Source organism: Lynx rufus, unplaced genomic scaffold (genome assembly GCF_022079265.1).
Source record: "Lynx rufus isolate CCGP_SWC_20201006 ecotype Redwood Valley unplaced genomic scaffold, mLynRuf1.p SCAF_1, whole genome shotgun sequence".
Classification (NCBI taxonomy): Eukaryota; Metazoa; Chordata; class Mammalia; order Carnivora; family Felidae; genus Lynx; species Lynx rufus.
The window spans coordinates 2,086,125-2,145,238 of NW_025814823.1; the positions used below are offsets into that span (position 1 = coordinate 2,086,125).

Genomic DNA, 59,114 nt, shown 5'->3' on the forward strand with positions numbered 1-59,114 from the left:
CTAATGCTGTTATGAACACTGGTATTCAAATACTGATTGGAGTCCCTGCTTTCAATTCTTTGGGGCATATACCTACAAGTGTAATACTCATGTGTGTGAATTCTAAAGAGAATGGACACATATACTTAAATATTATAATCTGTGTTCAGAGCTGGAACTAGAAGCTCAAGTAGGTGGATTGAAGCATGCTGAAAATCCACCTTAACTTCTAAACTATACCTGCGGTTCCACTGGGACCTGAGGGCCTGTCATTTGGAAAGGTCCAAATGAGAGCTTACGTCTAAGAAACTAAACCTCCCCAATAATGCCAACAATACGTTGTGAGGTTCTTCATTTCCCCACTTTCATTGTTGTTCCTTTAATTGATTGATTACAGTGCCCTCATGTGTCTATATTTTTATACTATGGAAGTTTTGAAATAAGTGATGGGGAGAAAGGAGCACATTTGTGATGAGCCCTGGGTGATGTATGGAAGTGTTGAATCACTACACTGTACACCTGAAACGAACATGACACTGTATGTTAACTGGAACTAAAATAAAAGCTTAAGTAAAAAAAATTAAATTAAGAAAATAGAATCATAAAACTGGGGAGAAAATTTAAAGATCTTTTTAAAAACTGAATATTCACTTCATGCAAGGACCCATCTCTAAGCAGTTAAAACACTTTTTTTTAACAGAGATCTAAATCACACACACAAGAGTATTTAAAACGTATGGCCACAATGTGACCAATGAACCCCCCCCCCCAGCCGCCACAAAACCCCTCTAGTGAGAAAATGCTAGCTAGTCCATTAGAAGCTCCCTAGATGCCCTTCATAAATTGCATTACCCTAGCTTACACTCAGAAGTAACACTGTCCTGAATTTAGTGTTAATCACTGCCTTGCTTTTCTTTATAGTTTTACCACTTTGTGTTTGTTTTCCTAAACAGCATTTGGGGGAAGGGGGAGAGAAGGTTCCTATTTTTTAACTTTCCACAAATTGAATCCTATTGTATGTATTGTTCTGTGACTTGCTTTTTTTAGTCTATTTTTTAAATAAGCATATGGATGCATTCATTCATTTTCAGATCTTTATGAAATTTCATTTTATGAATATATTCTGGGTAGACATTCAGATTTTTTCTAGTTATGAAGAATAAATGTTTCAATGTTGTTCAACATGTTGCCTGGTGCTCACGTGTGACTATTTCTCTGGGTATACAAATACAAGTGGTATACCTGGGTCTTAAGTCGTGCATATATCCAATCTTTCTAGGTAACACCAGTCTTTCCACAGTGGATGAGAGTGGTCTATAAGAATTCCATTTTCTCCATATCCTTGCCAGAACTTGGTTGTCAGATTTTTACATTTTGGCCAATCTGAGTAAAATGTAGTTGTGGTTCAAATGTGCATTTCTATGATTATTCATGAGGTTGGGCAGCTTTTCAAATGTTTACATGTAATTTGTGTTTCTTCTCTCCTATGAAATGCCCATGATGACTCGTGCCCATTTTTCTAACGGACTGTTTGAAAATTTTTTTTAATCAATTGATAGGCATTCTTTTGGGATGGGCTTTTTTTTTTTTTTTAAATAGCAAGATATAGTATTCATACAGAAGAGTATAAAACATAAACATACTGCTTAAAGAATAATTTAAAATCTAACAACTGTGTTACCACCATAAAGGTAAAAAAACAAACAAACAGAATGTTGCCAATACTTCAGAAGCACCTTCTTTGCACACACCCCCATCACCGTACTCTTCTTTTCTTAGAGGTAATTCCCATTCTGACTTCTGTGATTAGTTCATTGCTTTTCTTTTTATAGTTTTATCACCTGGGGATGCATCCTGAACAGTATAGTTTAGTATTGTCTGCTTTTGAATGTTATGAAAATGGATTCACACAGTATATAGATTCTTCTAGCTTTGATGCCATACAGCCACTATGATGTTTGTGAAATTCCTGTTGTTTCACATAGTTGTAGTTTCATGTAGCTGTAGTTCATTTTTGTTGCCATACGGTGTTCCGTTGCTGTTCGGCACTTTTGTTGCTGTACGGTATACCGTGACTCACTGAACTCATGATTCATTGTACTCATGACGGAACTGGGGTTGTTTCTAGCTTTTTGTTCTTATGAACAAAACTGCCAAGAACATTATTGTAATGTCTCTGGATACACTTCAGCAAGATCTTCTCTAGGGCATATACCAAGGAGTGGAATTATAGATCTAAAGTATACATATATTCAACTTTACTAAATAACCCTAAGCCACTTTCCAAAGTAGGTATACCAGTTTACACATTCATCACCAGCATCGGAGAATTCCCATTAAGTCTGCCAGCAAATGTCAGAGTTTCTAATTTTTGCCAAGCTAGTGAGTGTAGTTTGTTTCGAACCAATCAATTCAAGCCAATTACTATGCTTTTAATGCATTCCCTGGATAATTATTCCTGAGCACCTTACATGTTTATTGGCCATTTGGAATTCTTCATTTTAAAAGCACCTGTTCAGTTATTTTGCCCATTTTCTATTGGGATGTCTGTCCTATTCTTTATATATCTTGGACACTAGTTTTTGCCAATCACATGCATCACAGATATTTTTTCCCACTCTGTGGTTTATGTTTTTCTTTCTTTATGATGAATTTTGAAGGTCAGGTTTTGTTTTGTTTTTCCAATTTAGTCAGATTTATCAATCTTTTCTGGTTAGTATCACGTATCCCAATCCATAGGTCACGAAGATGGTTTATATCCCAAAAGCTCTAGTTTTGCTGTTCATTTTCAAGTCTTTGATCCATCCGAAATCGTGTTATTGTGGTGGGGGAATGGCTCACTTCACTTTTCCCCCATACAGACAACTATTCCGTGAGCATTTACTGTTCAAGGGTGTGTTACACAACTTGTTATTCCTTTACTAAAGAGTTCGATACTTTGCTAATAAAGTCATGTTTTTGCTTACTTACCTCCTGTACCACTCGTAAGAGTTTTGCGTTTGTTAACTTATTCATTGCATGCGAAAAGTGCCACCGCAGGCCTCTTTGGCCCGTGAATATTTCAGGTAATAAATTCCCAGGCTACCAACGGCCTGCGAACCACCGCCTCCCTCAGAAGCTCCGCCCCGCGGACGCCAATGCCCGCCTTTTTCCTGAGGACGCAACACGCAGGCGCGGCCGGACCCGAGCTCCCGCGCCGCACAATGAGTTGCGCCTGCGCCGGCAAACGCCCCGCCCCTCCTCCTCTGGTCCTCTATAAAGCCTCGAGCTTCTCCTCGCGAGAGACTTCGTTCTCATGCTCGCTGCAGGGGTCGGAGGTCAGAGCGAGCGTCTCGCGGGCCGTAGGAGGAAGATGGCGGTGGAGTCGCGCGTTACCCAGGAGGAAATTAAGAAGGAGCCGGAGAAACCGATCGATCGGGAGAAAGTATGGGGTCCGGAAAGAGGTGGAGGTGGGCCTGGCGGGGCGGAGAGCGCGGCCTGTGCCCGAAGGCGGCGGTATTCCAGCTCCCCGGGCGGCTCGGAGGCCGCGACGCCTCCGGAGGGGAAGGGAGCTCTGGGCTCGCAGCCGCTTTCTTTAACTTCTGCCCTTCCTCCTTTCGCCCCCAGACGTGCCCGCTGCTGCTGCGTGTTTTCACCACCAATAACGGCCGCCACCACCGAATGGACGAATTCTCCCGCGGAAACGTACCGTCCAGCGAACTGCAGATCTACACTTGGTGAGAGTGCTGGGGCCGCGGGGGGCGCGGCCCTGGGGGGCGGTCGGACATGAAGTAATTCCCTGTGCCAGGAAAGAAGTGTCCTCCGTGTTTTCTCTTTTTCCCCTCCACTCGGGGCCTTTGGGCCCGGCTCTCAGAAAGTTGGAGGTTTTACCTGGTAGGTAAAAGGGGCCTGTCTTGTAACACGTTTAAGGTTCAAACTTTTTTGAGTTGTGAAGAATTGACAGACCCAAGATTGCTGTCGCTTGTTGTGGCTGCTGGGTACAGAAATAATACGTAAAGAAAATGCGGCGGCCTTCTTTAAGGGGCTCATGGTCATGGGATAAAGGGAAGTCATGGGATATTTATCCTCGAGAGCATTTATGTGTGATATTAATCCTTAGGTGCCATGCGTTTAAAAAAAAAAAAAAACAAAGAAAAAACAGGTTGATTTTTGATCTGGTGCTTGATGGAAAAGATTGTGATGCGTGTTCAGTAAAGACCTGCCCCTGAATATTTCTCTCATGGGTGGGTACCTTCCATACCCCCAAGTCTGTCCAGGGCCGGTACATACTGCAGACTTCTCTTTAGTGCTGCACGTATTTCCTTAGTTTCACATCATAATGGCTGTTTAGTAGCAGAAAAAGGTTAATAACTCTTAAAACGGTGCCTTTATTGTGATAAAGATATATGTAGCGTTACATTTGCCACCGTAAGGGCTCCGTTGCATCAGCTATATTCACATTGTGCAACTCTTAACCTGTTAGTAAAGCTTTTTCATTTCCCCCAACAGAAGTTCTACACCTAATAAGCAGTAACTCTCCATTCCTTTCTTCGCCCTGGTAGTCTGTATGAATTTGCCTATTCTAGATATCTTAAACAAGTGGACTCATAACAGTGTTTGTTGTGTTTGCCTTATTTCACTTAGCGTGATATTTCGTTCTCTTTTTATGGCCGAATAATACTTCCTTGTAGGATATACCACATTTTGTCCACTTATCTTCTGGTAGGCGCTTGAGTTTCCATTTTTTGGCTTTTGTGAATAATGCTGCTATGGACCTGGATCTGTTTAATCCCTGCTTTCAATTCTTTTGGGTATATACCTAGAAATGGGACTGCTGGAACGTACAGTTATATGTTTAACTTTTTGAGGAACCACCAACCTTTTTCACAGCAGCCGCACCATTTTATAGTCCTGGAAGGGTATGTAATTTTAAACTGTGAGCTCAGCACAGTACAACTTGATTCTTGAAACATTGGGACCTTATTTGTCTTTTTGGAGGTACCCTGTAGTGTGCTTCCAGTTCAGCATCATTCCAGGATAAAAGTTCCGGGGAGATTGATTTAACTTACAGGGAAGAACTGTTACTAAAGGGTTGATGAAAATCTCTATTCAGAGATGAAAGTGTATGCTTCTTCCAACAAATAAGAGTTCCTGTTTGCCAGGTGCTATGCTTAGATTCTGAGGGTATGAAGTAAAGAAGGTATCACGGTTTCCTACAGGAAGCTGAGTCTAGCGGAGAAAGCCCGTGAAGAAATACTAAGTATACTTCAGGGTGAAGATGGCAGAGTGAGATTTTACCAAAGACCTTCTGCTCCTAATCCAGAAGAAAAGTTACAAAAAAATTCTGCCCTAGACTGTCCTGTCCTTAAAGTACAACCAAATAAGGAAAGACCACCCATGTTGTATCTCAAAGTGACGGCCAAAGACAGATTCTGAAAGGCTGAGTAGTTGGTGTCATAGTAGCACAGAGCCCTGCCCCCTCTGCCTAAGAGCAGTACTGAAGGAAGATGAGTGAATAAATCTTGGGACTTCTTGATTTGTACAAGTAGACTGAGGGACTAAATAGGCAGCCCTAAGATAAGTCTAAGAAAGAAGAGTGCAGTCCAGAAGACCCTAGCAGAAGCAAACTGAATGTGCCGAAGTTCAGGGCACTGTATGGAGTTGGGGTAATAATAATAAGCCAGATGCCACGGGAGTGGTAAATCTCCTGTGCTTGTATGGTCATTAAACAGGTTATTGAAAGAGAAGTAGTTAGGTAAGCTGTATCAGGGTTCGGTCAGAAAAACCGAACCAGCAGGAGATCTGCATGAAGGGCTTTGGTTCACATAATTATGGAGACCGCCTAGGTACCAAGATCCCCATCTGTAGGGCGAGCTAGCAGGAAGGGCCAGGCTGGAACTTGAGCAGGAGCTAAAACTGCCCACAGCAGCCTGGATTTCTTATTCAGGGAAGCCTCCCGTCTGTTCTTAAGGCCTTTCAACTGATTGAATCAGGCCTACTCTGATTGACTGAATGAAGCTTACTCAGATTATCTGGGATAATCTCCTTAATTTAAAGCCAACTGGTTATAGACTTTCATCACATACACAGAATACCTTATAGCAACACCTACATTAGTGTTTGATTGAATAACTGGGGCTGTAGCTTTCCCACATTGACGCATAAAACTGACTCTTACAGTCACACAGCAAAGTCTCTTCCCAAGAGAGCTCTTTCTTCATCCGTGCACTCAAGCTTCGGACTGGTGGTCAGAAAGCAACGCTTGGCATTCCCAGCTATTAGTTTAGGGAGACGGTCGTCGGCAGGTTGGAAGCTTGTAGGAGATTTACTGTCAGAACTGATAACGGATGTAAACCAGATTCCCTCAGTTCGTTAGGACAAGATGACAGTATGGGAAGTATTTTTAGAAAGGAAGAAAGAACTCTTTGTGGTGCACAGCATTAGTATATAAGGTGTGCCAGGGAATAATTAACATCAGGTGAAAAAAAAGGTCACCTCCAAGACTGATTAAAAAATCAGCTTGATCTCAGACTTCATGGGGACAAAGTTAAAACAGGCAGGGGAGTTGTTGCAGAATAGAGTAGAACTCTGACCGTTAAAAAAGAAAAAAAGCTACAAAATTAGGAGGTGATAGGAGGGTAGCAGTGTGACTCTTTATCTGAAATTTTGTAATTCCTTCTATTTTACTTGTTTTTTCTTCTGTTAAATTCAATGGTGAATTTCGTTAAAAATACGTATAATATTTGAAGAATGAATTATATTTTTGAATTATAACTTCATAATACATGTCAAGTATAATGTGCTTGATAATCTTCAAGGTTTTTTTTTTCTGCCTCATTGTGTATGTGTACAAGAAGATGCCTACAGTGGTGTTAACATCACTGGTCATTTCTGGTGGGTGAGATTTGGGATATAATTTACTGCATTCGTGCATGCAGCTTTTCCTCCTCTGTAAAGTGTGTCAAGTGGAGAAAGGCAGTCACGCGCAGCTTCTCGCCCCATCCTTGCGTGGCTGCATAAGAGTGTCCTGGGCCTGGAGCCTTTTTACTTGTTTGTTCGTTTGTTTTCCCCAAAGAGATAAGAACCCTCACAGCCTGTGCTGGACGTGTCTCTTTGGCAGTACCTTTCCCTGTTCTGGGTTTGATGTGCCGTTGTCTGGCACCTGACCGGCCCCACTGCAGTGTCTGTTCCCAGGGGTCCTTTACCTGCAGCACAGGAAGGGTGCGTGCAGACTGTCGGTGCATCAGCTCCAGGGCGAGACCTGCTGGCGCTGAGGGACCCGCACTCTCAAGCCCGTCTTGTGCTGTCTTTTCTCTGTGCGAGTACAGCATCGTTCCCTCCGTGGTCTGTGTGAGTCGGGTCCGTCTGGGCAACCCCAGTACCCACACAACATGCAGTAGGTTGACATCCTGGGCCTGCTGCTCCTGCTGGAAGGCACACGTGTGCTCTGTGCCATCCTCCACGTGGTTGGACTCCTCCCCTGGAGGTGGGAACAGCTGTCACTTGTGTGACAGAAGTTTTATACAGAAACATTTAAAAACCAAGATGGAGAGGAGTTGAAGGCAACATATACGGAGTTCCGTAATGAGGTGGAAATAGGGCAGTGGTGGTGGGGAGTGGAGAAGACGATTCGATCTGTGTTTAGGAGGTAGAAACAACAGAGATGGGAAGAACTTAACAGTGCTTTTAGGTTTATGACCTGAGCGGCTGAGTGGGTCTTGGTAGTTCCAGTGGTAAGAGGGCAAGGGCATTGTTCTGGGGGTGATGCTTTTGAAGAGTGTCTGGTGTCCTTGTTTCATTTTATAGCACCTTATAGGCAAAGTTGTTTCAGTTCCGCATCATCCAGTAAGTTCTGAGTTCACATCGTTTCAGGGCAAGAATATGTATTGTCAAAGGAGCCTCTGCTTAGTCTAAAGAAAATTTCATGTTTCATTGGCCTTCTGGCTCCGTCATCTATAGAACTCTTAAGATTCCATCTTAGAAAGAAAAAACATTACATCTTTACAAAAATGCTTTCCTGTCATTGAGTCTAAGATGCATTTCAACTTTAGACATGATAAAATGTGGAAAAGTATGTATGCTTTAGAAACAAGGAAATACAGTTATTTTAAGTGTTTAGGTTAATTTGGATTAGTTATTCTTAAGGAGGTAAATCACTAGCCCAGAAAGACGTTACATAGCAATGAAAGATAGCAGGTGTAATCCCTTAAAGTCCCTTTTGGCACTAAAAGTCTGACTTTAGTTCATCAAAATTTCAATCGTTGAGGCTGGTAAGGGGCGTTTATGGGGCAAATAGTATTAGCCGCTTTAAAATTAAGTATAGGGGGCCCGGCTGACTCCGTCGGTAGAGCTTGTGACTCCTGATCTCAGGGTTCTGAGTTTGAGCCCTGCGTTGTGTGTTTTGAGAATGCTTAAAAATAAAATCCTAAAAAAAATAATAAGTATAAGACCTTGACAGCCTCAATTCTAACAGGTCACAATCCAGACACACATAATTAACTCATTATATGTCAATATCCTTGCTATATTACTGTTATATTGTTGATTAATCAAATGTAATGTTTTTTTAAAAAAAATTCAGGATGGATGCAACTTTGAAAGAACTGACTAGTTTAGTAAAAGAAGTCTACCCAGAAGCTAGAAAGAAGGGCACACACTTCAATTTTGCAATTGTTTTTACAGATCCTAAAAGGCCTGGCTATCGGTAGGTAACTTTTAATTTTTTAATTCCTGTAATCTTTTTGGCTTTGATATGTTTTAATTGATAGGGATAACCCCTTTTAATGAGCCTCCTATTGGGCAGAAAATAAATTTATAGTATCTTAACGTCTGGTTCAGCTTAATGTAGTAATTAATTTATAACTGTGCCATAAGATAATGGAGCGAATCCAGTCCAGTGTTTACTTTGCATATTTAGCTTCGTTGGTCTGTGATCCATTAACAGTTGGTCTCCTTTTCTGCAGAGTAAAGGAGATTGGCAGCACCATGTCTGGGAGGAAGGGGACTGATGACTCCATGACCCTGCAGTCGCAGAAGTTCCAAATAGGAGACTATCTGGACATAGCAATCACCCCTCCAAATCGGGCACCGCCTCCTTCAGGGCGCATGAGACCATATTAAATTTTATTTACTATTCCTTGAATTATTTTTCGTTCAGTTATGTAAAATAAACTTTTTCCTCCCCTCGTCATTGCCATTAAGCCTTTAAACTCTAAACGAATTGTAATGCGTCTCCTTAGGAATTAGATTTGGCTGTGTTGGGTATTAACAGAACGTCCATGTTTCCGGTCCTTCCATAAAATGATGAAGAAAAGTGCTCTTAGCATCCGATGTAAAACTGTATTGTCAAATACATGTGTGCAATCAACCGGAGTGTGAAAGTTCATGGCGATGGGAACAGGGTTTAATTAGCATTTGGGGTTTATGCCGAGTAGTGGAGGAGGTTGTGTTGAAGCCCGAGTGGGGCAGAGTGACACAGCCGTGGTATCGCACGAAATAGAGTGTGAGCTCGTGGCCCGGCCGCTCCGTGCAGGTAGAACTAGGGTGAGGTGGCTGGCGGAGGCGTCTTGCGGGAGCACCAGCCGAGGCGAGTTGAAGAAGCCATGTGTGCTGGAAGAGATCGCGCCGTCTGAATCAAGGTACGGTGACATAAGTTAGAGGAGGATGGGTGCCACGGGGCGTTTTCTGTTTTAAAAATGGGGAGAATAGGCATTTTGAAGACAGGAACCACTAGCGAGGAAATCAGGGTGAGAACTTAGGTGAGGGTGGAAAGGTTTCCCTTGAAGATCTGAAAATGGAGGGAGGGATGAAAGCAGAATCTTGAGACCTGGGAGCAGAGCCAGGGAGGAGGCCCAGTGGAACGAGTAGGAGATACTCTCACGTCCCGTTGACGGTGGGGGGGAACGGGCTTGCGTATGAGTATGTGGTTGGAGGGTCCGCGAGCGGGATGCCAAAGACCGGCTGGGATGACGCAATCTGGTTGCACCAGGAGCTCCGCAGCCGCGGACCCGTTGCTTGAATCTGTGTGTGTTTGTAAAAGAGGGATGATGGCACACAGGATTAAGTGTCTGCAAAGGCCTGACCTGTAAGCGACCGTAAATCCTACCTGTTTTCCGTAAGGTCGAGTTTAGTCACAACTGGAACCGGTCTTCCGTGGCACTCTTGTTCCCGTCTTGAAGTGTATGGACCATGTGGCCGCTGTGGAATAAGCCTAAATTATGTTAGTGGATTACGGGAGGAAATGGAAGGCGTATATTCCAGAATGAAGGACGAGGTGCTGGCAGTGGATTTCAGAGTCCGACTGCAGTCGTTTTGTACACACAGAAGCAGCCTTTTAAATGTGACAGCTTGGAGCTTAGATCTAATCTCGGGCCTCTTCTCTGAAGTTTACTCCAAACTCTTAGATTCTGTATTCATTCAGACTAGATGGACTTGAGTTCTGGAGGTCATAAAAGTAATTTCAACCTTTTTTTTTTTTTTTTTTTTTTTTTTGAGAAGAAGAGCCATGGTCCCTTCCTGTGTGTGGGAAGAAACTGATTTACTGTGCAGACGGCAAAAGCAGGAACTAAATTCAGGACCTTCGTAAGACAGTGTTTCCCATGATGTGAACCGCAGTGAGGGCTCTCCTGTAATTCCAGGTTATTGTCTTAGTAGTTTTAAAGTGGTTTATTTGCTTGGTTCCAACGTGGAATTTTCCCTTTAAAGATTGCGGTCTTCCACCGAAAGTACAGTTAAGGACTATCTAATGAACTTATTACTGACTATAATGCTAAGAATCAGAAGACTTGTACTTAGTCCTTGTTTACGTTTGGCTTTGGTAAGTATGGCTTTGGGTAAGTAACTGAGCCGCTTCCTTAAATACAAAATAGAAATAAATGGTCACCGTGACAGCACCGTGCTCAGTGCGTAGCATCCTGACTGCCTCGCTTGCTCTTAGGGTATTTTGGAGTTGAAATTTTCCCTTTGGAGTATGTGTTGTAGTTCACGTGTTGCCTGTAATAACTTGCCAGTTTCCTCACAGTGTATGTGAACTTGGCATTTTGAGGTATTTACCAGATGTTCAGTAGAGAGTCTCGCCATTACATTCTATTTAGGTTTTACGAAACACGACTGGGACCGTCCTATCCATAGTGATCCCTGGCTCAGGTGACGTTTGAGACAGTGGTGTGCACGTGTGTGTGAGCACGCGCAGGCCTGTGAGGGGGAGAGAGAGCTATTAAACTGTTAGCTTAGGTTGAAAATTCTAAAATTTAAGCGCTGTTATTCTTAAATAAAGAGCTGAACTTAGCCTGCCTCTTTCTATTCAATCAGACACGAATTCCAGACTTGGTTTTGGGGAAACTGAGGAGGCAGCACCCGGAAACAGCTTCTCAGAATTACAGTCAGTGCTGGGCTGTGCCCGGCACGAGGAACTTGACTGCGTTTCCTCACTGAACCTTGACAGCCAAGCTACGGAGACCGTGGTTCCATCTAGCGATCAGGTGGGGGCCTGCTTCAAGCGGGCACCGCTGTGGGGCACGCGCACCCAGGTACCCAGCAAAAGCTGAAACGTACGTTCCCCCAAGTAGGGTTCTTTGGCGGTTTCTTTCATTCTCACCTCTGCAGCCTGGCTCCCACTCACGTTGCAGGGCTGCTTCCTGCAGGAAATCTCCCCGCCACAACTGGTTTCTCCCAGGGGCCAGTCGTCTGGAGTATGTAGACCGGTTTCAGTGTTTGTACAAACCAAGCCACCCATCGTGAGTGAAACCAGAGCTCCCAGCCGAGTGTTTCAGGGCAGCCGGATGGGGTCCGTGTGTTCCGATTTGTATTTTGCTGCTTGACTGTGGGTGGTTTTGCCGATAGCTGTAGTTTCTTGGAGCCCGCAGTGGAACCAAACCCGAAGGAAGTCTGTTTCTCAGGGATTCCACCCCCCCCCCCCCCCGTAATCCCTGGCAGGGGAATAAGCTCAAGCCTAAAAAGCAATTTTAATACTAAATACTAAGAAAATAATTTTGTTAAACAGAAATCATGATCCTGGGAATGTTATGCAGAATTTATTATAGAAAGGTGTTATCACAAAACCAACCTTGAGTTGTGGGGAGGAGCCAATGAAATGCTGCTGAGTGTGCGTCATGGTGAATATTCAGTTAAAGTGCTGTTTACTAAGGAAGAAGAAAAAAAGCATTTGTGGCCCCTTGTTTTGTGCCTTCGGTTGTCGGAATTTCCTGTCCAGGCTAGCAGCTCCTAAGAAAAGTTCAGATGGGAGTTGATGAAATTAAAGCAATTTCAATTGTGAATGAGGTGAACCTCCCGAGGCATTTTTTGCACCTGTAAATTGTAGAGGCCCTGTTGGGAGTTGTTGGAATCTGTGCCGTTCCTGATTACTTCAGCTCCCCTCGTGCTTCTCAGTACTTTGCCGGGACAAAATACACGTAACGAGTGCCCGTCGGATAGCAGGTGCCTGGGCCTGGCAGTACACCAATAAACCTGAGCCACATACGGATCCTTAGAGAGTCTTCCAGTCTAGGGGTGCCTGGCAGCCGAGTCAGTTGAGCATCTGGCTCCGGCTCCGGTCACGATCTCACAGCTCGGTTTGTGAGGTCGAGCCCCGCGTCGGACTCCGTGCTGAGCGCTCGGAGCCTGGAGTCCAATTCCGATTCTGTCTCCCTCTCTCTCTGCCCCTCCCCCGTTCACACTCTGTGTCTCTCTCTCTCTCTCTCTCTCCTTCAAAAATAAAAATAAAAAAAATTTTAAAAAGTCTTCCAGTCTAGTCACGGAAGTGTAACTGGTAACAGGTGGGTCGGAAGGTGTCACGACGAAGGGAATCACTGCTGAAAATGGCACTGGAGCTTGTCCAGCTCCTAAGGGCAGCTGGGTCGGATTTCTGTTCCCCATGTGGGATCTGGCAAGGGCAAAGGCGCGGATGTGAGGAGGTAGGCGCTGAAGTGCCTGGTGGCTGGAGTAGATACAAAGGAAATGTCTGATGCCACTGCGGTAATTTAGGTGCGAATCGCAGTAGCGGCAGAGGGCAAAGGGGAGGGAACACGTCCAGAGATGTTAGGCCAGCAGAAAGAATTGGAAGCGGGATCTGGGCTGGGACGCGGGACCTGGCAAAGGAAAGTCAGGCACTAGAGCCACGGTTTACTCATGTGCAAGTTGGCATGAGAGTACTCGATCCTTCGTAGGAGTTGATCCAAGAATTAAATTGGTTCACGTGTTTAGAACTGTGCCTCGCAGAGTAAGACGTTACCACTGTTTCAGTAGCTTAAGTTGCTGGGTGTCTACATGAGGAACAAAAGCAACCAAGGTCCTTGCCGTCTTCGAGCTCGCGGTCCGTTCGTAGCGACAAAAACGTACACCCAAACATACCACAAACTCTGCCGTCCGTCGTGAAGGGTGAAAATGCGGTGTCAGAAAGAACCAGGCGGGAGGGCCTCCGGGACCGGGGAGAGAGTGACATTTACCCCGAGACCTGAGGCAGATCGCCCCAAACGCCTCTGAAACGGCCGGGAAACTCCAGCCAGCGAGGCAGAGGAGCTTGTGAAGCATTTAACCGAAAGGCCCCAGGCCGGAGCTGGCCGGCTGCAGGCCCGGCCGGAAGATCGGGCTCGGCGCTGTCACCCCTCGACTCGCGCTCTCCGGCCGGGGCTCCGTCCCCTTCGCGGTGAGAAGATGGCGGCTGGCAGCCGCGGCCGTGCGTCTCGGCACGTCGAGGCAATGGGCGCGCGGTTTTGTTCACCGGCGGTTCCCCGAAGGCCCGGCGCCGGCCGCTGTGGCCCGGGGCTGCGACGCTGCTCCGTGGCGCCCGGAGCTCGGCTGTGAGTTCTTCCGGGAAACCTGGAATGCCGTTTCCCCTTAAAGGCCGGCGGTGGGCGGACTGAGGCGGAACCTGCAGCCACGGGAGGGCATTCGCTAAGCGGGGCGGCCGGGGAAAGTTCCTTCGAGAGCAGTGTGTGTGGGGCCCCGCGGCAGGAAGGGGCGGAAAAGGCGAGTTGGCCCGTGCGGCGAGAGCACGCGCTGCGAGCGGAGGGAGAAGTGGCCCAAGGTCAGATCGCATAGGGCCGCGGAGGCCGCCTCAGAGATCTTGGGTTTCATTTCGAAAGCACAGGGGGACACTGAAGGGTTTTAAGCCAGGAGACAGGCTTGCCGGATCCTAACCCTCGGAGCTTAATAAGCTGGAAGCATCGCAGCGCGAAGTAACGGGAACTAGGGCCATGGGGGAAGAGTGGAAAGGGTCGGGGGGAGAAGTTTCTGGCAAATGGAAGTCGAGGGGCCGCCGCGAAAAAAGCAGGCGACCGGAAACGCTTACTTCGGTCTTTATTTCGCATCTTAAGACACCTTGAGGCTTCTCACCCCCACCCTCTCTCCAGTCCACTGCGAACTTCCTTCCCTGGGTCCCCGTCAATGTTAGCGCTGTCGGGGGCTCCTGGGTGGCTCAGTGGGTTGAGCATCCAACTTTGGCTCAGGTCATGATCTCACGGTTCACGGGTTTGAACTGTGTGTCCGGCTCGGTGCTGACAGCTGGGGGCCTGGAGCCTGCCTCGGATTCTGTGCCTCCCTCTCTGCCCCGCTCACGCTCTCTCAAAAACAAACGTAAAAAACAAAAAACTAGTGCCGTCAACGACCTGTTTCGCGAAGCCCAGTGGTCGCTTCTGTCTTTTCACTCGGATCCTCAGCAATATTGGTAGAGTTGATCACTCTCTGTGAAATATTTTCTGCCTTCACTGGCCTCTTCTCGACCTCCTTTGCTAGATTGCTCCGCCTCTTTCCGTCTTCCAAAATTAGGGGAACCCCAGGCTCGAGTCCCGAATATGCTTCGAGTCCACCCCTCCCTCCTTCGGCGTCTCATCTGCTCTTCGATCGATGTGCGTGTAGCTCCAGAAAACCGCCAACAAGAGCTTGACAGCAATTCGGGAGTCATATATAAAATTGACCAGAGCTTTCCCTTGAAAAATAAAACTGAAAAACTTGCAGATAATTGTTACACTACATTTAACAAAAATTAAGTTATAACCACATAGTAATTCCTAGAACAAAGAATCATCAAGTGTTGTTTTAGGGATGATCTTCTAACAGGATGAAAAGAGCACAGTGGGACGGGTCTTCACATTGGACTTCCGAGGCACAGGCATAAAAGAGGATCGGGTAATCTTTCCTGCGTCAAATTTCCCAAACCTAAGCCTTTGAAGGTTAGTAGGTTTGGGACACTGAAGCACCTTGTCAAGATACTTGCAAACTGCTGCTTCTCCATTTTAACTGGTGTCCACAGAGGACAGGCCCTTCTTTTCCCTCTGGTTGTAATCTGGAGTTCGCCAGCATTACTTGCATGAACTTAGAACTACTTCCTGGGCTTGGACAGGGAGGCCTGAAGCTATCAGAGGGCTCAAGAGACAAGGGTCCCTGCCTCCTGGGGTCCCAGGTGACAGTCCACAGAAGGGCACCTTGCCCAGGAAGAGTCCTCAAAACCTTCCACATAGAGGCTCGGGGTGTGCTGGGTGGCCAAGCTGGAGAGAGGGAACGCTGAGAGGGTCAGCAGCCACGTGGTGGATGGAGTGGACTGGAGAGGACAGAACTGACGCGCACGAAGAAGCTGTGAGTAAAAACAAAAGGCACGCGTCCTGATGGGTGAGCCCCTGGCTCTGGTGGTCCGCCCGAGGCCGTCCGCGGTATAGTCACCCAGGCCTGCGGCCTCCTACCTCTTCCTAAATTAACTTAAGCTGTCATCTGTAGACAACAGTCTTAAGAGAGCGCTGCTGAACTAAAAGGTGTGAAAGGCTCAGGGACAGTCGTGAGAGGAGACAGGACAAGGACAGAGCCAGAATCAAGGGAGGAGCCCAGCTCTGGCTGACGGCACCACCACCCCGCCACGAGAAGATCAGGATGGCCTTGTCGGAAGTCACAAACATTTAAGAACTTTAAACTTTTTACCCTGCGTCCTAGTATCTCTCAACCATTTTGTTAGATCGGGCAGGTGAATGTGAAGTCAGTGCAGTCGTAACGACAACTTTAACGATGGAACAGCTGAGTAAGATCGAGGTTAAATGGAGTCAAATCTTAACAAAAAGCACATCTGTGTCCGTGTTCATCTTTACTCTGGGCTGGTTTGGAAAAAGGGGGAAGATGTGGGGCTACGCGACGAGTCCATCCCGCTCCGCTTCCACCGCCTTCTGTTCTGTGTCTACAAAACTTGCAAAGTTTTCTGCAAAAAAGATACAAAGTTTAAGAAAAATCCATGAGCTATAATAGACATCAACACCACAAATGACAGAACACTGTGACTATATATTTTTGCACTTAGAAAATCGTGTGCCCAGTGACATCATCCTACTTGCTAGTGTGGGGATCTGAACTGCAGGGACAGCAAGCTCAGTATCCCGAGAGCCAGAGTTGGGCTGTTAACCTGTTAAGCTGGCAAATGTCAAAACATTTTACTACCATCTGAATGCTCATTTGTAAGTGTCTTCCTCCAATAACACAGGTGATTTCTCTGGAATGGCGCCTACCTTCACCAGTTTTCTTTGTTGCCAGCACCTCGGACGCTCGGTGCTCCGTATTTGGCGACAAACGCTTTGCCGGGTGGCACGGCTCTCACTGCCACTGGAGTAGCTAGGTTCGAGTTGTATTTTGATAAAATCTGAAACAAAACAAATTCCTTTTTATCAAGTCCCAAGAACTACACAACAAACTTGGAAGGTGTTATAAAATACTCAAGAAAAGCCAAGAAAAGGGGCTCAGCTCAGTCGGTTAAGTGTCCGACTCTTGGTTTTGGCTCAGGTCATGACCTCACGGTTTGTGAGTTGGAGCCCCGTGTCGGGCTCTGTGCTGACAGTGTGGAGTCTGCTCAGGATTCTCTCTCTCCCTCTCTTTCTGCCCCTCCCCCACTTTTTCTCAAAAAATAAACTTACCCCCCAAAAAAATCTTTAAAAAAAAAAAGCCAAGAAAAATGTAAAAATATGGGTTATTTGAAACAGTAATTTTTCAGCAGCACAGACATTCAACAGCAAAGAAAGGATGGAGTTTGAAATTGAACTTTGATGTAGAGGCTTGACTTCTGAAGCCTTCTAAAATGTACTCTAAGATTAGTGGAAGTAAAATAAGCAGCAACATATCCCCGAGAGCAAATTAAGCCTTAACAACACTGTCAGGGAAAATATATCTAGGAAAGAGGCAAAATATGTGCTCAAAAGATGATCAGCTATTAAAGATTATGAAAAGGAGACTCTGAAATATCAGCTATGATTTTTTTTCACAAAGAGGTGATACATGAAATACAAGGATCCCCCCCCCTTTCACGTAGAAATAAAAAGGAGGATCGACCACAGCAAAGCAGAAACTCTAGATAAACTCCTATAAAGATAGAAGACGCTCACCCGATTTTCTAATGTCCAGAAAAACAGAGAAGACCGAAAACAAAGGGTAGCAAATACTTTCTTGATATCACAGGATGAGTCTGCTCTCTTGGCATTTAGGTATTACTCCAAGTAGCCACGGCTCTCCACAAGCTAGGTAGTTTGCGAGAACGGTTCTGAACGACTCCACTTGCCTAAGCGACAGCTGCCACTCTAACTTCTATTAGGGTGGGGATGACTGGTGGTGACGGGGTAGAGTTGGTAGTCCTTACAGATCAGTAGTAGACTAGAGGTAAGTGGTGTACAAAACAATCAGACATTCTTGGGGTGCCTGGGTGGCTCAGTCGGTGAAGCGTCCGACTCTCGATTTCGGTTCAGGTCATGATCTCACAGTTCGTAGGACAGAGCCCTGAGTCGAGCTCTGTGCTGACGGCGCGGAGCCTGCTTGGGATTCTTTCCTTCCTTCGCTCTCTGCCCCTCCCCCACTCACGCCTGTGCACTTGTGTGCTCTCTTATAAATACATAAACATTAAAAAAAAAGAATCAGATATTCTAACATGTAAGTCAGTGTTTCTCAAACTGATGTCCAAGATGTCTCAGGTTCAAGAAACACTGATATGTTATCCATGATACCCTACCCTGGAGAATGGGGGGGTACGTGGCATTTCCGATTTTGCCAGCCATACCTCCAATGGAAAAAATGGTCAACGTGGCAATGGCAGTTGAACAATTATTATAAAATATTATAAGAGGACATTTCAGAATATGAAGTTGAAGGTGAAGAGAAAATGCACCATGAGGAAATAAAAGTATGATGAAATCCTGAGCTCATGCTCAGTCTGAAGAGCCTTACCCAGGTACTCTCAGAAGGGACTGAGAGCCCAGAATTCGGATTTTCTCAGTACACAAACCAGCACATTAGCCCGATGAGAAATAAGATGGTATTTATACAGTTTCAGGTCGTTAATATAAATGTCTAATTTTGAAAAGAATGTATCAGAAAAAGAAACAGCCTGGGAAAATAACCTGAAGAATATCTTCTGGAATGGTAGTGACTTCTGGAGGTGTAGGTGTTCTCAGCAGATTCTCGTAAGAAGAAATTACGGGAGAAGAGGGATCCGCAAAACTCTCAAAACACTTCTCCGAATTTAAAACTAACGATGTACAGTCTTTCATTTCCAAATCGTTTGATGAACTATTTGTTTCCGATAATGAATAATTTGTGGATCCCTATTGAACAGAAGTAAATCATTAAATTATGATGGCATAAAATACAGTAAATAAAAATTAGTCAGTTTTAGTTCTGTTGCACAAAAATGACCCGCTCTTCCTCGACCGATTACTAAAGAAAATGGAGAAAACAAAGAAATGGCACATGGAGAACAAAATACTCTCTTCTTACTAATAAAGGCTGAGCTACAGCTTATTATGAAAACTAAACGGGCCTGACTGAACAAGGTTAGAGGGACTCACCCACCCAGTTTCAGGCAACACTAAGCTGTCCCAGGTAAGAGTAACACCATGGATGAGCAAAAGTGTGACCACACGCCCTCACTCTTGACACAAAGAAAGCCCGTGTGAGGTAAACTTAGCATGCAATTCGTGCTAACCTGAACAACCCAGTAAATCACCTCCTCTCTCTAGGGTCAGAGTTAATAGAGTCACATCAGCAGGGGGCCTTCCACAAGAACAGGAACACAAGGAGTGAATTCATTGTAAGTGGCAAGTACTAGCAGGAGATAACCTGATAGGGACTTCAACTGATACTAGTATTTTGTCCGTCTAGCTATTCCGTCCAATAGAGTAGGAACAAGCCACACGGGTCTATTTAGATTTAATTTGAAATTCATCAAGTTTTTAAAAGTAAAAATTAGCTCCTCAGATGTACTAGCCACATTTTACGGATAGCCCAGGCCACTGTGTTGGTTGTCTTAAGTGTTCATAGTGACTTCAAAAAACGGAGGAGGTATGATTATATTAATTTGTTCATCGAGTAATATTTGGAAAAAGCATAAAAATCACCCATGAATCTGTGACCTGGAGACAATCACATTTTGGTGTGTTTTTATCCATTCTTTTATTCTTTTTACTTGAAATAAAATATATATTGTGTGTGTGTATACATGCACATGCATGTCATTTTCCATCATTAAGTATTTTTAAAACATTCTTTTTATGTTCTTATCTGTGCTTTAACACATATGTTAGGGGTGCCTGGGTGGCTCAGTGGGTTCAGCATCCAACTCTTCTTTCGGCTCAGGTCATGATCTCATGGTTCGTGAGTTTGAGTCCCGTATCCGGCTTTGCACTGTCAGTGCGGAGCCTGCTTTGGATTCTCTCTTTCCCCCGGCCCTCTCCCCTCTCTCTCTCTCTCAAAATAAATAAATAAATATTTTAAAAAATAATAAAAACATACTCTAGTTACAGAACACCATACACAGCCTAGTGTAGTTTGCTTCTATGCTACCACTTGACATCTAGATTTTTCCCATGCTTTGCTCTTATAAATAATGCTGTTCCTTCCTCTATAAACTCCTTGTTACAATTCTTTGTGCCAATGTACCTTAGAGTAAATTCTGAGACACGGTTAAAGGGCATGAAAATGTTAAAGCTTTTGCTGTATGCTACCAAATTCCCCTAAATTCCCCTCTAGAAATATGTAAATGTTCTCTTAAAGGCTGCAGTAGTCTAAGTGGTTTTTTTTCCTTTTTAACTGAAGTACAGTTGACAGACAATATTAAAACAGACTGCGTCTAGAAATAGTAGCGTATATAGGTCATCAGGAAAAAAATCAGAGCTTTCAAGGTTATGGAAACGTACCAAAGCTATACTGTTCTTTGTAGAAGGAATTTTCAAACCAGGAGTGCAGAACGTGGGTGCCAAGGGGGAATCTGTATAGTCGCCATCTAAGAGACACAAACAATGGCATGAAAATATACATTTGAAAATAAAGTTGAGGGGCACCTGGGTGGCTCAGTCGGTTGGGCGGCTGACTTCGGTTCAGGTCATGATCTCACAACTTGTGAGTTCGAGCCCCACGTCAGGGCTCTCTCAACTATTTAAAAAAAAATTTTTTTTAATGTTTATTTATTTTTGAGAGACAGAGTGTGAGCAGGGGAGGGGCAGAGAGAGAGGGAGACACAGAATCCAAAGCAGGCTCCAGGCTCTGAGCTGTCAGCACAGAGCCTGACATGGGGCTCAAACCCACGAACCGAAAGATTATGACTTGAGCCGAAGTCAGATGCTTAACCGACTGGGCCACCCAGGCATCCCAAGATTTCAACTTTTACGTTATAGTCAATATAATTTGTGTACTTTATGTTTAAGAACTCAAGAAATTAGCTACAGTGTGTGCTTGACTAGATAGGAAGAAACAAAACTTCATATTCGTTTATCATCGGCACTAATAAAAGTTCAGCAAGGCTGCAAGGTATAAGGGCAATATACAAAAACAAAAATCAGTAGTTCTAGCAAAAGAGCAACAAGCAATTAAAAATATAATTTGATAGAAGATCTTTTTCTTAATATAAAATTTATTGTCAAATTGGTTTCCATACAACACCCAGTGCTCATCCCAACAGGTGCCCTCCTCAATGCCCGTCACCCACTTTCCCCTCCCTCCCACCCACCCACCCATCAACCCTCAGTTTATGAGAGAAGACATTTTTTTTTTTTCAACGTTTTTTATTTATTTTTGGGACAGAGAGAGACAGAGCATGAACGGGGGAGGGGCAGAGAGAGAGGGAGACACAGCATCGGAAACAGGCTCCAGGCTCCGAACCATCAGCCCAGAGCCTGACGCGGGGCTCGAACTCACGGAGCGCGAGATCGTGACCTGGCTGAAGTCGGACGCTTAACCGACTGCGCCACCCAGGCGCCCCGAGAGAAGACATTTTTTACAGCAGCAACAAAGAAGACAAGACGCCTACAGGTAACTCTATCAAAATCTGTATGAACTTTCTGGAGAAGATCAAATTTCTAAAGAAGAAAAGAGGGAAGGAAGAGGACAAGGAGCTCACCTACCTTCTAAGACACTAGGATTTACTCTAAAGCCATAACTGACTATCAGAACAAGAAAGAGATTTCAGAAACAGAACCATGTGTATACAGACATTTAATGACTCTAACACATAGTATGATGAAAGCAGTCTTAAAAAAAATCAAAGAGAAAAAGTAAACATGTTAGAAAAATGATCAGACTAGGAAAATTTTATTATGTCTAAAAATCAAGTGCTGGGAAAGATGGAGAAATAGGAACAGAAACACTGCTGGTGGGAATCAGAACAGCCGCTCTTGGGTGGCAATTAAGCATTTTCCAGAATACGGAAGATATGCATCACCTTTGATCTAGAAATGCCACTCCTAGATGTAACACATGTACACAAGGAACAAAGTCATCAGAGCACTGCCTGTAGGAGTAAAGAAGTAAAAAACAACTACCCCTTAATAAGCAAATGAATAAATGAAATTTGGCTTATTCATGTAACACTTAAAAATTAAGATGAACTGGATTTACATGGAGTGAACAAAAAAAAAAAACAAGTGACAAAATAAAAATTGGATGTTGTAACTTAAATAAAATTTTCAAACAACACAACTATACTTTAGAATAATCATCACTTTAGGGGAGGAAGGGAAGGAGAATAACGGAGTAGGGATTTAGCTTTATGTGTAACGGTAAAAGAAAGATCTGAAGCAAATGTAGTACGATGCTAACATCTACTTAATCTGAAATCTGCATGGAGACAGTCAAACACGTGGGACTCTAAGACAGCCTCTGAAGAGGCAGTGGAACGGAGACAGTGCATCAAGCTGAGCGCCTGGAAGAGCAGTGAGGTCTGCGAAGCAGGAACTGGAAAATGCTTGCCCAGTGGCACTGACTCCAGGGGAACAGGATGAAAGCAAGTGAGGCTAAAAGTCTAGTCTTTGCAAGAAACGGAAAACCAGAGTAGCAGCTCCAAACGGTGTAGAGTCGTGGGTTCTGAGCTCACTCTACGTGTCCAGTGCAGGCGACCTGAGTCAAGCAGTTAACATAAAAACGTGTGCGATCGGTAAACCCGTGGGGCCTTGGCTGGGGCAAGCATGAAATGGTTCCACAGGACTCCGTGACAACCCATGACACTGAAAACAACTTCATCTGAGAGGAGTTAAAAACTAAGAGCCTGGCAATCCCTATCAAAATAACACCAGCAGTCTTCCCAGAGCTAGAACAAACGATCCTAAAATTTCTATGGAACCAGGAAAGACCCCGAGTAAGGAATCTACTCCTGAAATCACTGTTGCACTATATGCTAACTAACTTGGAGGGAGACGAAAAAAAAAAAACAAAAAAACGAAAAGCCTGTAAGGAAACACACCTCCAAGAAAGAGAATCAGAGCAATAAACAAAAGTATTAACACCTTAAACAGTTTTCCAAATACATGTGTCTAAAATGTTCAGAGATAAAGGAAGGCACAAAAATCATAAGGCAAGGGAACAGGATTATGGAAGGGAAAAAAAAGAACAGTCACATTTGAAGGGAAAAACATGTAAGACAGAAAATGTAGTCCCTGGAATAAAAATTCAATAGATTAAAATAATAATTTAGACTCAGTATAAAAGAAAAATAGCAAAGTGGAAGAAAGTTCCAACTAAAGCACAAGGTAGCATAGAGAAAAGGAAAATATCAAAGGGAAGTTAACAGACCAAGGAGACTGAAGGAGAACATTCTAAAATCTGTCACAGAGATTCCAGTAGAAAAAAAATTGAAGAATTAGGGAAGAGGTAATCTTATTAAAGAGATAATCTCAGAGTATTTTCCAAAATTGATGACATGAGTTCTTAGTTTGAAAATCATACCAAATTCTAAACGCAATAAATAAAAACAAATAAACTTATTTTAAAATTACAGAGAAATGTAGAATATCAAAGATAATGACAAAAATCTTACGACCGGGAAGAAAAGACCACAGATCTACACAGGAAAGCACACCAGGCCCACAGGACTCTGCTCATCAGGAATGCGCACCAGATCACAATGAAATAATTTCTGTATAAAATTTTGAAGAAAGTCAGCTATCCATTGTCTATTTCCAGCTAAACCACTGTTCCAAAATGAATGACAGAGAAAGAAAAAAGAGATCTTCAGACACAAAACCAGAGACCACTTCTCACAGACGAGAAGTATCTCAGAGAACTGCTGAAGAAAACTAGACCCAGAAGGAATGAGTGGGATGTAAGAAGCAACAGTAAATAAAGAAAATGGTAAACAAATGACGAATTTTCACTAGGTATAGACTCTAAGAATCATACTAAGGGTACTTTTGTGGCATAAGAATAGAGTCAAACTAAAATACGATACAATCTCTCTTAACAGGCCGTCACTGAACCAAAGTTCTAATGGATAAACCTAAGCTTGCCATTCCCTCCGTCAAATACACTGCCTGTTTTTTCGTCAGTAAGCTGTTCTTTAAAAAATCCCTCCCGGGGACACCTGGGTGGCTCAGTCGTTTCAGACTCTTGATTTCAGCTCAAGTCACGATCTCACGTCTTGTGAGTGAGCCCACACTGGGCTCTGCACAGAGCGCGCACAGCCTGCTTGGGACTCTCTCCCTCTCTCTGCCCCTTCCCCGCTCGTGCTCTTTCTCTAAAAATAAATAAACTTTAAAAAAGATGTTTAAAAAGAATCCATCCCACTTCAGAAGTAATACACAAATATTCTCCTATATCATTTCCTTTTTTTTTTTTTTTTTTTTTTTTTGCTTAAAGTTCATTTATTTATTTTGACAGAGGGAGAACATGTGAGATGGGGGGGAAAGAGAGAGAGGGAGACACAGAACCGGAAGCAGGCTCCGCTCTGTCAGCGCAGAGCCCCACGAGGGGCTTGAACCCATGAACCACAAGATCATGACCTGAACTGAAATCAAGAGTCAGATGCTTAACCGACTGAGCCACCCAGGTGCCCCCCGCTCATCATTTTCTAAAAAGTTTATGCTCCACTGGGAACTGGCTCTTGGTATGTACGAGATGGTCCACTCTCTCCCTCTTTGGTACAGACAGGCTCCTTCCTACAGGCTGAGCTCTAAGTTTACTACGAGTCATTTGTCTTTCTTCACACCTGTTGATGCCAGAAATACTTGTTAATTTAATAACATAATTTAATATTATATGTCAGTGAAATTAGTACAAAAAGAATTTTTCTGAAAAGATGTTCCTAAGTTTGGAAGACTTGATAAAGACAAGTTACTTTTGAAAATATGGCAATAGGGGCGCCTGGGTGGCTCAGTCGGTTGAGCGTCTGACTTCGGCTCAGGTCATGATCTCACGTCTCGTGGGTTCGAGCCCCGCGTCGGGCTCTGTGCTGACAGCTCGGAGCCTGGAGCCTGCTTCGGATTCTGTGTCTCCCTCTCTCTCTGCCCCTCTCCCGCTTGCACTCTCTCTCAAAAATAAATAAACATAAAAAAAATTTTTTTAAATGTGGCAATAAATTTGACAGATATTAGACAATTATAATTAATCAAGAAATCACAAAACTCTAGAATGCTTTCTTTTATATTTTTGTGAAAACTGATGTTTTTGTAGTTGGTGGGACAAATATGAAAACACTGTATGAAATTTTTCTTTAAGTTCTTGTAGTATTTTAAAAAAACAATTTGAAATAGTAGCTACTGTATTCTAAGTGTAGTTTATGTAAGAAAAATAATGTAGAATCTGATCAATGGGCTGAAGCTAAATTTTAAAAAAAGGTACTGTTGATTCTGTATCAGAAGTTTGGTGAATGAATACATATTTATGTTTTAAGTTAAAATGTTAGAAACAGGCTGGCAAATATTTTTTTTTAATGTTTATTTATTTTTGAGAGGGAGAGAGAGAGAGACAGCAAGCACACATGAGCAAGGGAGGGGCAGAGAGAGAGAGGGAGACACAGAATCCAAAGCAGGCTCCAGGCTCTGAGCTGTCAGCACAGAGCCCATCGTGGGGCTTGAACTCACGAACTGTGAAATCATCACCTGAGCTGAAGTCAGACGCTCATCCGACAGAGCCACCCGGGCGCTCCAGATAAATATTGGCTATAATCAGGAAAACTATGAAAAGCATATCGGAAAATTCTCTTTCTCTAGTATGAAATCATGCCGCACCCAATGGGATAGAACTTTACATAACTCAATAGCATGAACTGACAAGACGCAGAAGGACTATGGGGGTGTCTAAGATGATAGAACCATTTTTGTACAAAGATAATCTAGAAAAAGGATAGCTGAGAAGTAATGTGATTCTTATACTCACCATTTTTTTTCAACTGCTGGATTATGAGGCCAGGAGTAGCAAAGAAATGATTACTGGTCACCGGTTCTGATTCTATGGCCTCCTCACTGGCGTGATTCATAGGGAAATTATAAGGTGTGTAAAAAAAAAAAAAAAAAAAAAAAAAAAGTTAATATTGAACCTCTGGGAAAAAATTCAGTCTTGCTATATACGGTCCAGTGTAGACAAACATTCAGTTCCATTCTGTGTAACACAAGTCCCATTGAACTGTGTTTTGTTTGTTTTTTTTTAATTAATGTACACACATGGCTCAAAAAAGGTTATGGGCCATTTGGTATTGACAGCCTTGACTGCGAAGCAGGCTAAGAACCCCTGACTTAAGGGAAAGCCTTAAGTTTAACTCATCACTTCAAATACAGGAGCTACATAGTTCATGGTTTCAAAACCATAAAGTGGAATTTTGCAACCAATTTACAGATATAAATTAAGAACTTGTCATTTTTTTAGACTAAAAAAGACTGATCCCTGTCATCTAAGGATGTTCGAGCCATTTACTCAGATGTCTGGAATATAAAGAGGAGTATCATCAAATAACTATAAGATGGTTCAACTAACCAACTGTCCTGGCATAATTTACTAAATAATTTTTACTTCTGTAATATACATATTTATATATATCTGTATTATAATATAATAATTTTACTATTCGGTCATATTCCCTCATTACTATTATTTTTTATTACTATTTCAGCTATTTTTTTTTAAGATTTTATGTTTTTAAGTAATCTTTACACCCAACATAGGGCTCGAACTCATGACCTCAAGATCAAGGGTTGCATGCTCTTCTGACTGAACCAGCCAGGCACCCCCTTTTTAGCTACTTTTACTTATTATTCTTCCAAGTAAATTTTAGAGTCATTTTATCATTTACTTTAAAAAAATCCTATCGAGGCTTTGTTGTAAATGCACAACATCTATAAATTAATTTGTCATGATTAAGCATCTTAACAACATTCAGCCAGTCTATCAGGATGAAGAAAAAACATTATATTCCCCACTTTTTCCTTTACTTAACCCAGAAATATTTATGGTTTTTATCATGTAGATCTTTTTACCCACGACTGGCATCAGTATTTCACTTTTCTGTCGCAAATTTGAATGGATTTTTTTCTACTCCGTTTAGGAACCAGTTATTAATAAAATATAGGAAAACATTATTTTAAATGGTTAACTTAGCACTATATAAAATATATCTTCTATGAGCCTCTTTCTTGAAGTTTGAGATGTGAATTTTTTGAGTTGCCCATGTACAAAACATGGCCTAGAAATACTTGTTACTGGCCAGAGTTATCAAGAATGATGTTAAATAATGGTGACAGATAGCTTCACTATTATTAGATACTTGTAATTTATCATGTTAATGAAGTACTCTATTTGGAGTTTGACCAAACGTTTTAAAGGAACGGGTATCAAATTTTACCAAATCCTTAAGGCACCCAGGTGGCTCAGTCAGTTAGGCGTCTGACTCTTGATCTCGGTTCATGATCTCACAATGAGTGAAATTGAGCCCTCTGACAGCACAGAGCCTGTTTGGGATTCTCTCTCTCCTTCTCTCTTTGCCCTCCCCCATCTGCACTCTCTCTCTCTCAAAATAAATAAACTTAAAAAAAAATTTTTATCAAATTCCTTATTGGCATCTATTAAGATTATCCTTTTTTCCCTTATTAAATCCAATCATTAAAATGTATGTTATGGGCTTCAAGTATTAAACTATCTTTGCATTCCTGAGATAAGCTTAACTTGTAAGTTATCTACTATACTTGTAATATTCTGTGAATTCAATCTGTGAGTGGTTTAATTGGGACTTTACATTATTATTCATCAAGTGGACTGGTTATAGTTTTCTCTTGCATGCTCTGTCAATGTGTGTATCAAGGGTATGTCACCCTCATAAACTAACCTCAGTGTTTTCTGTCTTAGATGTTTTAGAAAAAGAACTTTTTAAAGTAGGTTTCATGTCTGCCACGGAGCCCACCATGGGGCCTTAGTATGGGGGCAGAACTCACGACGCTGAGATCAAGACCTGGACTGAGATCAAGAGTTGCACACTTAACCAAGTGAGCCACCTAGGTGCCCCCAAAAAGAGCTTTTTTAGGCTGTGCTCCAATAGAACTTTATGTACAAAAAATAGGGAGCAGGCTGGATTTGGCCTGTGGCAGTAGTCTGCAGACCCCTTATAGTGACAGTTCTTTTTAAAGATGATTATTTTCAGGGGACCTGGGTGGCTCAGTTAGTTGAGCATCTGACTATTGACTTTGGCTCAGGTCATGATCTCCCGGTTCATGAGTTCAAGCCCTGCAGTGGGCTCTGTGCTGACAATGTGGAGCTTGCCTGGGATTCTATCTTTCCTGCTGTCTCTGCCCCTCCTCCGCTCCTGCTCTGTCTCAAAATAAATAGATAAACTTTTTTTTTTAAAGCGGCTTACCTTTTATTCTCCTTCATATTTTTAAGTCCCATCGTGTAATCTTCATTCAAACACGCAGTACAGTCAGAGATACCGAAGTGTTCTAATTTAGGAGTTACACACTCAAAATCATCCATCTTTAGGGCACATTTTGGAGTTTTTAGTACTTTAACTACGGACTGCTTGGAAGATGGAGTTAAAATTCTGGGCTCTTCTTCATGGTCGTTTACTGCCTGTGGAGGGTTTGGTGGAACTTGGGATATCATGTACCGCTCAAGCCCAAAATCTGAAAGTTGGGGACTCCGTGGAGACTTCTCAGAACTAGCAGTGCTTGGAATAGCAGGATTGGACAGACTGTCCTTCACATCAGGCATTTGGACATTTTCATGCTTAGTGGACTCTGAGTCAGAGTCAGTGATTTCTTGTTCATCCGCTGTGAGGAAAGACCAAGGAGGTCATATTCTGGTCAAACATCAAACCACAAAATCCCAAGTACTAAAGCCACATAAAATAGCTCCATCTGAAATGTCCCCAATCAGCAAAAGTCCTGATTCCCTCTTTAGTCTCTAAAGTTTTATTTCAATTGTCCCTGTAGGAAATTTCTGACATGTACCTTTTGTCTACCCAGATCCCATTTTGTCTACACATTAAAGAAGGAAAGTAAACTAAAGTATTAAAAGATGAAAAATCAATGCAAATGAAAGTCCAATATCCTTACTCCCCCAGCTAATGTGATTTACCAATCTTTCTTAACGAATTCTGGAACTATTTTATCATTTGATGACATTAACTACAGGGTGGAATTAACTACGATCTAGATTTAACACAAAGTATAACATTAGTTTAGATTATTCATTTACAGATGCCTAAGTTAAAAAGGAAAGATTGTCACACCATGATACGTTTTTATCCTTAGTCTGGAACGCCTGTATCAAAAGTCTGGTTGAGGAAAATAATAGGAGAGCATTAGAAAGATATGTAGTTTCTCAACCCTGAAAAGGTCATATCGGGCTCCAGACCCCATATGGTTAATCACCACACTGTACATTTCAAACTAAATAATTTACTAACAACTATGCTTTTCCCCCACAATCCTTTGCCATTTCCTGCATACATTAATGGTTAGTGAATTTGGTGTGGGACCCAAGTTGCAGTTAAAAGGTCCAGGATAGGGGCGCCTGGGTGGTGCAGTCGGTTAAGCGTCCGACTTCAGCCAGGTCACGATCTCACGGTCCGTGAGTTCGAGCCCCGCGTCAGGCTCTGGGCTGATGGGTCAGAGCCTGGAGCCTGTTTCCGATTCTGTGTCTCCCTCTCTCTCTTCCCCTCCCCCGTTCATGCTCTGTCTCTTTCTGTCCCCAAAATAAAATAAAACGTTGAAAAAAAAAAAAAAAAAAAAAAGGTCCAGGATAGCACCTATGATGCCAAGGAACTGGAGAAGGAAAACCACTAGCTTTTAGTGTGAGAGACAACAGAAAGTCAAACAGGATAATCAGAAAGAAGATATGTGGATTTGGCCAGGATCTGGGCAGAGATAACAAATGACAGGGCTTCAGTGAGATAGCAAGGTATGGAGAATGGGATGGGTATTAGGAAAGCACGGGACAAATGTAGAATGTGTAGCATGAAGTGGAGAAGAAAAATGAGCCAGTAATTAGGGTAACAAGAAAGGAAGAGAAAATGGAGGGGGTGAGCTGAAGGAAGAGAAATTAAAATGTGTTTAGCATCCCCCATGGGACAGGCATTTGAATGTTTCACTCCAATTAATTTTCATATTAACTATTTCAAGCACAAAATATCTTAGGATATTTTTTTGTTTTTATAAAGGCACCAAACAACATTTTGGAAAACACTCAGCTGATACAGTGTAAAGAGCCAAAACTTGACCTCACATCCTCTCATTCCAAACGCTACCATTTGTTTAAGAATAAGGAGGGAGGGAGTTACTACAACTTTTTTAGCCAACCTTGAATAGATATCATTTGGTTGCTAAATTAGAAATATGAATTGCAACAACTGTACTTGTTGAAGGAGATGGGAAAACGTTTCTCCAAAATACCTTGTTTGTTGTATTCTTTTTAAGAAGAAAGTACTTGTACTTTTGTTATGAATCGGAATGTATTTTTGTTAAGTCTGATAATGATCTTTTTTGTTTCTCTTCATCTTTTAAAGGAAAGTCTATAGTTAGAGTTAGATGGGGTCTATCAAACATTGGCATAGATCCCTGTCAGAATCTTTTGGGTCCAAAGGAACAGAAAAGGGATGAATTTAGGCTGTACATTTAGTTAGCCAGCGAAGAGATCAAACAGATTGGAGGAAGTGAAGAGGTGCACGCTTTCTCTTTGAAGGTAGGGTTTTCTTTGTTCTGACTGGCAACAGGAAACAAACTAGGATAGGAAAGTTTTCACATGCATGATAAACCAGGATGTGTTAAATATGGAGTATGTACCATACCAAAAAAAAAAAAAAAAAAAAAAAAAAAGGTTATAGACTCTGGTTGCATGGCTTTTGGCCCTTGGAAGAGCTGCTGATTCACAGCGTTCTGTTTCGGCATCGTGCTTTCTGCTTTCTGTTAATTCTGAGAAATGTTAGAAGAGCTACCAAAAACTTATCCTTGTATTTATCACAAGGCTGTCACTGATAAGATTAATAAAATCATCGCGATATCACTGCCTCACAGGGAGTTACTATCGTCCCCATTTTGCAAGTGAGAAAAAAGCAATTCAGAGAAATTATCCAAGGTCACACACCTGTAGCAACTGGTGGAGCCAGGATTTGAATCCATAGCTTGTTCACACTAAAGTCAGCTGAATTCTTTCCATTGCACCACGCAGACTGTTTAATATACCCTCCACACAGATCCCCAATATGTATTTGCTGAATGTAATTAATGGTTGATTTATGTACAAAGATCATTCTCATAACGGAAACAAAGGCACTGAAGTATGCTGAAATTAGTCCCTCACAGGTATGGGCCCCACGATAGTTAACACCAGCTGATTAACATGCCAGGTACTATTCTAGACAAACTTTATCTCATTCAATCCTGCTACAACCTCAAAGGTAAGTAGTATTAAACATCTCCACGCTATAGATGAGATTCTGAGGTACGAGGTTAAGTAAGTGGCCAAAGAGAATACAGCTAGTAAATGGTGGGATTAGAGATTTGCATTCAGATGGTCTGGCTCTACTTCTAAAACACCATGTTATCCTACCCTTCGTTAGAACTGTAAAACTTAAAAAAGGACTTTATCAGTTTATATTGCCCCCAATTTCTTGTTCTACGGAAGAAAAAATTGAGAACAAGAAAAATGAAATAGCACGCCTTACCTTGAGTCTCTCGGCTATTTTTGGCAGAGCTGACTAGAAACCAACCATCCTAAAATCATGTGGATCTATCTTGTAGTCTTCTTTAACGTTTATTTATTATTGAGAGACAGAGAGACACAGAGCATGAGCAGGGGAGGGACAGAGAGAGAGAGGGAGACACAGAATCCGAAGCAGGCTCCAGGCTCTGAGCCGTCAGCACAGAGCCCGACGCGGGGCTCGAACCCACCGACCGTGAGATCGTGACCTGAGCCGAAGTGGGTCGCTTAACCGACTGAGCCACCCAGGCGCCCCTCTTGTACTCTTCTTTACTCTAGCATTTTGGAAAGGAGAGGAAGGACTGTCTTTGTTTTGCCACCACCAGTCAGCACTGCATCCAGCACAGAGACTGATGAATAAATGACCACACATGACGACTCACATAATGGCGGAGCCAGAACCAGAGTAACCGTACTGAATCACGCTGCCTTCCTTCTTTAATACTAAAGCAAACGCCATAAAATGCAAATCATTCACACCTGAGCTTTTCTTGGCACGTGGATTATATCCATACTTCTGGAAAAACTCCGTTATTTTCATGATATCCATTGAATTTTTTTTCATTAGTACTTTTGTTGCCTTTATGAAACCAATGCTTTCTTGACTTTCCAAACTTGCTTTATCAAGAAGAAGAATGACATCATCCTTTTATGAGGAAAAAAAGTACATTATAATTTTTCTATCAAAAGACTTAGTCTTAAGACTAAAAGACTAAGTCTATTTAAAAATTACCACACAAAGATGATAAATTAATATTGCAGGACCCATACCTTTAGAGTCTGGACTTCAGAAAGAAGGTCATATAAAATTCTCACTGGATAATCTTCAATGTCTTCAATATGAATAGAGAAAGGAAAAAATGCAATAAGGAAAAAGTACAATAAGGAAAAGGAGGAAAAAGAATAGAAAATATAATTTAGTATTGTTTCTTAGAATTATAAAATCCTTGTAGATATTTATCATTTGTTTCGTATCAATTACAAAGTATTACAGCCTTTGTTTTAAAAGTTATTATCACATCCATACAAAAAACTACAAAAATCGTAAGTATATAGCTTGATGAACTTTCCAAGCGAACATACCTAAATAATTAGCACTGAGATCAAGAAGGAAAGGAGGGAGGGAGGGAGGGGAGAAGGAGGAAATGTAATTCCACCTAGCAATTTTTTTTACAATGAGCACTTTTTGGTTCCTATTTTTAAAATCTTTGCCAATGACAACACTTACGTCTTCTTCTAAAAGCTTTATTGTTCTGCCTTTTGCATTCAGAGCTACAATCCTCCTGGAATTGATTTTTTTTTTTTTATATGGCATGAGGTAAGGATCAAGATCCATTCTTATTTTCCATTTCCATTCTTATTTCCAGGTCCAACTGACCTGGCGCCATTTATCGAAAGGACATCCTTCATCCACTGTACTGTCACCTTTCTTACTAATCAGTTGCAATATATAGACTATACATCATGTAAAAGCAGTTTTTTAAAGAATTATATTTCTCTTTCTAAAACATGCCTCCTTTGAAGATCTCCTTTCACCTGTTAAAGCTGACCAATTTTTATTTGGGAAATGCAAGTCAACGTGACAGTGATACTTCATACCTACTAGAAGGGCTATATTCAAAAGACAGGTAATAATAAATGATGAGGATGTGGAGAAAGCGCAACCTTCATTCGCTGCTGGCAGAAATGTACAATGGTGCATCCACTTTAGAAAACAATGTGGCAGCTCTTCAAAAAGTTAAACATAGGTTTACCATCTGGCCCAGCAATTCTAAGTGTATACCAAAGAGACCTGAAAGCATAATGTTCACCGGAAATGTTTACATATATTCCTAATATCTAAAAAGTGGAAACAACCCAAATGTTCATCAACTGATGAATAAACACAATGTGGCGTATCCATACATTGGAATATTATTCAGAAATATAACGGAATGAATCATTGATACATGCTGACATGGATGAACCTTGCAACATCAGGCTAAAATAAGTCAGTCACAAAAGCCTACTTTTGTATGATTCCTTTTATATGAAATACCCAGAATATACAAATATATACAGGCAGAAAGCAGATTAGCAGTTGCATAAGGCTAGGGTAGTTGGGGATGGGATCATGGGGAGTGGATATTAACAGTTACAGGGTTTCTTTTGAGGATGATGAAAATCTAAACTTACTGTAATGGTTGCATAACTCTGTGAATACACTAAAACCATTGGACTGTATCCTTTAAGTGCTGAATTTTATATTATGTGAATTATATCTCAATAAAGAAGTTTAAAAAGTCAATCAATTTAATGATTCATAAAAGCTGAAATTTTTTGGTGATCATTTTCTCTATCACATTTCCGTATATATTTTTTTTAATTTTTAAATGTTTTTATTAATTTTTGAGACAGACAAAGAGCACGAGCAGGGGAGGGGCAGAGAGAGAGAGGGAGACCCAGAATCTGAAGCAGGCTCCAGGCTCTGAGCTGTCAACACAGAGCCGGACCAGCGGCTCGAACCCACAAACTGTGACATCATGACCTGAGCTGAAGTTGGACGCTTAAATGACTGAGCCACCCAGGTGCCCCAATACCATGTTTTCTGTAATACATATTGGCCACAAATAGAAAAATCATCCCAACTTTTTCTTATAAAACCAGAAGAAAGTGCAAAATTTGCGTACACAGTTAATATGCCGGTAAGAAGGTAAATTAGCACAAGAACCCAAAGTGGCACCTAGCTGGCTCAGTCTGTACAGCATGAGACTCTTGATCTCTGGGTCATGAATTCAAGCCCCACATTAGCTGTAGAGCTTACATTAAATAATGTAACAAAAAATAATAAAATATTAATAGTGGTGTCTTTGGATGGCTGAGTTACAGAAAATATTTATTTTCCTCTTTCTACTTTTCATTTCTCAAATTTTTTGGCATGTACGTATATTGTCCTCACAGTCAAAATAAACATTTTTAAATGGCTGGAACACTATTCATAACATAACAAAAGTAAAAGGAGTCTGTGTCTACAGAGCACGATGTTTTAAGGCAAATTACATTTATGACATTTATAAAATAATCTCAAAACCTGAGCTACTCTTGCAATATTTTTAAATTTTTATGTTTTATTTTATTTTTTCTTTTTTTGAGAGAGAGAGAGAGCGAGCGAGAGCGAGCATGAGCCGGGAAGAGCAGAGAGAGAGAGACACAGACTCCGAAGCAGGCTCCAGGTTCTGAGCTGTCAGCACAGAGCCCGACGCAGGGCCGGAACCCACGAACCGTGCGATCATGACCTGAACTGAAGTCGGACGCTCAACCCACGGGGCCACCCAGGCGCCCCGCAACAATTTTTTTAAAATGTCTAATACAAAGGTTAGTGGTGAAGAATTCTGCTATATTAATTTTATTTTTAAGCAGTATTGATGGGTGCCTGGCTGGCTCAATCACAAGGTCATGTGACTCTCAATCCCCAGGTCTTGAGTTTGAACCCTGTGCTGGGTGTCGGGATTTCCAAAAAAGAAAAGAAAAGAAAAAAAAAAAAAAGGTACTCACTAGTATTGACGGGTTGCTGGGGAAAATACAGGCATTTACTGCAACTGTGGGCCATTTGGGTGAGACAAAGTCAGTTTACAAGCAAAGAACCGTGCTAAATAACTGCATTTTGTTTAATTACACAGTATTTTTTATTAATATCCATTATGTGACTTGAAGTATATCATGTATAAATTAGTGTGCGCATTATGAGCTCAGTCTGCCAACTTAATTTACACTTTTATTCTATGCCGTTTCTCCTCCTAACACAGTGACAGTGCTATTTCAATATTTGCGGAGAGCAAATGTGGTTGGACACAGAACTGAAAACAGCCACAACAACATACTTGAGGGGGCAGAAGAATAAATAATAAAAAGGTGACACCTGCAGCCCCTCGGGGCCCTGCTGACGACAAACGTCGAGCGTTTTGATGGGTGTGCCACCGCCCTTCCATATCTCTTTCGAGGCACCCCTCGCCACTGTAGCTAAGATAACACACTCTCGGCCGAGTGTGTGCGTTCGTACTTGTGAAGGCCCTTCCGACCCGCCGCACTCGGGGCGGGCTGCGGGCGCCCGGGCGGGTCGCAGGAGCCGCGAAGGCCCCGACGCCCGACGCCTCACTCACCGCTCTCCTCTCCGTCCAGCGCTCGCTGCAGCCGGGCCGTCTCGCTGTCGAGGGTGATGGCCAGAGACCGTAGCTTCGCGTGGAAGCTTCGGATCAGATCCATGGATAAGGACTGCTCGGCAGGACGCAGGACGCGAGCGGACCCCACCGCTCCGGACCGGCCCGCCACCAGTTTGAATCTCTTGGCGCCGGAAGTGTCCCGCCTCCGCGGGGGTCGCACGAGCCCTCTCTCGCGAGAGCTGAAGTCTCGCGCGAAGTGGCAAGGAGGTTCCGGGAGGCGGACGCGCTTCCGGGGTCGCGTCCGCTGGCGCGCGGGGAAATTGTGAACGACGCAGCCGGTGAGTTGATGACCGTATTTCGTTGCTTCAGGAGTCCCTTTCTTTCCCTAGGGAGTCTAGTTGGGCTCCTTGCTTCTTTGGGGGCACGCTGTGCGTCCTCGGGGGTGGCGGAGCGGCAGGAGAGCCGGGGTCGCGCGCGTGCGCTGCTGTCACCTGCGGCCGAGGGCGTAGCCAGTTCCGGGTGCGACTTTCCGCGTATCCCCGCAGGTACCATGTTCGTGACCGCCCTCCTCCTCCGCAATCGCATTCCTGGCAGCCAGTGGATCGGGAAGCACCGGCGGCCGCGCGCCGTGTCTTTCCACGCGAAGCAGAACATGATCCGTCGCCTGGAGATAGAGGCGGAGAACCATTACTGGCTGAGCATGCCCTACCTCACCGCGGAGCAGGAGTACGGCCACGCCGCGGGGCGCCGGGCGGCGGCCTTCGAGGCCATCAAGGCGGCCAGCGTGTCCAAGTTCCCCCCCCACAGATTTGTGGTAGACCAGCTCGACCATCTCAATGTCACCAAGAAGTGGTCCTAACCCAGCGCCACCGCCTTTCAGCTGGACGGATCGCGGGGCTGCCATCTCTGTGACCCGATTCTGGAACTGAAAAGCTAACCTCTAGAGAGAAAATGAACCTTTGGACCGGAGTCTTAATGGACAGCAAAGAGGAACGTAGTGGTCTGCATGTAGAATATCTGGGGCTGCAAATTCTTTAATACTTGAGAGTCTGATATCTGTCGCATTGTTTCCTTTTTCTTTATCCTCATAGGAAGATACAGGAGATTTCCTGGGTCACAGACGATATGAAATGTATTTTGGATGGAAGCTTCAAAAAAAACAAACAAACTATGAGCTATGGTTTGGAATCTGTGCCTCAGTATGACGATAGTTGATGGGGGCTTTATAAAATGTAAATTAGTTTGCTTACCTTCTGTGGAAACATCGCCTAAACATAAATGAAAAAGTGAAATAAATGAAAATCTGAGAAAGTTCAGTTGAACATACTCCTAAAAACAGCGTTTTCTTCTGGGATGCTGCTGAAAGTAGACATTTAAATTTTTTTTTTTTAATGTTTATTTATTTTTGAGAGACTGAGTGTGAGCAGGGAAGGGGCAGAGAGAAGGGGAGACAGAATCCGAAGCAGGTGCCAGGTTCTGAGCTGTCGGCATAGAGCCCGACAGGGGGCTTGAACTCACGAGATCATGACCTGAGTCAAAGTCAGTCGCTTAACTGGTGGAGCCACTCAAGGCACCCCTGAAAGTAGACGTTTAGATAAAGTAAAAGGTATTCATCAGAACTGCTACGTGTGTTGTATTTTAACAACCTATTTCTGGGATATAATTGACATTACAGGCCACCAGTTGAAGATGTTTGTCTTTTCGAATTCCCTTTTTCAGTGTATAATACTGTATTCTACTGTATAATACCCTTTACATGTATTATCAAATCGTATGATATACGATATTACGAATCGTATGCTATAAAGGGCTTGACTGTTGTATACCCTGTATATTTTACATGTGACAAAAACTCGTCCAAAATCCGTTCCCAGTAATGAATGTGACTTGGGTTTCAATTTCTGTATAATCTAGATATCTCAACTGCTGTCTTTATATTTGACAACATTTTCAAAATACGGAAGAAAAAGAATTCAGTCCCATTACCCAGAGATGAAATAATCATCTTTTATATATATTTTTCTTGTAGTCTTTATATGCTTTTTGAACATATACTGAATCTATAGGGGTAAATAGAATCTTGAGTTAAAAACAAACATTTAAAGGTTATGATGCATATTGCCGATGGCTTTCCAGAAAAACTGTAAAACAGCAAGACCAATGTCTGAGTGTGAATCTCATTTGCCAGCGTTGACTGTTTTCTTCATTAATGAATGATTCATGGTTCACCTTTAATTATCTGCTGTTGGGATGTGTAGGCTGTGGTGCAGACATTATTATTACTTTTTTGATTTGTTGCACCTAAAAAATGCCTGCCACGTGATAGTTGAATATTTAACCAAGCTGAACTCTGTTATTGATAGGTCATATTCTGTGGTGTATACTTATTGAATGCTTTTTATAGCTCACAAAAATGTCTCTGGTTCCTATGAGCAAGTTAATATCTGTGACCATTTCTTTTCATTCCTGGAAATGGTGACAGCCGATGCTGTTTAGGAGAAAGGTGAAGGAAGGGGGCTCAGGGGACCTTAGAACTGTAACTATTTCACATAAAATCGTTAACTAAGCGCCTAGGCAGTTAAGTGTCTGGCTCTTGATTTCAGCTCAGGTCGTGATCTAACGGTTCCTGAGATTGAGCCCCACATCAGGCTTTGTGCTGAACAGCACAGAGCCTGCTTGGGATTCTCTCTCTCTCCCTCTCTCTTTCTGCCCCTCTCCCTCTCGCAGACACTCTGTCTCTTAAAAGAAAAAAAAATGTACCTACTTCTGTTGCTTCGATCTCTGTGTAACTCAGAAACTTTGGAGTTTGAAAAAGGAATGGTTAAGGTGAATCTCAGAGAAGGAAAAAGATGCTAGAATCTTGGGTCTGAAGAAATAGAAGGCAGTTCATGAGGAGAGATTTTTATGTATAATCATTGCAGTTGTAAAACAGTCTCGTGAAGTAGTCGTCTCCACTGTACAGGTTAGAAACTGAAGCTCAAATGTCAGCAACACTGTCACGTTCACCTGGCTAACAAACGGTCAAACTAGAATTCAGGACTAGGTTTATCTAAAGATCATATGCATTTTAATATAGTACATTAACTGCTGTAAATACAAGGTCACAGCTGTGTTTTAATCACTTCTTGGCCAAAGCAATGCTGTTGAAACATTTGATTTTTTTCCCCGCGAGTCTACAACTGTTAAAACCATAGCCATCCTAGAGTTCATCTTTTCTTAACAACAGAGCTCATTGCCCTCAGCTGATTATAGTTACATGCCTAATTGAGTAGATCTGTGCCAGCCTGTGCCTTCTGAACAGTCGCTGGCTTGGATCTGTAATAGAGCTCCTAGGGCTCTGTGTCATCCGGTTGTTCACCTTGCGAATATTAACCTCAAGGAGCTCACTGTCTCACCGGATGAAACGCACCGCATAAGTAATACGGCGTGATGACTGACTGCATGGACACAAGGTGTAATGAGTCCAGCGAAAGGGCCATTTATCAACCTTCCCTGAACGGTCAGGAAAAACTTGAGACGATCTTTGAACAGATTCTTAATTTGCCTGGCAAGCGTGTGGCAGGAAGTAGAGGCAAAAGTAACAGTCTAATGATTAGTCATAGAATTGCCAGTGGTTGCAATGTAGGCTACTTGTGAGTGGGGGAGGAGAAGTGACCGACAGGCTAAGGATGTAAGCAGGACCAGAATATGAAAGTTCCTGTATGACACTTTAAGAAGTTTGGCTTTTATCCTGTAAGTAATGGGGAGCCATCAAAAATGCTTAATTCGTTAAATAATGGAGAGCATTGTGGACAATGGGTTAGTGGAAGAAATGACTAGGAATAGAAAAACCTGGTAGCTATTAAAATAATCCAGCTAAGCACTAAATTTGGATGGCGGAGGTGGAAAGTGGTTAAAAGAATTAACAAGTCTGCGAACATTTGTATTACTCCTGATACCTTGGATCCCTATATGGAGGGTAGTTTATAATTTAATTAGGGTAATTAAAATTTGTTTTAATGTTGGGGCACCTGGGTGGCTCAGTCAGTTAAGTGTCTGACTTTGGCTCAGGTCATGATCTCACCGTCTGTGGGTTTGAGCCCCGCGTTGGGCTCTGTGCTGACAGCCCAGAGCCTAGAGCCTGCTTCGGGTTCTGTGTCTCCCTCTCTCTCTGCCCCTCCACTGCTTGCACTCTATCTCTCTCGAAAATAAACCTTTTCTTAAAAATAATAATTAGAAAAAGTCTGAAAAAATTGTACAATACCAGTACAGTGAAAACTATAAAGTGTTTGAGGAAAGTCAAAGAAATCCTAAAGAAATGGAGATATTCTGTGCACGTTAGAAGAGTCATAAGGTGACTATGGCAATTTTACCAAAAGTAATCTATAGTTTCAGTGTAATCCCATTTTATGTCCCAATAGGTTTTTTTCTTATTTTGTAGAAATTGACTAGCTAATTCTAAAATTCATGAAAATTCAGAGGACCTAGAATAGCAAAAACAATTTTGAAATACAGAAAGTTGGAGGATTTAATACTACCTGATTTCAAGACTTAATGTAGAGCTTCAGTAATTAAGAGAGTGTGGTGTTGACATAAAGACAGACAAATAAAATGGAAAGTTCATAAATAGGCCACACGTATGTAATTTATTAATTTTTAACAGATACAGGAAATGCAGTGAAGAAAGGATAATCTTTTCTAAAACCTGGTGCTGGAACAAATGAGTATTCATATGCAAAAGATGACCTCAGTCTGTGTCTAATGCTATATACAAAAATTACTTCAGGGGCACCTGGCTGGCTCCGTCGGTTAAGCATCTGACTTTGGCTCAGGTCGTGATCTCACCATTTGTGAGTTCGAGCCCCACGATGGGCTCCGTGCTGACAGCTCAGAGCCTGGGGCCTGCTTCAGATTATGTGTCTCCTTCTCTCTCTGCCCCCTCCCCCCCTTTGTTCTCTCTCTCTTTCTCTCAAAAGTAAATCAAAACATTAAAAAAAAATTTTAAGGGACACCTGGGTGGCTCAGTTCGCTGAGCGTCCGACTTCGACTCAGGTCATGATCTCACGGCTAGTGAGTTCAAGCCCCACGTCGGGCTCTGTGCTGACAGCTCAGAGCCTGGAGCCTGCTTCGGATTCTGGGTCTCCTCTCTCTCTCTCTTTCTCTCTCTCTGCCCCTCCCCTGCTCATGCTGTCTCTCTCAAAAACAAACACTAAAAAAATTTTTTTTTAAATTAAAAAAAAATTACCTCAAAACGGATCATGGATTAAATCTAAAACCTAAAACTTGTATAAAACTTCCCATAGGAAACATAGGGGGAAACTCTTTGTGACCTTGGGTTAGGCAAAGATTTCTTAAAAATGTATGAAGTCATGCTTTGTAAAACCCCAATCATGAATCAGAATTCATCAAAATGAAGAAATTCTGTTCTTTGAAAGACATTCTGCTAAAAGAATGAAAAAAAAAAGCCAAAGACTGGAAGAATACCTGATAAAGGACTCATATCCAGAATATATAAATCATTCTTAAAATTCAGTAACAGGAAAATAATTTTTTTGAATGGACAAAATATTTGGACAGATGCTTCATCAAAGAAAACAAATGGGCTGCAAAAAAACGCATGAGTAAATGCTCAGTATTATTAGTCATTAGGGAAATGCAAATTAAAACCACCATGAGCTACCACTACATATCCATTAGAATGTATAAAATTTAAAAGACTGACAATACCAAGTGTCATCAAGGATACAGAGTGCCTAGAACACATATACTGATAAGAATATAAAACGGTGCAACCACTTTGGAAACAGCTTGGAAATTCCTTTAAAAGTTAAACATAACAATTATCATATGACTCAGCCACTCTACTGCTGGGTACTTACTTAAGATTAATGAAAGCATGTGTCCATAGAAAGACCTAAATGTTCATATCAACCTTTAATAAAAAAGTAGAAACAAGTCACTTTCATCTGATGAATGGATAAACATTTGTTGTACATCCTTGTACAAATGTACACGAATGATCTGATAAACACAGTCAGATCTGAGTGAATCTCAAAATAATTATGCTGATTGAGAAAAGCCCCATGACCCCATAAAATACATTCCATTTGTATGAAATTCTAGAAAATGCAAGCTAAGCCATAGTGATGGACCAGTGGCTGCCTGGGTTTAGAGATGGGTAGGCAGGGAGGGGCAGAAGGAAGGGATTGCAAACTGGCATAAGGAACTTTTGGGGTGGTGGATTATTGTATTATCTTGATTGTGGTGATGATTTTCATAGCTGTATAGATGTAAAATCTTATCAAAATGCACATTTTATGTATGTGCATTTTATTCTATGCTAATTATTCCTTAACAAACTTGTTTTAAAAGTTGTCGAATATTTCCCAAAGTGATTTAAAAGCAGTTTACGTTCCTACCAGCAATGTATGAGAGTACTGTTAATTTGTACTTCTCTGATGACTAACAAAAGTTCAGCATATTTTAACATACATCTTGGCTGTGCAGCTTCTTTTCTGAAGTAACTATTCAAGTCTTTTGCATATGGTTCCATTTTTATTCATGAATTATAGTTGTGTCTGGATACAAGTCCTTTGTCAGAAATTGTTTTGTGACTATTTCTTCACAGTCCGAGCCTTGTCAAATTCATTTTCTTAACAGTTTTTGGTTAGAATTTGTCAATTTTCACATCTCCAAAGGCAAGGGAATTAAAAACAAAAATGAACTATTGGGACTTCATCAAGATAAAAAGCTTCTGCACTGCAAAGGAAATAATCAACAAAACTAAAAGGCAACTGACGGAATGGGAAAAGATATTTGCAAATGACATATCGGATAAAGGGCTAGTATCCAAAATCTATAAAGAGCTCACCAAACTCCACACCCGAAAAACAAATAACCAGTGAAGAAATGGGCAGAAGACAAGAATAGACACTTTTCCAAAGAAGACATCCAGATGGCCAACTGACACATGAAATGATGCTCAAGATCACTCCTCATCAGGGAAATACAAATCAAAGCCACACCGAGATACCACCTCACACCAGAGTGGCTAAAATGAACGAATCAGGAGACTACAGATGCTGGCGAGGATGTGGAGGAACGGGAACCCTCCTGCACTGTTAGTGGGAATGCAAAGTGGTGCAGCCGCTCTGGAAAGCAGTGTGGAGGTTCCTCAGAAAATTGAAAATACAACTACCCTATGACCCAGCAATAGCACTGCTAGGAATTCACCCAAGGGATATAGGAGTGCTGATGCATAGGGACACTTGTACCCCAATGTTTATAGAAGCACTTTCAACAATAGCCAAATTATGGAAAGAGCTTAAATGTCCATCAACAAGATGTGGTTTGTTATTTTTTTAAATTATTTTTATTATTTTTATTGTTTTTAAGATGTGGTTTATACATACAATGGACTACTACTTGGCAATGAGAAAGAATGAAATCATATCACTTGCAGCAACGTGGATGGAACTGGAGGGTATTATGCTAAGTGAAATAAGTCAGAGAAAGATACCATATGTTTTCACTCATATGTAGATCTTGAGAAACTTAACAGAAGACCAGGGGTGAGGGGAAGGGGAAAAAAAAAGTTACAAACAGGGAGCACCTGGGGGGCTCAGTCAGTTAAGCGTCCGGCTTCAGCTGAGGTCCTGATCTCGCGGTTCGTGGGTTCGAGTCCCGCATCCAGCTCTGTGCTGACAGCTTAGAGCCTGGAGCCTGCTTCAGATTCTGTGTCTCCCTCTCTTTCTACCCCTCCCCTGCTCATGCTTGGTGTCTTTCTGTCTCAAAAATAAACATTAAAAAAATTGAAAATAAAAGTTACAGAGAGGGAGGGAGGCAAAACATAAGAGACTCTTAGAAACTGAGAATAAACTGAGGGTTGATTGGGCGGTGGGAGGGAGGGGAAAGTGGGTGATGGGCATTGAGGAGGGCGCCTGTTGGGATGAGCACTGGGTGTCGTATGGAAACCAATTTGACAATAAAGTATATTTAAAAAAAAATTTGTCAATTTCAACAAAGTCTAATTTATCAATTTTTTGTTGTTGTAATTACTTTGGTTGTTTCTTGTGGGGCTTGAACTCATGACCCCCGGATCAAGAATCACATGTTCTACTGACTGAGCCAGCCAGGCACCTCTTGTATTCTGAGAAATCTTTACCTGTGGCCAAATAATGACGATTTTGTTTTTTCCTCTAAAAGCTTTAGTTTTTCCTTGAATATTTAACTCAGTGCTCTCTCTCTCCTGTTGCTTGGTGTGTGGTATCCGGTAGGAATCAAAGTTCACTTTTGTTTTGTTCCCTCTGTTGGGTCAGTATTGTCTGTTCAAAAATACCCCCCTGCCTTAAATTCGTACTGCATCTCTGTTGAAGATAAATCGACTATATGAGCGCGGGTGTATTTCTGAACTCCGTTCTGTTCCATCCATTTGTTTTGTAGCTGGGCCTACGTCACACTGTCTCCATTATTTTTACTTCAGGGTAAATTCTGAAATGTAACTTCTGCAGCTTTGGTCTTCTTTTTCAAAGTTGTTTTGGTTCCTCTAGGTCCTTTATGTTTCCACAGACATTTTACAATCAGCTATTCAGTTTCCTAAAAATACGAAAAGCCTGCTGCGATCCCAGTTGGCGTTGTATTGAATCTGTAAGTACATCTAGGGGAGAACTGACATGTTGAAAATATTGAGTCTTCCACTCCCCCAATGTGTTAACTCTTCATTTATTTAATCTTGTCTCAGCAATGTTTTGCAGTTTTCAGTGTAGAAAACTTTTGTTTTCTTTTAACTATTTTGTGCCTTTGATACTAGTGTATAGGAATACAATTCATGGTTTCTATTGACCTTGTATCCTGAGCCCTTGCTAATCTTATCATAGCAATTTTTTTCATTGTTACTGATTCCTTGGAATATTCTAAGGAATTGTCATCCACAAATAGGGAGAGGTTTACTTATTTTCTGTTGTTTTTCATTTTTCTTCTTGCCTTACCAAATAGGATAGGACCTCCAGAAAGGGATAGGAACCTCCAGTATTACCGTAAATAGAAGTGATAAGAGTGGACATTTTTCCTTGTTCCTTATATTCCTGGTTTCCTGAGCATTTTACCATTAATAATACTGAAGTTTGTAAAATGCTTTTCCTGCATCCACTGATATGATCATTTGGTTTTTCTGTATTATTCAGGTAATACGTTAGATTGTATTAGTTGACTTTTTATTCTTTTTAAAAAAAGTTTGAGAGAGAGAGAGAGAGCACGAGTTGGGGAGGGGCAGAGAGAGAGGGAGAGAGAGGATCTCAAGCAGGCTGCACGCTGTCAGTGCGGAGCCCGATGTGGGGCTGGACGTCACCAACTGTGAGATTGTGACCTGAAATCAAAAGCCAGCCACTTCACTGACTGAGCCACCCAGGTGCCCCTATGTTAGTTGATTTTAAGATGTTTAACCGATCTTGTATTTCTGAGATAAAACCTGCTTGGTCATGATATATTATTTTTATTTATTGCTGGATTTGCTTTGTTTGGCTAAGGATTATTTTGCCTATGTTTACGTGGGAACTTAATTTTTTGTAATGCCTTTGTTAGTTTTGACATTAGGGTTATGCTGTACCTAAAATAAGTTGGAAACTTTCCTCCTTTATCTCCTGACTTATGTAACATTGGTATTATTACTTCCTTAGATATTTGATAGACCTTGCCAATGAAACAATCTGACTTTGGTGTTTTCTTTGTGGCAAAGTTTTGCTTTGTTTTGTGTTTTCCATTTTATTATTCACCATGACTCATTCATTATAGTGAAACATCTATTCACTGCTTTCCAGCATTCCCTTTTTTTCTGCTAATAATTCTCTGATTTTCCTCCAGGGAATTATCCCTCCTTTTTCAGCCTTTTGCCCCAGCTGGAACTCTTGATCTATCTCAAACTCAGCCAGTGAGCACATCGCATACCTATGGTTGCAACTGGTGCAGGAACGGTTATGTGATCCACCGAGGGTCCGTGGGGCACAACGATGCTCTTCCTTGGAATGCTGGGATTCAGATACTTCACATTCCTGTTGAATATGAACCTTCAAAGGTTAGTAGCTATGGCTGCTGTAGTCACATGGAAAATGGATCCAAACTCTGAAGAAACAGATCCAGGTCGTTGCTGCTTCCTTCTTTTATTTTTCTTTCTTCTTTGTCTTTCTTCTTTCTTTGTTTTCTTTCCTTTTTCTCTTCTTTCTTCTTTTTCTTCTCTTTTCTTTCTTCTTTCTCTCTTTTCTTTCTTCTCTTTCTCTCTCTTTTCTTTCTTCTTTCTTTCTTTCTCTTTTCTTTCTGATGTTGCAAGTATCCTTATCATTTTTTGTTGTTGTTGTTTAGACATTATCTAGGGATAAGTCTGCTGGCAATGAATTCATTTACTTTTTTAAAATTGAAACATAGTTGACACACAGTGTTACGTTAGTTTCAGGTGTACAACACGGTGATTCAATGTCTAGGCTCTATCTTACGCCATGCACCATTGCACCAAAAGTGTAACTACCATCTGTAACCACAAATTCACTTAGTTTTCATTTGAGAAAGTCTTGATATACATTTATTCTGGAATAACATTATCATCAGATATGGGATTCCGCCTTGATAATTCCTTTCTTTCAGCACTTGAAAAATGCGTCGCTTCCTTCTTGCCTCGTATTTTCAGATGAGAAATCCAAATCCACTGCCATTCTTTTTGTTTTTCCCTACAGGTAAGGTGTCATTTCTCTCACTGCTTCCAAGAATCGTTTCCCTTGTCTTTTAGTTTTCAGAAGTGATTACGATGGGTGTTGGCTTGGGTATCTTTGTATTGTTTGAGAGTCACTCAACTTCTTAAATCTGTAGGTTTCTGTATTTTGTCGAATGTTGGAATGTTGGAATTTTTTTTTGTTCTAGTCCCACAGGTCCTTGAGGCTCTGTTCTCCCCTCCTCGAGGGGAGTTCCTTTCTGTTGTTCGGATTGGGTAATTTCATTATTCTACTTTCAACTTCACTCTTTCTTCTGTTCCCTCCATTCTACCTACTGTTGAGCCCATCCATTATATTTTCTATTTTGGTTATTGTATTTTTCAGTTCTAGAACTTCCATTTTTCTTCTTCATAGCTTCTATTTCCTTGCTGAGACTATTTTTCATTTTGCTTCAAGCATGTTTGTAATTGCTCACTGGAACATTTTTATGATGGCTGTTTTAAAATTCTTGTCAGATAATTCTAACATCTGTGCCAGTGCCTATTGTACTGCCTCTGAAGTTGAGGTTTTTCTGGTTCTTGGTATGATTGATTTTGTATTGTATCTTGGACATCTTAGGTACGATGGGACCTCGGGTCTTCTTAGATCTTCTGTTTTAGCAGGTCTCCTCTGACACTACCCACCCTGCCCGCAAGGAAATAGGTAAGGTCTCATTTCTGCCAAATGGGTGTGAAAGTCCAGGTTTTCCCTCTGACACTCCACTGGGGACAAGGGGTACCTCCTTATTGTCAGGCAGAGGTGGTATTTTGGGATCCTCACTAGGCTTTCACCAACCACACCTCTGGTCGTTGAAGCCTCATTATTACCCCCCACCCCACCCCATGTGGTCTCTAATGTCACTGTGGGAGGGGTGAGGTTTCATTATTATTAGATGGTGGTGAAAGTTCCAGCTTCCCTCCTGGTTTTCTCCGATACGACCCCAGCAGGATGGGGTGGGAGGGGACCTCATTACAGGTGAATGAGAGTAGAACTCTAGGCTCCTCACTGGGCTTTGCCGGTAGGGTAAGGCTAGGGCTGCATTTTGGTGGTTGTGTGTATGTAAGTGTGCTGTTTGACTCAGTAAAGTAGTTATTGTCTAAATGTTTTGTCTTGATAGGTGTTCCTTTCTCGGTCTTTTGGCTGCAGAACAGGCTGCTCCCATTGGTGTTCCACACTGCCAGCTTCTCCAACACCCAATATTAGATATCTGTGGCAAAAAAGAAACGTTTCTTGGGTCCTGAGGTTCCTAAATGGTCTCTCTCTCCACTTTTTTGACCCTTATGTTTTTTATGTAATATCCAGAAATTTTTGTTGTACTTAGTGGGAGTCATCGGGGGAATTATTCAATCTTGTTCTAGAGCTGGAAGTCCTGGAGAAATTTTGGATTACAAACTCACTGTCTTTGCCACTCAGATTTCCTTTCATCTTATCAGTTTTGGTAAGTTGTGTTTCTTTAGGGATGTTTTATCTAAGTTATCAAATTCATTGGCATAACGTTTGTAACATTCCCTTTCTATTCTCTTAATGTCAGTAGGATCTGTAGTAACTTCTTCATTACTGATACTAGTGATTTATGTATTGATCGAGACTTTGCTAATAACTTTAGTAATGCTTCCAGAGAACTTTTGGTTCTGTTAATTTTTGTGCTATTTTTCATATTCTACATCATTATTCTCTGGTCTTATTTTTACCTTCTTTTCATTTGAGCTTCATTTGCTTTTCTTCTTCTGGCCTTTTAATTTAGATCGATTTTGAAGGTTCTTAAAAATACAAGCATTTAAATATTTAATTTTCCCCATATGCACTTCATTAGCTGCACAAGACAGGTTTTGAAATTTGTATTTTCATTGTCATTCAGTTCCAAGTATTTACTAATTTCCTTTCTGATTTTTTTGACCCATTGATAGATTTTTTAAAAAATGTTTAATTTTGAGAGAGAGAGTGAGCGAGCGAGAGAGCACGAGTAGGGGAGGGTCAGAGAGAGAGGGAGAGAAAATCCCTCGGTCTCTGCACTATGGGCACAGAGCCCAATGCGGGGCTTGATCCCATGAACCATGAGATCATGACCTGAGCCAAAATCAAGAGCTGGATGCTTGACTGACTGAGCCACCCAGGTGCCCTGACCCATCGATAGATTTATATGCTACGAAAGGACAAATCCTTCCTGAATTTTTCAGTGTTCCTACGAAGTCTTAACCCCCTGAGCTGTAAAATTGATTTTAAGGTGCTTACTTTTAACTCCCCTAGAAATAATAGATTTTCATATATCACTTTGCAGCCATTTGCCCCTGAAAGGTAGAACTAATGGTTACCATCCAAAAGATAAGAGAATAATCTCTTTGGGAGCCAAATGGTTACGTTCCAGAGTAGAGACCTAGGCTAATGGCCAGGGTGAGACCTCAGGAGTGATTTTGAACGTTATCTTCCTTTTAGTCTCCCCTCCAGGGAAATAGAGTTACATTTCAAAGGGTAAGGACCCAGGATCCTTCCTCCTCTCATTGGACAGAAATTCTCTAAGGGCAGAAATTCGTGTTTTCAGGATTCCTCTCTGACAGTGCAATCGCCCCGCCACGTTTGCAGGTGTACGCGGTCTGGGTTCATCGTCTGCACAGTGCTAGGCATGCGGGGACTCATAATACTGCAGTGTTATTCTGGCTGTTCGTAATGTGAATGAGGCTGACCTCTGACCAAGGGGACTGGTGTTTCTGCTATATCTATGTAAATACGTAAGAAAGGTAACATCGCAGATCCTTCACTTAATCAGTGTGTCTTTTAATTTCCAATAATTTAAGCTCTTCTAGATGTCTTACTGCTAGTAATTTAACGTTATGCTGTCACGGTAATAAGACATTGAAAACGATTTCAGGGGCGCCTGGGTGGCGCAGTCGGTTAAGCGTCCGACTTCAGCCAGGTCACGATCTCGCGGTCCGTGAGTTCGAGCCCCGCGTCGGGCTCTGGGCTGATGGCTCGGAGCCTGGAGCCTGTTTCCGACTCTGTGTCTCCCTCTCTCTCTGCCCCTCCCCCGTTCATGCTCTGTCTCTCTCTGTCCCAAAAATAAATAAACGTTAAAAAAAAATAAATAAATAAAAAATAAATAAAAAAAAAAAAAGAAAACGATTTCAGCCTTTTAAAAGTTATTGAAATTTTTTTTATGGCTCACCATGTGGTCTTAGTGAACATCCCACGAGTTCATGAGTGCATTCCAAGGTTAATGGGGGAGGTGTTCTGAAATGTCAGTTACGTCAAGGTGGGTAATAGCGTCATTCAAGTCTCTTTATATTCTTACTTTATATCCTGACTTTCGGTATAGCCATTTTATCAATTATAAAGAAAGGGGTTTAGAATATCCTATGACTCCAGGTTTGTCTGTTTCTCTCTTTAGTTGTTTTCATGTATTTGAAGCTTTGTAATTAGGCACATAAAAATTTGCAAGCATTATGCCTTCCTAAAGTCTTGATCTTTTTTTTTTTTAATTTTTAATGTTTATTTTTGAGAGAGAGAGACAGAGAGTGTGAGCAGGGTAGAGGCAGAGAGAGAGGAAGACACAGAATCCAAAGCAGGCTCCAGGCTCTGAGCTGTCAGTACAGAGCCCGACACGGGGCTGGAACCCACGAACTGCGAGATCATGACCTGAGCCACAGTTGGATGCTTAACCGACCAAGCCACCCAGGCACCCCTAAAGCCTTGATCTTTTATCACTATGAAAGTATATTTTATCTGATGACTAATGTTTGCATGATGTATATTTTTTCATCCTTTTACTTTCAAGTTATCTTTGTGTTTAAAATACATTTCTGAGAGATAGCATATAGTCATAGAATAGGGTCTTGTGTTTTTTTTTTAAATCCAATATGACAATTACTGTCTTTGTAGTATTTAGTGTATACTTACATTTAAGTATACATTTAAGCATTCATTTAAGTATAACTTACACTTAAGTTATGAGTAAAGTCTGCCATTTTGCTATTTGTTTTCAATTAGTCTCATTTGTTTTTGTGTGTGTGTGTCTCAGTTCCCCTCTTGACTTCTTTTGGGCTAACATTTCTTATTATTCCATTTTGACTCCTTTGTTCACTTTTTGACTATACCTCTCTGCAGTATTTTTTAGTGGTTTCTCCAGGAATTATGAAATACCTCTTTAACTTATCAGTCTATTTAGAGTTAATATTGTACTATTTTCACTACAATTGCATAGTTCCATTCACCAACCCATCTTTTGTGCTTTCACTATGTTACAAATCTCACAATATAGCACTATACTTTGTTTTAAACAAGCACCTCTTAGAAATTTTTAAGTTTAGTTTATTCTGAAAGAGAGAGAGAATGCAAGTGAGGCAGGGGCAGAGAGAGAAGGAGAGAATCCCAAGCAGGCTCACACCATCAGCACAGAGCCCCAAGCAGGGCTCGAACTCATGAACTGCGAGATCATGACCCGAGCCAAAACCAAGAACTGGATGTTTACCCGACTAAGCCCCCCGGGCGCTCCTAAACAAGCACATCTTTTAGAGAACATAATAAAATATAATTTTACAAACTTATCTGTACACTTACCATTACTGTAATCGTTTCCTATCTATAGATCTGATGCACAAAATTTGTATTTCCTATCTAGATATCTCTTCTAAGCTCCAGATTAAAATATCCCATTATTTCACATCTTTACCGAGATGTTATCTCCAAATTAAAATGTTCAAAACCAGGGGCGCCTGAGTGGCTCAGCTGGTTAAGTGTCCAACTCTTGATTTCGGCTCAGGCCATGATCTCACAGTTCAAGGGATCGAGCACCGCACTGGGCTCTGTCTACACTGTCAGTGCAGACTGGGATTCTGCTTGGGATTCTCCTCTCTGTCCCTCCCCGGCTCACGTGCGTGCGCTCTCTCTCTCTTTCAAAATAAATAAACATTAAAAAAAAATAAAATGTTCAAAAATGTTCAAAACCAAACTATTCACCCCAAAGAATCTTTTCTCATTAACCTATTATGGAAATTCACACATTCTCATACCAGAAGCCAGAAACTCCAAGGCAAGGATTCCTCATATTATTATTCTTACTTATTTGCTGCCCTTTTTCTTTTAAAAAGTTGTTGTTAAAAATGGAAAACTTTCCGTTCCATCCATTTTTGTTCCTTCCTTATACCTTAACTTGAACATGAGTAATTTGCCCACTGAGTGATCTATATGAGCAGCACAATAAAGACCATATGTATTATTTCACACTGACTTTATTTCTAGCCACAATTCTAAATCACTCTTATACTATGTTCAATAAATTATCCCTAACTGAAACCAAGAGAGTCATTTGTGGTGTCAGCGCAAATCCCACAAGCTTTGTGACATACGTGGGTGGGGGCGCCCGGGTGGCTCAGTCGGTTAAGCGTCCCTCCAACTTCGGCTCAGGTCATGATCTCGGGGTTCGTGGGTTCAAGCACCACGTCGGGCTCTGTGCTGACAGCTCACAGCCTGGAGCCTGCTTTCCGATTCTGTGTCTCCCCCTCTCTCTGTCGCTCCCATGCTCTGTCTCTCTGTCTCTTGATAATAAATAAAAAAAACATTTAAAAGAATTAAAAAAAAAAAAAAAAAAGCTTCATGACACACGAGTCTGATTGCAGCCGGGGAGCTTTATCTCTACAGTCAAGGATGGTTTTGTTGACTGTACTCTTTGTTTATGCTGACAACTTCTGTTTGTTGAAATTTCCAAGAAGCAGATGTTACTTTGTATTTATTTTGATGCCACAGGAATTTCACCGAGCTGATTCCTATGATGACTGAAAAATTCATGTAGTATATAACATATGAAGCAAAACATGAACGATCCCTTCAGGGCCACCCTACTTACTCCTCCCCCTTTTCCAACCGTCTTGGTGCTTCCTTCCAATCTCCTTCAATGCTTTTATGTATGTTTTTCTCCTCAAGTTTAAAAGTAATATGTGCCCATCACAGAGAACTAAAAAATAATTCGATAACAGAACAAACTCGCTTATAATCACAAAATCAGAGCCCAGTACCCAGGCACACACACTTTGTCGATGACTGGGGGTCATACACATGGTTTTGCGTCTTACATTTTCATGTATTGTGAATAATGTCCTGTGTCAGAGTCCGAAAGCATTGGTAGTTTTATCAATATGAGTTAACACCTCCAACTCAGACCATAAGGAAAGACAGTTTAGTCTTTGCTAGGAGAAAAATATGTTTCATCTTAGAAGCAGGAAAGAACATCAGGCCTCTGTAAATATTGCAATTAGAAGGGCCCCTTTTCTCTTAATAATCAGTGTAAAATACAGCACTAAGCAACAAAGCACAGAATATATAACTGAATGCTTCTAAGACTAATCATTATTTGATCTATATACTACTAGAGTATTAGCAAGAAAGCATGTTTTCCATTTAATTGCTTAACAATGTATCTATATAGTTACATAAAATGCTGATTGACATCCATTGATCTGCAGCTATAATCTAAATATAAACACATCTGTAGAACCCTAACCTTGTACTGCCTTTTCTCTCACTCACAAACCAATGAGTAAGTACTGAATGGATACTTCTCAAAGGTGGTTTGGGGCGCCCGGGTGGCTCAGTCCATTGAGTGTCCGACTTTGGCTCAGGTCATGATCTCATGGTTCGGGGGTTCGAGTCCCGTGTAGGGCTCTGCACTGACAGGTCTGAGCCTGCTTTGGATTCTGTCTCCCTCTCTCTCTCTCTTTCTCTGCCCCCCTCCAAAATAAATAAATAAACATTAAAAAAAAAAGGTGGTTTAACAATTCCACCTATAAAATATGTCTCCAATTCTACATAAAACTAAACAAAGATATTTTAAAAATGTTATTCCACTCGGTGTTTCAAAACAAGAAATGTAATTTCACCCACTTCAAAGGCATGTTAAAGAAAACACACATATGTGGGCCTTCTGGCTCACAGGAGGCCAAGGAGCAATTCTCTTCAGTCCTCCTTAACCTGGGTTCATGCGACACCAGCCACCTCCCCCATGCTGCCTAAGTTCAACCCCAAGGAGATCAAAGTCGTGCCACCTCTGCCCTGGCTCCTAACATCGGCCCCCTGGGTCAATCTCCAAAAAGGTTGGTGATTACATCACCGAGGCAACGAGTGACAGGAAGGGTCTGAGGATAACAGTAAAACTGACCATTCATCGGTATGACAGGCCCAGACTGAACTGGTAGCTTCGGCCTCTGCCCTGATTATCAGAGCCCTCAAGGAACCGCCAAGAGAGAGAAGCAGAAAAACACTAAGCGCAGTGGAAATACCACTTTTGATGAGACTCAACACTGCCTGACGGATGTGGCACTGATCTCCAGCCAGAGAACTCTCTGGAGCCTGACACAGATCCTGGGGACTGCCCAGTATGTGGGCTGCAATGCTGATGGCCACCACCCTTGTGACATCATTGACGACATCAATGGAGGTGCAGCCGAATGCCCGCTAGTTAACAACTACAAAGGAAAAGTATTTCAATAAAGGATCATTTAACAACCGAAACAAACAAACAAACAAACAAACAACAAAACAAGCCCCCAGACCACCAAAAACCCCTCACACATATGGAACGGAGTATGATTTGGAGTGTTTCCTAAAAGTGAACAGACTGGCAGCGGACCTTTCCTTTCATACGTTCTTCTGTCACTTTTCCAGTAAAGAGTCACAAATGTGATACACAGAGATGGACCAACCACATCGGTTCCAGAAGACAGTCCTCTTTTGTAAACCCCATCACAGGTCCTTAGGTTTTGAATTTAACAACCAAGAAAAAAAAAAGTATGAAAAACCACATTATTTTACTATTTGTAACGCACATCTTCACTTCAAAGTGTCTGGAAAGACCAGATGTTAAAATACGGACCCACAGTGTTCACTCTGCACACAGCCGTTTGGAATAAAGGGCACAAGGGGAGGGCCGGCTACAATCTGAAAGTGTCGCCTAAATAGGAACATTCTGGCAAATTCTTTCCTTACTTCTTTGTCTTCACAGCCTATCTCAAGGACAAAATACAGGCATGTTGTACTTCAGGGGTAGATGAAGAATTTCACTTCTAAAAGCAATGTTTAAAAGTCTTTCTTACAAACTTAACCAAGAAAGTATACGAAAGTATTTATTAGCTCCCTATTTGTTATATGAAATTAGAGCACGCCCTTTTCTGTTATATACACCACATATAAGCGACACTACAGTAAACGTGCATAATTCCCTCCTCACTCTCCTCCACCCACTTGGCGAATGTCTAAATTATTTCTCAGAGTGATTCACTGTTTCTATTAGAAAGACAATCTAAGACTATTGAAATATTCTCCCTATTGTTGTATATCATATGTAACATATGACAGGCACACCTAAGCACGTAGAAAAGCTACATATTTTAAATAAGGACTTAAGTTTAATCACTATACACACTACGTGCAGGACGCTGGAAAACCATGCACATACGGACAACAGTTCCAACACATTCTGGGGAAACCCTTCCCCATCCCTCACTGTCTTCTCTCCTTCCCTCGAACTCTGGAAACAAGCGTGGACCTGAATCCAAGAAGCGATGCAGGGATTGCATTTCCGCAAGTCGTTTCCGGATGCTGTGTCTCTTGAGTGAATTTTAACAGAAAGACGATCGCAAAACAAGTCGTTTTTCTAACTGGACTTTCAGCATACGTCGACAGCTTCTCTGCATCGAGAAAGGCTACAGATTGCAAACAGGGGCTTGAGGTTTATTGTAAAAGGCGGAGCAAAGTGTTACCGCAGCTTGTCCACCCTGTATACACAGGTTTGTCGTTGGCAAACCTTCCCAACAGGCGGTCGTCCCTTCCGGGCAGCCACATGAGGTACTGTTCATGCCTGGCACCGAGAACGCCCGGGGGCCCGCTGACGTCCTGGGCCCGCTCTGCCTGCCGGCACCCCGGCAGATTCGGGCCTGGGAGCTTCCCCTGCCATCCCAGCGTGTGGGTCCTGGGGTCCCCGTACGTCTCCGGCGGCAGCCAGAGGGCAGGGGCAGCTGCGACCCCACCCGAGTCAGCCCCGGACTCCCCCTGGTCCCAGCACTCACCCATCCTCTGGAGCAGGTGCTCCACAAGTAGGCGGAGTTTGAACCCACAGGTGCACAACAGGTACTTTGAAGCCTCTAGGTGGGATCTCACCATGTGGGCAGAGCGCTGCGATTTGATTATTTCACGTAACGTCTTCAAGATCGTTCCAGTGGAGACACTTTAGTTTTGATGAAAATAGCTACACGTGGCCTCTTCTTCAAATGCCTTCATCGTGGTCTCTGGAAAAGAGCGACATAATTTAGCAGATTTCCTATAAACGAACACTGGTATTCCTTTCGTACTGCTTTTACCAAAGCCTCTCAAACAACTCGCCTTATGTGCGTATCTCTAAGTACGAAGATTACGCACAGTGAAACCTGGGACATGTATTGCCAAATTACTTTTTTAGTAAAGTGAAGCCATTTTACGTTCCCGCCAAAATGCTTCTTTAGCAACACTGGCTATTATCTACCATAGGCAAAAATAATCTAATTGGTGTTTTCACTTGCATTTCTTTAATTAATGAAGTGAAGTATCTTTTATACGCTATTATCGATCTGTATTTCTTTCGTGAATTTCTTATTGTTCTACCTCCATTTTTTCCTATTAGTGCTAATTTTCTTAATTTTGCAGGAATTCAAATCTGTCTTGCTTTACGGTCACCAGTGTTGTGCCCACTTAGAAATCCCTTTCCTAGCCCATTATTAAATCCATTACCCATAGGTTTTGGGTTTTTTTTTTTTTTTTTTTTTTTGCAGTATTTGCTTTCACTATCTAACATATCATGAGCAACTGAAATTTGTTCTGATGTAGGATGTGAAGGACTTTTTTCCCAAATGGCTAGTGCATTGGCCCAGCATCATATATCAAATAACTGATTTCTCCCTCACTGGTCTATAGATTATCTAACCCACCATTTTTCTTTTTTAAAAGTAACATGCACATAATATAAAAATACATTAGTGAGAGGGCACACAGTGAAATGTATGTAACCTATTTCACCCCCCCCCCCCACCCGTTTCCTCTCTGGAGACACTAACAGTTGTGTATCCTTTCAGATAGTCTCTTGCATTAGGCCACCGTAAATGGCAGTGGGACATACGGTTTCCAGTCTTTTGTTGCTTTAAACAGCTCTGCAACTAACATCCTCATGTACCGCTTATAATGCGTAAGTAAATCTGTAACACTCCCCAAAGTAGAACCGCTAGGTCAGAGAATATGGACATTTGAAAGCATGATTTTTCCAAACTGCTCTCCAATGATGCTGCCCCATAAATTTATACTTCCACTAAAATGTGTGAAAGACCAACTAGTATTTTTGAAGTTTGGGATAATTTTATAGGCTCTGATGCTCACTTGTGAGAGCTTGGGACATGACAGATTAATGAACATGAAATTCTTTCCTCCAATTGTTTTCTGAACTTCCGTGTTCATTTTGTGCATAGTTAGTAAAAAAAAAAAAAAAAAGTCCTCAAGAATTTATAATCCAGTGAGTTGACTTCAAAGTACATGTGACTAATCTATGGCTAAATTAAATTAGTAATAGCACAGCGATGCTAACTTGGCCTGGAGGCCACGGGGAAGTATGATGGAAGTATGATTTCTACTGTATTGGGAATCCTGGATGAAGAAATTACCTTGTATGGAGAATGGGCTGACAGGTGGTGACATTCTTGCCGGAAGAACAGCAGGAGGGGGGTTAAGGAACCTTAAATCCTCTTTATCAAATGGAAGGCACGGATATGCAGGGGTTCAAGAAAATGAGGCTAACTTCACAGAGCTGTTAAAACATTCATAAAAACCTGTTACACGCAAAAGACTAAATGTTAGTTTTCATCCCTCCAGATTCTGGAGTACCTGAGTATAAAACAGGTAAAAGAGGCCAACATCTTTTCCAGAATGGTTCCGAAAAGCTAACTCACGAGAAGTGAGAAAAGTAAGGCCGATGTGATGTCACTACTGCTCTTGGTGTCAAAATGGCCTCTTGACCAGTTAGTAGTCTGTCCTCCTTCCTACCTCAAACACGGTGCTCTAAATTACCACCCCCCCTGCCGTCCCGCCAATTAAAACAGAAAAGGCTGCTGCATCTCTACTGGTTCTTGCAAACGTTTTGAAATTTTGCTAGTCTAAAAATTGGAATCACGGCTCTCAGAACCTTCCTGTTTTATCCAGCAGCCTCAAATAACAAAACCGCTGATTTGGAAAGGAATGAGAATACAAATGTCAGAAAGAATTGTACACAAGATAAAACCCATTATTCAGCATTCTGACAACCACAGTTCAACTTTTACAGGGTTTCCAAGGTACTTACAATCCTAAAGTGACTTTTGAATTGAAAGTTAACATGTTCAGAAAAAGCAAACTTAAAACGTTCTGAATAAGCAATCTCTGGCCTACATAAACTACAATACGTTTGCACTCAAATAGCACCTGTCTTAGATGTGGTTAGCGCAAATTATTAGCTACTTCTCTAACTAAACACTATTTTACCAAATTTCCAAAAGGATCAAAATAACAGTTATTCTCTCATTTGATATATACCACTTTATAACAACAAAAATCTGTTCAAATACAAGACTTTATTTTTATTTATTAATAAGGTAAATATAATGATTTTTGGAAAAAAAAAGTTTAAAAATGTTCAGCCTTCATGTTAATGTAGGTTAGGCCATCCAAAAGACAAAGCAGAGCTAACATTAAGTCATGGTCCAGGATTATACTTATGAGAAACAAATACAGGACTTACGGTACTTGATAAGTAAAGACAGCCAAAATAAACTGTATTTCAAATTTGTTTCTATAAAAACATATTAAAGACCATTTTAAAATAGTATCCATCTTTTCTTTCAAATGGGCATATAGCTTCATTTGCAATCATGTACAAATATAATAAACTTGACTAATAGCTTTCGTAATCTTTTAATACAAATACAATTCCTTCCTCCTTTATGCAACCCAACAAAGTAATAGCAAGTGAAGTCATTAGAAAAATATGGACCTTTCTGAATCTATATTGCATTTGTAACTTAGATTGGAAAATACAGTTCAGATCATATGAAACATGTGGATTTCAGGTGTACACATCACCCGTGCCTTGCAAATGATCAGATATGGTCTTTATTTTGGCTGAAATGCAAAAATACGATTAATTTCTTAATAACAGATTAGTTAAAAATAGTTTCCACTGATAGCAGTGCTAGTCCTAGAACAAAATGTAAGCAAAACATATTTGTAAGTCACTGTCTATTCAGTGCCCCCAATATACAGATCCTAAGCCCTTAATATACATTTGCTTTAAAGATTAACGAATGGACATCTCACATGTCGGATAATCTTTACTTTAAACAATCCTGTAAACATAGTCAAAATCTTTCTAAAAGAAGTAAAATTCAAGTAAACATTGCATATTTGATTTAAACTAACCTTACAGTTAAATTCGCTTATGACACATCGGATGAAAATCATTCAATACGCAACAAGGTTTTAAAAACTCATCCACATGTAAAAATGGAACTGAACTCTGTAAACATGTTCATGTTTAAGAACTACTGTAGTGCAGCTGCTCTTTGGTTTGGCATAATGATACCGGTCAGACGCCTCAGGTACCGAACATTCAAGTAAATCTGTACCCAGGCAAAACCAAGACTCCTGGTGGAATTTGTCTTTAATGGCAATGGCAGGACCTGAAATCCAACTTTATTTTCCTTAAATATATCAAAGCGTTCGAAGGACCAAAGATAGAGTACTAATAGATTTCGACAGGCCTTCATTTTGACCTTTGCCCCTAAAGAGTTGATAGCACTAATCAATCAATACCAGTCGAAACACCAAAGAGGCAACCTTGCCGTGACTCCCAGGCCATTTGTAGGCCCCT

General features: G+C 41.7%; 3 protein-coding genes across 3 annotated transcripts; 2 read left to right on the plus strand and 1 right to left on the minus strand.

The window, feature by feature from the left end:
- The first annotated feature begins 3,270 nt into the window (after positions 1-3,270).
- On the plus strand, positions 3,271-9,325 carry SAP18 (Sin3A associated protein 18). The gene is made up of 4 exons (XM_047077651.1): positions 3,271-3,403; positions 3,586-3,695; positions 8,540-8,662; positions 8,922-9,325. The coding sequence occupies exons 1-4, from the start codon at positions 3,275-3,277 to the stop codon at positions 9,076-9,078; spliced, it is 519 nt and encodes a 172-aa protein (XP_046933607.1). The 5' UTR covers positions 3,271-3,274; the 3' UTR covers positions 9,079-9,325.
- Positions 9,326-16,005: 6,680 nt separating this feature from the next.
- Positions 16,006-35,607, minus strand: SKA3 (spindle and kinetochore associated complex subunit 3). Its single transcript, XM_047077664.1, has 9 exons — positions 35,496-35,607; positions 32,128-32,189; positions 31,837-32,002; positions 28,016-28,427; positions 25,552-25,637; positions 20,106-20,191; positions 18,312-18,515; positions 16,440-16,570; positions 16,006-16,135 (listed from the first exon to the last, which is right to left on the minus strand). The coding sequence occupies exons 1-8, from the start codon at positions 35,596-35,598 to the stop codon at positions 16,442-16,444; spliced, it is 1,248 nt and encodes a 415-aa protein (XP_046933620.1). The 5' UTR covers positions 35,599-35,607; the 3' UTR covers positions 16,006-16,135; positions 16,440-16,441.
- A 438-nt stretch (positions 35,608-36,045) lies between these two features.
- On the plus strand, positions 36,046-36,821 carry MRPL57 (mitochondrial ribosomal protein L57). Its single transcript, XM_047077675.1, has one exon. The coding sequence runs from the start codon at positions 36,046-36,048 to the stop codon at positions 36,352-36,354; it is 309 nt and encodes a 102-aa protein (XP_046933631.1). The 3' UTR covers positions 36,355-36,821.
- The last annotated feature ends 22,293 nt before the right edge of the window (positions 36,822-59,114 follow it).

What these genes read in the sequence shown, in the direction of transcription:
- MRPL57 (XM_047077675.1), top strand. Translation starts at nt 36,046, where the DNA reads ATGTTCGTGACCGCCCTCCTCCTCCGCAATCGCATTCCTGGCAGCCAG.
- SKA3 (XM_047077664.1), bottom strand. Translation starts at nt 35,598, where the DNA reads ATGGATCTGATCCGAAGCTTCCACGCGAAGCTACGGTCTCTGGCCATC. An exon ending in CTGAAGTCCAGACTCTAAAG is followed by an intron (nt 32,003 to 32,127) that starts GTATGGGTCCTG and finishes TCCTCATAAAAG; the next exon opens with GATGATGTCATTCTTCTTCT. An exon ending in TTCCAGAAGATATTCTTCAG is followed by an intron (nt 16,571 to 18,311) that starts GTTATTTTCCCA and finishes GTTTTGTTTCAG; the next exon opens with ATTTTATCAAAATACAACTC.
- SAP18 (XM_047077651.1), top strand. Translation starts at nt 3,275, where the DNA reads ATGCTCGCTGCAGGGGTCGGAGGTCAGAGCGAGCGTCTCGCGGGCCGT. An exon ending in AACCGATCGATCGGGAGAAA is followed by an intron (nt 3,404 to 3,585) that starts GTATGGGGTCCG and finishes TTTCGCCCCCAG; the next exon opens with ACGTGCCCGCTGCTGCTGCG. An exon ending in GAACTGCAGATCTACACTTG is followed by an intron (nt 3,696 to 8,539) that starts GTGAGAGTGCTG and finishes AAAAAAATTCAG; the next exon opens with GATGGATGCAACTTTGAAAG.